Raw genomic sequence first — 72,089 nt, 5'->3', positions numbered from 1 at the left:
AATCAAATATTGTTCATAGATAATCTGGATCGTAAACCCACAATTCATCGGATCTCGACAAACACACCGCAAAAGAAGATTACATCGAATAGATCTCCAAGAAGATCGAGGAGAACTTTGTATTGAGATCCAAAGAGAGAGAAGAAGCCATCTAGCTAATAACTATGGACCTATAGGTCTGAAGTAAACTACTTACACATCACCGGAGAGGCCATGGAGTTGATGTAGAGGCCCTCCGTGATCAATTCCCCCTCCGGCGGAGCTATGGAAAAGGCCCCAAGATGGGATCTCTCGGGTATAGAAGGTTGCGGCGGTGGAATTAGGTTTTCGTGGTGCTCCTGGATGTTTGGGGGGTACGTGGATATATATATATATAGGAGGAAGAATTATGTCGGTGGAGCAACGGAGGGCCCATGAGGGTGGAGGGCGCGCCCAGGGGGTAGGCGCGCCCCCCTGCCTCGTGCCTTCCTCCCTTGTTTCTTGATGCCCACTCCACGTCTCCTGGATCACGTTTGTTGAGATAATCACGTTCCCGAAGGTTTCATTCCGTTTGGACTCCGTTTGATATTCCTTTTCTTCGAAACCATAAAATAGGCAAAAAACAGCAATTTGGGCTGGGCCTCCGGTTAGTAGGTTAGTCCCAAAAATGATATTAAAGTGTAAAATAAAGCCCATTAACATGCAAAATAGATAATATAATAGCATGGAGAAATCAAAAATTGTAGATACGTTGGAGACGTATCAGGCACCCCACATGATGTGGTATTTTTGTGTCCATTTTGAGATAAGGCGCACTCGAATAATGACAGCTAAGAAAGGCATTTTGAAAGAATAGTTGCCACTTTAATATCTCAAACATTTGTATAATACAAACTGTATGCGTTCTGTTAACCATTCAAGTGACGCCACATGTCTTGGTTTTAATGGTCGTAGGAGGTGTCGTGCGGACAGCTGCTTGACCTTGACTGAACGGGAGGCATGCGAGTGCAGTCCGGTCTGCAGGCCGACTGAGTGGAGTGCAAGATGTCCTCGAATGCGCAGGCTCACCAGGAAGCGTGCGAGCTGTACACTGCATAGGCTCATTGGGAAGCGAGCCCTATGACTTCCATGGCCACCCGCCTTCCTCTCCGTGCGCACGCCCCCCTCAGCGGCATGGGACGCTGCCATCGAACGCTACCTCTTAGCGCCGCCAGCTGCCGTCCTCCCACCCCACGCGCGTCCACCCCGGGATGACATGATGCAAAGTGAGAGCAGGATTTGTGTGTCTCTTCAACGCAAATGGTTCTTTTGGATGGCCCGTGTGCAACCACTTACAAACAATTTGGTGCGATTTGCATCTGTCATATTGGGTATGTTACCATTTGTCAAACTGGAAAGATTGACATTTGTTGATCTAGTAACATTGTCATTTGTCAACCTTGTAACACTGCGATTTGTCAAAATATGAAGCTAAAAATCACTAGCAGTATCTAATTTTTGCAACTAAAATTCAGTAATTGAGCATAGATTTCATTCATAGATTAAGCATTTGTTCTTAATTTATACAAACAGTTCAACTCGACAGCTAAACCGACCAAACTTATCCCCCATTGTTGCCAACCACGTACTGAAATAGCTAGTTCAACTATATATACTAGCTAATTTTAAGTACGTTGTACAGTTCCACCACATCTATAGTCAGATGAACTGAACAAAATAGCCCCTAAATACTACTACTACTGCGGAGGGGCTTTGTACTACTTCCGGCTGCCTCTCCTCTGCCGAGCGCGCTCAGTAAGAGGCGGAGGAGGAGTAGCCTACCGACAAGCTTGGCAACCGCAATACGGTGCTTGCCGCTGTTGCAGCTTCAGCGACACTCACCTTGAACGCCCTCTACCGCTCCAGACGACCCCTCTCGAAGCGGTGGTTCTCCTCGTAGATCTCCTGATTCCTCGCCTCTGAGGCGGCGGTAAGGCTCTTTGCGTGCTCGACGAGGTGCTCCTCCTCCTCCTGCAGGAACTCGGTGTAGCGCGCAAGGTCGCTGACGCACGTGCGGGCATCCACCTCCGCCTCCCGCCTTCGGGCGGCGGTGACAGAGTGGGTGATGACCCCGGTGGTCGACGATGGGCTGGCGTCCACGGTGGCCGACGACGGGCTGGCGGCCACGACCACCACCTCCCGCCTTCGGGCCACGGTGACGGAGCGGGTGATGGCCACGGTGGCCGGCAGTGGGGTGATGGCCACTGTGGCCGGCAGTGAGGTGGCGGCCACGACGGCCACCTCCCGCCTTCGGGCCGTGGCGGCGGAGTGGGCGATGGCCCTGGCTTTTGACGGTGGTGTGGCGGCAGCGGTGGCCGGCAACAGCTGTCGATGGGCACCGGCGGCGGAGCGTGTGGTGGGTGTTCCACGCACACCCAATAGGGTCGCCACACACACTACACTACGCTGGGGACTACGCCGCCGCCGCGGTGTAGCCTCCCAGCTAGAGTTGTCCTCTAATGACGGTGGAGTGGCTGAGCGACGATGATGGACCAATGCCATTGGCGATTGTGGGAGAAGCAGACGAGATAAGTTACAGGAAGGGAGCGCAAAATGCGACGCGGGACTCGCCGGCCGTGAGGGTTTTTATAGCAGGCTGGTAAGCATTGAGATTTTGGGGGATTTCACCGAGTCGCGCGGGAAGCTTGCGGGGAACCTTCGAGGTTGCGCGGGAACGGGCTCACCGACGATTCATTGACGCTGCCATTTGGCCAAAAGAACGCCCCCGTGCGCTGCGCAAGCTTGCGTTGTAAGCCGTTTGCGGCAGCGGGGTGACAAGACGTGCGAGAGGAGGACGAATGGCCACGTACACATACGGTTAATAAAAAACCTTTGTGATTTAATTACCTACTATACCCCCATCCTAGTTTATAAGTATGATTTAACTAATAAAATATGAATGCATGTCGCCAAAGATTATATAGTTGGATTCGTATTTGAACATAGTTTCCAAATATATAATTTTTATAACATGCATTAACACTTTGTTTGTTAATTTGAGGGCAAAGTATGGCACAGAGTATAAAGGGGGCTATATACTAGACAGAGGTGGTAGCACACGGCTGCTCTCTACGCAGCGACGCAACTGTCGGCCGGCTTGTAGGCGACCATTTCCTGCGTGTTCAACTGCTCTATGTGTGTGGTTGCTTGCAGTTCAGGCGGCCGCGGCGCGCTCTGCTCGCGTCCCACCGCGCGCGCTCTGCTCTCGCGTCCCTCCGGGTGCTCTGCCCTCGTCCCTCCATGCACACTGCCAGTGTTTGGGGCCAGTGCATGATCACGCACGTTCGTGTCTGTGCGATTGCGTCGGGCGTGGCGCGACGATGCAGTTACCCGCTGCGAAAACTACCATGCGGACGCGCTGAGAATCCATGCCGCCCGGCCCCCTTTTATTCCTGCGGTCATTTACCTTCATTTCTCGTCTCACACGACACAATAAGCACACCCACGAGGACACATACAGAGAGGACATCCAACAGTTCCAATGGCACTCCCAGCGGCCGACGATGACAACAGCGGGCAGTTCACCACGCAACACGTCGTGGACACCCATGTGAGGGGGAAGGCTCTCTCGGTGGTGTACACAAACGATCTGGTCTCGGTGGAGATCTTCATCCAAACTATGGAGCAGTTCCCTACCGAGGACAAGTACCAAGTGGTCGGCTTCGACCTCGAGTACACAATGGGTCGTGCCGGGCATGATCAGAAGGTTGTCGTCGCCCAGTTGTGCGTGCGACATGACGTCCTTGTCTACCACTACCACCTGGCCACAACACCTTGTGAGCGTTTCTCCAGGTTTATCAACAGCTCCGACTACAGTTTCGCTGCGGTCGACACCACCAACGATCTAAAAGCGCTCAAGGTTTCGTGCTTGAAATGCCCGAATCTTGTCAACATCCAAAGCCACTACAAGGTCTGGGCAGCAATAAAAACAAACTGAACTCCCTGGTTGACCTCGCCTCGGCCATCATCGACCCCTACAACATCAAGATGAAGAATGAGAGCAATAAGGATAGGAACGCTTGGCACAGTGTGTGGCATAAGAGACTGGATGAACAACATGTCAAGTATGTGGCCATGGACGCGTACACAAGCTATGAGATGTACAGGCAGATCGTTGACATGAGGAATTGTCTTCTTCCTGACCCAGACGAGGGATCGAGCCACATAGAAGTGGCGGGAGCGTCGCAAGAAGTAGATGACTAGACAATAGTTTCTCCTACTTTATTGAGGTGTGTGCGAATGATCTGTATAGTCACTTATGTAATTGGATGTTTATTTCAGTTATATATATACATGTTATTCTACTCTAGACAGAGCAAATCACACGTCTTATTAGCAGCAATCGTCTGTGTTATTATTGGTCTTTGCACACATTTCTGATTACGGACCTGTTTGCCGCGTATCACACACATCTTGTTCAGTTGAGCCATTTCCATTGTGTTGCCTAATCACACACAGTTCATCCTAGTGAACCATATGCTATATATCGCACACGCCTTCATCTGGCTGCCCGTTTCTTTTGTTCCTCCTCATCCCAAACAGTCAATTGAACTGAACCATATGCCCTGCATTGCACAAGCAACTAAAATCTGAACCATGTTTGATGTATCTGTCATCGCAAACGTTTTGCACCTTTTTTGATGGGTTTTCTACACCCCCGTTTGCGATTATGGCATCACACACAGTTTTGTCGAAGGGTCTCTGATCATAGTGTTGAGTTTGGACCATCCTGCAGTAGTGAGGAGTTAGAGGCCACCGGCACGTTTCAAGGAGTTAACCCCGGCAGGAGTCATCCTAAGGGGAAGATCACGTTGCCGGTGACGTTTTGGGGAGAGCTGAACTTTCGGACTGAGAAGATTGTGTTTGATGTGGTTGATCTCCCCCTGCCATACAATGGGATTCTTGGACGACCAGCCCTGGCCAAGTTCATGGCAGCATCTCACTATGCTTACAACACCTTGAAAATGCCTAGGCCATTGGGAGTCCTCACTATCCCGTCAGATGAGAAGGATGCAATTATCTGTGTGGACAAGATGTATCGGGACGCAATTGCAGCAGAGGCTGCGGCGGCGGCAGTTCCCGTCAAGGAAAGCAAAGGGAAGAAGAGGGATTGTAGGACCTCTCGCAAGGAGTCCGGGAAGTGTGCCCCCTTGGAGTGCACGACACCCATCGACGACATGCCAGAGTGTTCCAAAAGCACAAGATCCAAGGTTGCTGCACCCCAAGTGAAGAAGGTCCCGGCAGGGCTGGCTGGCGTTGATGATACTTTCACCATCAACGCCACCCTCGATGACAAATAGGAAAGCATGCTCGTTGCCATCTTGCAAGCGAATGTCGATGTGTTTGCTTGGCAACCATCTGATATCCCCTGTGTTCCCAGGGAGGTAATTGAGCACCACCTTGCTATCTTCCCACATGCCCAACCCGTCAAGAAGAAAGTATAGAAACATGCCTTGGAGAGGTAGCAGTTCATTGCCGAAGAGATCAAGAAGTTGGAAGCAGCTGGTTTGGTCAGAGGGGTACTGCATCCTACATGGTTGGAAAATCCAGTAGTGGTCCGGAAAGCTAATGGGAAGTGGAGGCTTTGCATTGACTTCACAAACCTCAACAAGGCTTGCCTGAAGGACCCATTTCCCTTGCCATGCACCGACCAGATCGTGGATTCAACTTCGGGATGTGATTTCTCTCCTTTTTGGATGCGTACTCAGGATATCATCAGATCTTCATGTCCAATGAAGATGAAGAGAAGACATCATTCATCACTCCATGTGGTACGTATTGTTTTGTCTGCATGTCGTTCGGATTAAAGAGTGCCAGATCCACTTTTGCAAGGGCAGTCCAGATTGGTTTTGAGCCACAATTGCACAGAAATATAGAAGCCTATATGGATGATATAGTGGTAAAAACCAAGGATAAGGCCACCCTTATCCAGTATTTGGAAGAGACATTTACCAATATGCGCAAGATCAATCTGAATCTTAACCCAGAGAAATGTGTGTTTGGTGTTCCCTCCGACAAGCTACTTGGGTTCTTCATGTCCCATAAGGGGATCGAAGCCAACCCCGACAAGATCAAGGCCATTGAGCAGATCCAAGCACCAAGGACAGTTAAGGATGTGAGGCGCTTGATAGGATGCGTTGTCGCGCTGAGCAGATTCATCTCCAAGTCTGCCGAGCGTGCCTTGTCGTACTTCAAGGTTTTGAAGAGGGCAGGACCTATGAAGTGGACCCTAGAAGCAGATGCAGCTCTACAAGAGTTGAAAGCCTACCTATCGTCTGTGCCCACCTTGGTTGCACCTAGAACCCAAGAACCATTGTTGCTATACTTGGCGGCAACCAACTAAGTGGTCAGTGCAGCTTTGGTAGCACAGTGAGAGGTGGATGAAGCAGAAAGTGGCTAGATCACAGCAGAGTCAGAAAAGGATCAGGACAGCGGTGAGCACGGCAACGAGAGCAACCCCAAGGACGCGGCAAGGAAGGAAGTGGTGCAGCGCCCAGTGTAATTCGTCAGCTCCTTATTACAGGGGGCTAGATCGAGGTACTCTGGCATGCAAAAGTTAATCTTTGGTCTCATTATGGCCTCAAGGAAACTGTGCCACTACTTCCAAGCCCATGGGATCACGGTTGTCACTCGTTTCCCATTGCAAAGGATACTCCGAAACCCTGAGGCAACTGGCAGAATAGTGGAATGGGATTTGGAGTTATCCAACTTTGGTTTGAAGTTTGAGAGCACTTCAACCATTTAGAGCAGGGCATTGGTAGATTTTATTGTAGAATGGACGCCAACCCCTGATGAGGAAAGGATAGAGCCAGCTCTCCTCGGCAAGGAATCCCCCCAGGAATGGATTATGTATTTTGATGGTGCTTTTTCCGTACAAGGAGCACCGACTGGCATGCTTCTTGTTGCCCCCTCCGGGGAGCACTTGAAATACGTCGTCTAGATGCACTTTGCCCGAGAAGAAGCCACCAACAATATAGCAGAGTATGAAGGGCTCCTTGTCGGGCTCAGGATTGCAGCAGAATTGGGAATTAAGAAGTTGATTATTCAAGGAGATTCATAGCTCGTGGTGAGACATCAAAGCCCATTGATGGAAGCATACGTTGAGGAAGTAAGGAGATTGGAGGAGCACTTTGACGGGTTGCAAACAGAGCATGTCCCCCATGCAGAAAATAGCGTAGCTGATCACCTGTCAAAGTGTGCTGCGCAGAAGCTTCCTGTGGAACCAGGAACATTTGTTCTCCATCTCTCTCAACCCTCCGCATCACCAGCCACAATGGACCGGAAGAGGAAGATGGGCTATGGTAAGCCTCTCCCGGCAGAGCCATCCGCTCTCGACAGAGACCCTGCCGGAAACAACTCATCACAGCCTGCCAGACCACCCCCTCAACCCGGGCCTATGGACCCTGCGAACGAGGCTGGTACTCCTGTAGCCGAAGAGGTGCCGCTAGTCCTTGTTGCTGAGCCTCAGGCTCCAACTTGGGCAAGGCACATTGTCTGCTTCCTCCAAACCGGAGAACTCCCTGGCAATCATGATGAAGCTGAAAGAGTAGCCCGGAGGGCCAGTACGTATCAGTTTGTCGATGACACTCTGTATAGGAGTCCCAACAGCGTGAAATTGAAACGTGTTTGCCGGGAGGATGGAAAGGAACTGCTGGCTGAGATTCACAGAGGAATGTGCGGCTTACACATTGGATCAAGGGCATTAGATGGGAAAGCATTTCGACAAGGATTCTATTGGCCCACAGCCCTCCAAGATGCAGTTGAGCTCATCATGAATGTGACGCCTGTCAGTTCCATTCCAAGAGAACACACCTGCCTGCCCAAGCCCTTCAGACAATCCCTCTATCATGGCCATTTTCGGTCTGGGGCTCGATATCCTCGACCCCTTCCCCCGAGCAATCGGGGGCTTTGAATTCTTGTTCATTGCCATCGACAAGTTTACAAAGTGGCCGGAAGTGACTGTCGTGAGAAAGATGACTGCTGAGTCAGCTATCAAGTTCTTGAAAGAATTGGTGTGTCGTTTCAGAGTTCCGGCAAGGATCATCCCAGACAACGACACCCAGTTCACAAGCCACGCCTTCATGCAATATGTCCGTACCCTCGGATGCAAAATCTCATTCTCTTATTTAGCACACCCCCGGAGCAATGGACAAGCTGAGAGGACGAATGCTAAAGTGCTATGTGGACTCAAGACAAGAACTCCTGATATGCTGCAGAAGTAGGGCAGGCAGTGGATCGAGGAGCTGCCGGTAGTTCTCTGGTCCCTCAGAATGACACCTAATCGAGCTACCGGGCAGACTCCCTTCTCCCTGGTTTACGGGGCAGAAGCAGTTATCCCCACGGAACTCATTTATGGGTCGCCTCGAGTGCTTGCCTACGATGAAGTAGCGCAAGATCAGCACCGGCATGACGACGTTGTGCTACTTGAGGAGAACCGTCTCCGGGCTGCTACGCGTGTTGCATGCTACCAGCAAGCCTTGCGTCGCTATCATAGCCGCAGGGTTCATGCCTGGTGTTTTGAGGAAGGTGACCTTGTCCTTAGGCGTGTTCAGTCCGCCAACGGTACAAACAAGTTATCACCAAAGTGGGAAGGCCCTTACCGGGTGGTACAAGTCACCAGACTTGGCATAGTCCGTCTGGAGATCGGAGATGGCACACAGTTGCAAAACTCATGGAATATTGAGCATCTCCATAAGTTCTACCCGTAAGGCGCAGAGGCTGTCGGGCCCTGCCCGGCAGCCACCCATTGTACATGGCCTTGCCGAAGCTGCATGTAACCCCCTATACAAGCCGGGGCGATGACCCCGTGCGAGATAAAATAAAGAAGCGTTGTAGGGGGGCAACTAAGATTGCATACATGCACAAGCGCATCCAGATCATTGCATATGCATTTCATGAGCATTTGCATATGCATATAGATAGGACTGCATCCTGCATTCATTCTCATCTACATGGAGTTGCAGGTTCCTACCGTGAACTTGACTCCGACAAGGGGTGAGAAGATTGCACGGCACCGCAGTCTCCGGAAAGCCAAACAGATAAGTTTACCTCTTGTCCATTAGTGTTCTGTAAGCTATAGGTTGTGCATAGAGAAACCCCGCCGTTCTCTTGAAACTAGGGTGCTCCCATCCTTGGCTTGAACGTTGCTTCGACCTGGATGGTCACAATGGACCTTGTTGAAAAGGGAGTGAGCGGGGGGCTGGCGCCTCGGTCTGTTCCCCGGCAGACCTGGTTCTCCGGCAGACGAAAAGGGTACCGGCAGGATATCTTGCCGGGAAAACTTGTGTAACTGCAATAGAGAGGCACTCCACCTCTGCATGGACGTATACATGCACGAGTTCTCGGAAAGGTTTATCTCTTTCATTGACATGCAAATACAAGTACAAGCATTACAGAACACAAAGATGGACTCGAGAGATTACATTATTTGAATTAAAATTTGGCGATTGCCCACAGATTTAAGATTAAAAAGAGATAAAAACCCAATAACCCCTCTTTTCCTTTCTCTGCTCCTTTTCCCAGGATGCTAAAACAAGAGGGAAAGGAGAATAAAAGGAGTATTGGGGGAGGGGCGGTGGCGTGCCCCAGGAGCTGCGCCAGGTGAAGAGCAAGGCCCGTCGCCCTTCCCCAAACAAAAAGAAGAAAGAAGAAAGGGGGGAAGGGACAGAGCCGGTAGCGACATCATACACAACGGGAATGCAACGCTACCATCGCTTCGATGGGCCGGACGGAGCACCCCTTGTTGATGACAACTCCAGCGCCTCCGGGAGGAGCAATGCTGGGATTACCAATGATCTCCAGCCCCGCCTCCCGGACGAGCATTGAGGAAACCAAAAGATTTGCCACGCCAAGGACCAGGCTCACTCCCCAAGCGTCAGCGCCAGCATGAGGCAACGTATGCCCCGAGCCAGAGCCTGGGGCTGGCTCCAGGCTTCCTTCTCAAGCATGACCAACAGAAACAAAAAATGGGGAGAAGAGGACCACGGAAATGGATGACTCCGCCCTCCTCCGCTCGTCCCTTTTATAGGACGAGCGGGGAGGGCAGCACCTCCATCCACGGGACATCACTGCCCTCCTCCACCAATTCAAGGCAGGCGGGCCCTTCCTCAGATGCTCTCCTGTGACACGTGCCTCCGTTACCTACGCAGCGCGATGCATGTTGCATATGTGGCTAAGAATAAGGGCGCACTATGGGAAAAGTAAATTGGCAGTTTCCACCCTGTGCATTAAAGTCATTCACGGGCCATTACTGGAGCAACCCCACCACTATTGGCTTTATTCTGAACGCGGGAAAATCGAAAACTGGCCCGGAATCAAGACTGAAGAGGCAACAACGGAAAACTTAAGGGGCCAACCCCTTTAGCAACCTTGCCTATGCACTTATTAGACCCTACCCGACGACGCTCAGCAGCGCGTTTGGGGCAGGCCCGGGGGCTTCTGTCGGTGCAACAAACCCTGGGTCTGTTGACCAACCGTGCACAAGCACAAGATCAAGATTGAAGCACCAGCTTAAGTCAGAGATTAGAAACCCAAGAGAATAAAAGAACCAACATGCAGCTCAGATGGACCAAGGATTGAGCCTGGGGAGCAAGGTATCGACAAGTGAAGGGCCTCCCTTGCCGGGCAGGCGAGCCCGGCAAGGGGCGAGGCCACCACCCAAAGCAAGCAACCGAGCCCCCCCTCCCTCGGCAGAGCTTGCCGGGGTCCGCGGGGGCAGAACCGCCCAACCTACCGCTCAAAGCATGACCCACGTTGTCAATCAGTGCGGTGTCAAGCCGCAAGGTGATTAAGTGGCAGCCATTCGCCACATGGCAGCCATTTCCTACAAAGAAGCCTACAGATGACACCCGTCCAGCGACGTGTCAAGAGAGCAGGAGCGGAGCTGGCGAGATAGCCCGGCAAGCCTTGCCGGGCGCCCAGTGATGTGACACTAAGTGGTGCATTTAATGCACCCTACCAGCCTGCAGAGTTAGGTATGATAGCACTGTTTGTTATCATATTAGTGGATAATGACCACTTTGCCACTGTGGTGACCCCTTAATCTATAAAAGGAGGCCCATGTCACTCATAGGAGGGGTTAGAAGGTTGGAAGTTGACAACCCCAAGCCACCACATACACATAGTTGCCTCGAGCAAACCTTGTCGGGCAAGTGTACTACGCACCACCACATCCATTCTTCCATCAATCCACTAAAGCAGGAGTAGGGTCTTACGCCTCGCGGCGGCCCGAACCTAGGTAAATCTATTGTGTGCCCTCTGCTGCGCGGTCATACGCTGGTCTGCTCTTTGTGCAATGCGTTGTCCCGCCGCCGAACCAACAAGGGGCTGCCTGGTCCCATAGGTGGCCGCAGAAATCCCGCAACACGCCTCCATCATCAACCACTGCCGGTCTGCCCATGCGGTTTAACCACCGATATACATACACTCGCCGCCCTGAGTTTCTTAGATGATGCCTGCGAAATGCCCCTTTCCCATGGATCCCCATCCCCACCCCCTCCCCCACTCCAGAGCATCATAGGCTAAGCCCGGCTATACTTCCTGGAGAGCGCGAGGAGCGAATGGCCCAAAAGAGCTTTACCATGACCTCTTCGCCCGACGTCGGCAAGGTGGCCGCCAAGGAAGCTGACGACAATGACTGGACCTGGATGGAGCCTTTCAATCAGCGGGCTAAAGTATTCTGGCATGTCGCGGTCACCGGCTACGACATCGAGGTCGTCGACATCGATGGCTTGACGCGGGCTATGTCACAGGTTAAGTTGCCCACCCCCAACCCTTCAGGTTCGACAGTCGTCGATCTAATCAATGGCCCTTGCTACTTCTTGAGCTTGTGTTGGTTTTTTCCTTGAAGATGAAAGGGTGATGCAGCAAAGTAGAGTAAGTATTTCCCTCAGTTTTGAGAACCAACGTATCAATCTAGTAGGAGACAACGAACAAGTCACTGAATACCTGTACAAACAATCAACAACTTGCACCCAACGCGATAAAGGGGTTGTCAATCCCTTCACGGTTACTTGCAAAAGTGAGATCTGACCGAGATAGATAAACGGTAAAGTAAATGTTTTTAGTATTTTTGGTTTATAGATCGGAAAGTAAAAGAATGCAATGGAAGTAAATAGGAAACTAAGATTGTAGATCAGAAACTAATATGTTGGAAAATAGACCCGGGGTCCATAGGTTTCACTAGAGGCTTCTCTCAAGATAGAAACTATTACAGTGGGTGAACAAATTACTGTCGAGCTGTTTATAGAAAAGCGCAAAGTTATGACAATATATAAGGCAATGATCATGAATATAGGTATCACGTCCATATCAAGTAGACCGACTCCTGCCTGCATCTAGACTATTAAGTTCATGAAGAACAGAGTAAAGCATTAAGTAAGATGACATGATGTAGAGGAATACACTCAAGCAATGTGACGTAAACCCCATCTTTTTATCCTCGATGGCAACAATACAATATGTGCCTTGCTGCCCCTACTGTCACTGGGAAAGGACACCACAAGATTGAACCCAAAGCTAAGCACTTCTCCCATTGCAAGAAAAACCAATCTAGTTGGCCAAACCAAATCGGTAGTTCGAAGAGACTTGCAAAGATATCAAATCATGCATATAAGAATTCAGAGGAGATTCAAATAATATTCATAGATAAGCTGATCATAAATCCACAATTCATCGGATCTCGGCAAACACACCGCAAAAAAGTATTACATCGAATAGATCTCCAAGAACGTCGAGGAGAACATAGTATTGAGAATCAAAGAGAGAGAATAAGCCATCTAGCTACTAGCTAAGGACCCATAGGTCTGTGGTAAACTACTCACGCTTCATCGGAAGGGCAATGGTGTTGATGTAGAAACCCCTCGTGATCGAATCCCCCTCCGGCAGGATGCCGGAAAAGACCCCTAGATGGGATCTCACGGGTATAGAAGGTTGCGGCAGTGGAAAAGTGTTTTCGTGGCTCCCTCTGATGGTTTTGGGGTATATTAGAATATATAGGCATAAGAAATAGGTCGGTGGAGTCACCAGGGGCCCACAAGGGTGGGGGCGCGCCCTCCGTCCTTGTGGCCGCCTCGTGGCATCTCTGACGTCCACTCCAAGTCCTCTGGATGTCTTCTGGTCCAAGAAAAATCATCGCAAAAGTTTTATTCCGTTTGGATTCAGTTTGGTATTCCTTTTTTATGAAACTCTAAAACAAGGAAAAAACAGAAACTGGCACTCGGCTCTAGGTTAATAGGTTAGTCCCAAAAATAATATTAAAAAGCATATTAATGCATATAAAACATCCAAAACATATAATATAATAGCATGGAACAAACAAAAATTATAGATACGTTGGAGACGTATCAAGCATCCCCAAGCTTAATTCATGCTCATCCACGAGTAGGTAAATGATAAAAATAGAATTTTTGATGCGGAATGCTACCTAACATACTTATCCATGCAATTTTCTTTATTGTGGCATGAATGTTTAGATCTATATGATTCAAAACAAAAGTTTAGTATTGACATAAAAACAATAATAATTCAAGCATACTAACAAGGCAATTATGTCTTCTCAAAATAACATGGCCAAAGAAAACTTATCCCTACAAAATCATATAGTCTGGCTATGCTCCATCTTCATCACAAAATATTCAAAGCATGCACAACCCCAATGACAAGCCAAGCAATTAATTCATACTTTTGATGTTCTCAAACCTTTTCAACTTTCACGCAATACATGAGTGTGAGCCATGGACTTAGCACTATAGATGGAATAGAAGGTGGTTGTGGAGAAGACAAAAGGAAGGAGATAGTCTCACATCAACTGGGCATATCAACAGGCTATGGAGATGCCCATTAATAGATATCAATGTGAGTGAGTAGGGATTGCCATGCAAGGGATTCCCTAAAGCTATAAGTTTATGAAAGCTCAAAAGAAAAAACTAAGTGGGTGTGTGATACGTCTCCAATGTATCTATAATTTTTGATTGCTCCATGCTACATTATCTACTGTTTTGGATGTTTAAGGGCTTTATTATACACTTTTATATCATTTTTGGGACTAACCTATTAACCCAGAGCCCAGTGCCAGTTTCTGTTTTTACCTTGTTTTAGAATATCGCAGAAAAGGAAAACCAAACGGAGTCCAATTGACCTGAAACTTCACGGAACTTATTTTTGGATCAGAAGAAGCCCAGAAGACTTGGAGTGCACGTCAAGGGATCTACGAGGAGGCCACGAGGCAGGGGGCACGCCCACCCCCCTGGGCGCGCCCTCCACCCTCGTGGGCCCCTCGTGCCCCCCTGACGTACTTCTTCCGCCTATATATCTCCATATACCCTAAAAACACCGGGGAGCACAATAGATCGGGAGTTCCGCCGCCAGAAGCCTCCGTAGCCATCGAAAACCAATCTAGACCTGTTCCCGCACCCTGCCGGAGGGGGCAATCCTCTTCGGTGGCCATCTTCATCATCCCGGTGCTCTCCATGACGAGGAGGGAGTAGTTATCCCTCGGGGCTGAGGGTATGTACCAGTAGCTATGTGTTTGATCTCTTTCTCTCGTGTTCTTGAGGTGATACGATCTTGATGTATCGCGAGCTTTGCTATTATATTTGGATCCTATGATGTTTCTTCCCCCCTCTACTCTCTTGTAATGGATTGAGTTTCCCCTTTGAAGTTATCATATCGGATTGAGTCTTTAAAGATTTGAGAACACTTGATGTATGTCTTGCCGTGCGTATCTGTGGTGACAATGGGATACCACGTGATTCCTTGATGTGTGTTTTGGTGATCAACTTGCGGGTTCCGCCCATGAACCTATGCATAGGGGTTGGCACACGTTTTCGTCGTGATTCTCCTGTAGAACTTTGGGGCACTCTTTGAGGTCCTTTGTGTTGGTTGAATAGATGAATCTGAGATTGTGCGATGCATATCGTATAATCATACCCATAGATACTTGAGGTGACTTTGGAGTATCTAGGTGACATTAGGGTTTTGGTTGATTTGTGTCTTAAGGTGTTATTCTAGTACGAACTCTAGGGTTGTTTGTGACACTTATAGGAATAGCCCAACGGATTGATTGGAAAGAATAACTTTGAGGTGGTTTCGTACCCTACAATACTCTCTTCGTTCGTTCTCCGCTATTAGTGACTTTGGAGTGACTCTTTGTTGCATGTTGAGGGCTAGTTATGTGATCCAATTATGTTATCATTGTTGAGGGAACTTACACTAGCGAAAGTATGAACCCTAGGCCTTGTTTCCTATCATTGCAATACCGTTTATGCTCACTTTTATCACTTGCTACCTTGCTGTTTTTATATTTTCAGATTACAAATACCTTTATCTACCGTCCATATACCACTTGTATCACCATCTCTTCGCCGAACTAGTGCACCTATACAATTTACCATTGTATTGGGTGTGTTGGGGACACTAGAGACTCTTTGTTATTTGGTTGCAGGGTTGCTTGAGAGAGACCATCTTCATCCTACGCCTCCTACGCATTGATAAACCTTAGGTCATCCACTTGAGGGAAATTTGCTACTTTCCTACAAACCTCTGCACTTGGAGGCCCAACAACGTCTACAAGAAGAAGGTTGTGTAGTAGACATCAAGCTCTTTTCTAGCGCCGTTGCCGGGGAGGTTAGCGCTTGAAGGTATATCTTTAGATCTTGCAATCGAGTCGTTTAGTTTCTTATTTTAGCACTACTTTAGTTTATAAAAGAAAACTACAAAAAAATGGAATTGAGTTTGTCTCATACGCTTCACCTTTTTAGTATCTTTCGTGAGTATGATGTAAAGGATAATTGTGCTCAAGTGCTAGAAGAAGAAATTTATAAAATGTTTGGCACTAAATATTTTAATGATGATCATGATTGCAATGTTGTTAGTATGAATTCCTTGAATATCCATGATGCTAATGATATGCAAAGCCACAAGCTTGGGGAAGCTATGTTTGATGAAGATGACAGTTTTTGTTCCCCAAGTTTTGATGAGCAAATTTATTATGATGAAAGCATGCCTCCTATCTATGATGATTATTGTGATGACACGTATGCTTTAAAGAATAATAATAACAATGAAACTTGTCATCTTAATTTCGATTTTCAATCACATGATAGTTATTTTGTTGAGTTTGCTCCCACTATTATTCATGAGAAGAATTTTGCTTGTGTGGAGAGTAGTAAAATTTCTATGCTTGTAGATCATGAAAAGAATGCTTTAGGTGCTGGTTATATTGTTGAATCATTCATGATGCTACTTAAAATTATTATGAGGGAGGAACATATGCTTGTAGGAGTTGCAATAATATCAAGTTTCCTCTCTATGTGCTTAAAGTTTTGAAGTTATGCTTGTTTTACCTTCCTATGCTAGTTGATTATTGTTCCCACAAGTTGTTTGCTCACAAAATCCCTATGCATAGGAAGTGTGTTAGACTTAAATGTGCTAGTCATATTCTTCATGATGCTCTCTTTATGTTTCAATTCCTATCTTTTATGTGAGCATCATTGAAATCATCATGCCTAGCTAGGGGCATTAAACGATAGCGCTTATTGGGAGGCAACCCAATTTTATTTTAGTTCCTTGATTTTTGTTCCTGTTTAGTAATAAATAATTCATCTAGCCTCTGTTTAGATGTGGCTTTATGCTTTTAATTAGTGTTTGTGCCAAGTAGAACATTTGGGAAGACTTGGGGAAAGTCTTGTTGATCTTGCTGTAAAAAACAGAAACTTTAGCGCTCACGAGAATTGCTGCCATTTTTATTGGGAGAGTGCTATTTAGTTCATTATTTTTTCATATGATTAATAGATAAATTCCTCAGGTCCAGAAATTTATTTGAGAATTTTATGAGTTTCATAAGTATACCGTTGATCCAGATTACTACAGATTGTTCTGTTTTTGACAAATTCTGTTTTTCATGTGTTGTTTACTTATTTTGATGAATCTATGGCTAGTAAAAGAATTTATAAACCATAGAGAAGTTGGAATAAAGTAGGTTAAACACCAATATAAATAAAGAATGATTTCATTATAGTACCTTGAAGTGGTGATTTATTTTCTTATACTAACGGAGCTTATGAGTTTTCTGTTAAGTTTTGTGTTGTGAAGTTTTCAAGTTTTGGGTAAGAATTCGATGGAATATGGAATAAGGAGTGGAAAGAGCCTAAGCTTTGGGATGCCCAAGGCACCCCAAGGTAATATTCAAGGATAGCCAAGAGCCTAAGCTTGGGGATGCCCCGGCAGGCATCCCCTCTTTCGTCTTCGTTCATCGGTAACTTTACTTGGAGCTATATTTTTATTCACCACATGATATGTGTTTTGCTTGGAGCGTCAATTTATTTTGTTAGGATTTGCTTGCTTTTATTTAGAAAAATGTTTTGCATCTTTTATTTCAATAGAAGTGGCATTGATAGCCTTTACTATGCCTATTTTAGAAGTCCACATGTTGCTGTTTGAAAACAGAAAGTTTACCGATGTTGCAATAATTCCCTAGAAAAGTAAGAATGTGATAAAATGTTGAACCCTTTTGCATATTAAGATCTGGTAAATTTACTACAGTGGGAATTTTCTTTCATAATTTTTGGAGCTAGGGAAGTATGTATGTTGCTGCATTCTTTACAGACTGTCCTGTTTAGGCAGATTGCTGTTATGTTTGCATATGTTTGCTTCTTTAATGATTCTATTTGAGGATAGGACTATTAAATATGCAGAGGAATTTAGTATGCAAATTTGAATAATAATTTTAGTGATTTTCTACAGTAGAGTATGATCAGGTTTTTGCAATGGTTTATACAAAGTTATCTCACGAGTCCTTGTTGAGTTTTGGGTGGATGAAGCTTTTGAGATTTAGGGAGACCGTGATATGAGAGGAATTAAGGAGACATAAAAGCTCAAGCTTGGAGACGCCCAAGGCATCCCAAGATAATATTTCAAGAAGTCTCAAGCATCTAATCTTGGGGATGCCCCGGTTGGCATCCCACCTTTCTTCTTCAACAACTATCGGTTAGTTTTGGTTGATCCTAAGTTTTTGCTTCTTCACATGATGTTTGCCATTCTTAGAATGTCATTTTATTTTGCTTTGATTGCTGTTTGAATAAAGTATCAAGATCTGAAATCCTTGAATGTTAGCGAGTCTTCACATAGTTGCATAATTATTCGACTACTCATTGATCTTCACTTATATCTTTCAGAGTATTTTGTCAATTTATCTAGTGCTTCACTTATATCTTTTAGAGCATGGTGGTAGTTTTATTTTGAAGAAATAGATGAACTCTCATGCTTCACTTAGATTATTTTTAGAGTCTTAAATAGCATGGTAATTTGCTTAAAATCCCAATATGCTTGGTATTCAAAGAATAGTTAAAAAAATCTTATGAGTGTTTTGAATACTAAGAGAAGTTTGATGCTTGATGATTGTTTTGAGATATGGAGGTAATAATATCAAAGTCGTGCTAGTTGAGTAGTTGTGAATTTGAGAAATGCTTGTGTTGAAGTTTGCAAGTCTCGTAGCATGCACGTATGGTAAACGTTATGTAACAAATTTGAAACATGAGGTGTTATTTGATTGGCTTCCTTATGAGTGGAGGTCGGGGACGAGCGATGGTCTTTTCCTACCAATCTATCCCCCTAGGAGCATGCACGTAGTACCGAGGTTTTTGATTACTTGTAGATTTTTGCAATAAGTATGTGAGTTCTTTATGACTAATGTTGAGTCCATGGATTATACGCACTCTCACCCTTCCATCCTTGCTAGCCTCTTCGGTACCGTGCACTGCCCTTTCTCACATTGAGAGTTGGTGCAAACTTCGCCGGTGCATCCAAACCCCGTGATATGATACGCTCTGTCACACATAAACCTCCTTATATCTTCCTCAAAACATCCACCATACCTACCTATTATGGCATTTCCATAGCCATTCCGAGATATATTGCCATGCAACTTTCCATCGTTCCGTTTATCATGACACATTCATCATTGTCATATTGCTTAGCATGATCATGTAGTTGACATAGTATTTGTGGCAAAGCCACCATTCATAATTATTTCATACATGTCACTCTTGGTTCATTGCATATCCTGGTACACCGCCGCAGGCATTCATATAGAGTCATACTTTGTTCTAGTATCGAGTTGTAATCATCGAGTTGTAAATAAATAGAAGTGTGATGATCATCATTTTCTAGAGGATTGTCCCAAGTGAGGAATAAAAAAAGAGAAAGGCCATAAAAAGAGAAGGCCCAAAAAAGAGAAAGGCCATAAAAAAAGAGAAGGCCCCAAAAAATGAAAAGAAAAAATGAAAATGAGGGAAAAGAAGGGACAATGCTACTATCCTTTTCCACACTTGTGCTTCAAAGTAGCACCATGATCTTCATGATAGAGAGTCTCTTGTTTTGTCACTTTCATATACTAGTGGGAATTTTTCATTATAGAACTTGGCTTGTATATTCCAACAATGGGCCTCCTCAAGTGCCCTAGGTCTTCGTGAGCAAGCAAGTTGGATGCACACCCACTTAGTTTCTTTTGTTGAGCTTTCATACATTTATAGCTCTAGTGCATCCGTTGCATGGCAATCCCTACTCCTTGCATTAACATCAATAGATGGGCATCTCCATAGCCCATTTATTAGCCTCATTGATGTGATACTTTCTCCTTTTTGTCTTCTCCACATAACCCCCTCATTATTCTATTCCACCCATAGTGCTATATCCATGGCTCGCGCTCATGTATTATGTGAAATTTTATAGGTTTGAGATTACTAAAGTATGAAACAATTGCTTGGCTTGTCATCGGGGTTGTGCATGATGAGAGCATTCTTGTGTGACGAAAATGGAGCATGACTAAACTATATGATTTTGTAGGGATGAACTTTTTTTGGCCATGTTATTTTGAGAAGACATGATTGCTTAGTTAGTATGCTTGAAGTATTATTATTTTTATGTCAATATGAACTTTTATCTTGAATCTTTTGGATCTGAATATTCATGCCACAATTAAGAAGAATTACATTGAAATTATGCCAAGTAGCACTCCGCATCAAAAATTCTGTTTTTATCATTTACCTACTCGAGGACGAGCAGGAATTAAGCTTGGGGATGCTGATACATCTCCAACGTATCTATAATTTTTGATTGCTCCATGCTATATTATCTACTGTTTTGGATGTTTAAGGGCTTTATTATACACTTTTATATCATTTTTGGGACTAACCTATTAACCCAGAGCCCAGTGCCAGTTTTTGTTTTTACCTTGTTTTAGAATATCGCAGAAAAGGAAAACCAAATGGAGTCCAATTGACCTGAAACTTCACGGAACTTATTTTTGGATCAGAAGAAGCCCAGAAGACTTGGAGTGCACGTCAGGGGATCTATGAGGAGGCCACGAGGCAGGGGGCACCCACCCCCTGGGCGCGCCCTCCACCCTCGTGGGCCCCCTGACGTACTTCTTCCGCCTATATATCTCCATATATCCTAAAAACATCGGGGAGCACAATAGATCGGGAGTTCCGCTGCCAGAAGCCTCCGTAGCCACCGAAAACCAATCTAGACCTGTTCTGGCACCCTGCCGGAGGGGGCAATCCCTCTCCGGTGGCCATATTCATCATCCCGGTGCTCTCCATGACGAGGAGGGAGTAGTTCTCCCTCGGGGCTGAGGGTATGTACCAGTAGCTATGTGTTTGATCTCTTTCTCTCATGTTCTTGAGGCGATACGATCTTGATGTATCGTGAGCTTTGCTATTATATTTGGATCCTATGATGTTTCTTCCCCCCTCTACTCTCTTGTAATGGATTGAGTTTCCCCTTTGAAGTTATCATATCGGATTGAGTCTTTAAAGATTTGAGAACACTTGATGTATGTCTTGCCGTGCGTATCTGTGGTGACAATGGGATACCACGTGATTCACTTGATGTGTGTTTTGGTGATCAACTTGCGGGTTCCGCCCATGAACCTATGCATAGGGGTTGGCACACGTTTTCGTCGTGATTCTCCTGTAGAACTTTGGGGCACTCTTTGAGGTCCTTTGTGTTGGTTGAATAGATGAATCTGAGATTGTGCGATGCATATCGTATAATCATACCCATAGATACTTGAGGTGACTTTGGAGTATCTAGGTGACATTAGGGTTTTGGTTGATTTGTGTCTTAAGGTGTTATTCTAGTACGAACTCTAGGGTTGTTTGTGACACTTATAGGAATAGCCCAACGGATTGATTGGAGAGAATAACTTTGAGGTGGTTTCGTACCCTACAATACTCTCTTCGTTCGTTCTCCGCTATTAGTGACTTTGGAGTGACTCTTTGTTGCATGTTGAGGGCTAGTTATGTGATCCAATTATGTTATCATTGTTGAGGGAACTTACACTAGCGAAAGTATGAACCCTAGGCCTTGTTTCCTATCATTGCAATACCGTTTATGCTCACTTTTATCACTTGCTACCTTGCTGTTTTTATATTTTCAGATTACAAATACCTTTATCTACCGTCCATATACCACTTGTATCACCATCTCTTCGCCGAACTAGTGCACCTATACAATTTACCATTGTATTGGGTGTGTTGGGGACACAAGAGACTCTTTGTTATTTGGTTGCAGGGTTGCTTGAGGGAGACCATCTTCATCCTACGCCTCCTACGCATTGATAAACCTTAGGTCATCCACTTGAGGGAAATTTGCTACTGTCCTACAAACCTATGCACTTGGAGGCCCAACAACGTCTACAAGAAGAAGGTTGTGTAGTATACATGAGTGTGCATCCAACTTGCTTGCCCATGAAAACCTAGGTCAATTTGAGGAAGACCATCGTTGGAAATACAAGCCAAGTTCTATAATGAAACATTCCCACTAGTATATGAAAGTGACAATATAGGAGACTCTCTATCATGAAGATCATGGTGCTACCATGAAGCACAAGTGGGTAAAAGAATAGTAACATATTCCCTTCTCTCTTTTTCTCTCTTTTTTCTTTCTTTTTGGGCCTTCTCTTTTTTTGGCTTTTTCTCTCTTTTTCTTTATATTTATTTCCTCACATGGGACAATGCTTTAATGATGAATATCATCACACTTTTATTTACTTACAACTAAAAAATTACAACTCGATACTAGAACAAAATATGACTCTATGTGAATGCATTCGGCAGTGTACCGAGATGTGCAATGAATCAAGAGCGACTTGTATAAAAAAGGATGAACGGTGGCCTTGCCACAAATACGATGTCAACTACATGATCATGCAAAGCAATATGACAATGATGATGCGTGTCATAATAAATGAAACGGCGGAAAGTTGCATGGCAATATATCTCGGAATGGCTATGGAAATGCCATAATAGGTAGGTATGGTGGTTGTTTTGAGGAAGTTATATGGTGGGTTTATGGTACCGGCGAAAGTTGCGCAGCACTAGAGAGGCTAGCAATGGTGGAAGGGTGAGAGTGCGTATAATCCATGGACTCAACATTAGTCATAAAGAACTCACATACTTATTGCAAAAATCTATTAGTCATCGGAACAAAGTACTACGCGCATGCTCCTAGGGGGGTAGATTGGTAGGAAAAGACCATCGCTCGTCCCCGACCACCACTCATAAGGAAGACAATCAAAAAATATCTCATGCTCCAACTTCGTTACATAACGGTTCACATACGTGCATGCTACGGGACTCACAAACCTCAACACAAGTATTTCCCAAATTCACAACTACTCACTAGCATGACTCTAATATCACCATCTTCATATCTTAAAACAATCATAAGGAATCAAACTTCTCATAGTATTCAATGCACTTTATATGAAAGTTTTTATTATATCCCTCTTGGATGCCTATCATATTAGGAATAATTTTATAACCAAAGCAAATTACCATGTTTTTTAGTTTAGAGACTCTCAAAATAATATAAGTGAAGTACGACAGTTCATCAATTTCTATAAAATAAAACCACCACCGTGCTCTAAAAAGGTATAAGTGAAGTACTAGAGCAATATTGCCTATCTCAAAAGATATAAGTGAAGCACATAGAGTATTCTAACAAATCATGATTCATGCGTGTCTCTCTCAAAAGGTGTGTACAGCAAGGATGATTGTGGCAAACTAAAAAGCAAAGACTCAAATCATACAAGACGCTCCAAGCAAAACACATATCATGTGGTGAATAAAAATATAGCCTCAAGTAAAGTTACTGATAGACGAAGACGAAAGAGGGGATGCCTTCCGGGGCATCCCCAAGCTTAGGCTCTTGGTTGTCCTTAAATATTACCTTGGGGTGCCTTGGTCATCCCCAAGCTTAGGCTCTTCCCACTCCTTATTCCATTGTCCATCAAATCCTTACCCAAAACTTTTGGTACTGTTGTGAACTCATTCTTTGTTTATATTGTTTTAACATCTACTGTATTCCAACTTTTCCATGGTTCATACCCCCCGATACTAGCCATATATTCATCAAAATAAGCAACCAATACATAGAACACAGGATTTGTCAAAAACAGAACAGTCTATAGCAATATGGATATTTCGAATACTTGTGTAACTCCAAAAATTCTGAAAAATTAGGACAACCTAAGCAATTTGTTTATTAATCTGCTGCAAAATGAATCAGTATTTTATCATGCATCTGTGATTTTTAACAATTCTGGGACTGAGCACAAAAGTTTTTGTTTTTCAACAAGATCAAATCAACTATCACCGTAAGCTATCCCAAGTGTGTTACTTGGCACAAACACTAATTAAAACACAAAACCACATTTAACCATAGGCTAGATGAAATATTTATTGCAAAACAGAACCTAAAAAGCAAAAACAAAAATAAAATTGGGTTGCCTCGCAACAAGCGCTTTTCTTTAAAGCCTTTTAGCTAGGCATTGAGATTTCAATGATGCTCACATGAAAGATAGCAATTGAAACACAAAGAGAGCATCATGAAACAAGTGACAAACAAGTTTAAGTCTAACATGCTTCCTATGCATAGGGATTTTATAAGCAAACAAATTATCAAGACAAGCAAAAACTACTGTATGCAAGGAAGAAGAAAGAAACAATAGCAATCTCAAAATAACGAGAGGTAATTTTGTAACAAGAAAAGTTCTATAACCATATTTTACTCTCTCATAATAATTACATATGGGATCATAATCAAACTCAACAATATAACTATCACATAAAATTTTCTCTTCATGATCCACATGCATGCAAAGTTGACACACGTCTGAAATAGTGGGATTATCATAAAATAAAGTCATGACCTCTCTGAACCCAATTTTATCAAATAATTCATAAGATTGACCAGTCTCCAAAGTAGTGGGATCATTGTTACCTAAAGTTGACACTCTTCCAAACCCACTTTTAGTATTATTGCAAACACTATTATCATGAGGCTAAAATAAATTTTCAAGATCATACGAAGAATCACACCAATCGTGATCATTCCAACTAGTATCCCCAAGCTTAGGCTTTTGCATATTATTAGCACAATTGACATCAATATAATTTATAGTAAAACCATTGCAATCATGCTTTTTATTCAAGGAGGTATCTGTAACGCCCCGAGACCGATGTGCCAGGTGTCTTCCAGTTATTCGCGTCGTTGCCATGTCACTCGCTTGCGTGTTGCATCTTGTCATGTCATCATGTGCATTGCATCATCATGTTTTCAAAACTTGCATCCGTCCGGGTTCCCCAGTTCCGTCCGTTGTCCGTTCTGAGCCCAACCACACTTGCACGCGCCCGCGGCATGTCCGAAATAGTATTTTATAAGTGGCCGGAAAATGTTCTCGGAATGGGATGAGAGTTGACGTGTGGTCTTATTATAGTGTAGATAGACCGCCTGTCAAGTTTCATCGCATTCGGAGATCGTTTGATGCCCCAACGGATAACTATAGCGGCATTATAGCCAGTCTAACGTCGGACATTTTCGGTCTCCGGAAACAGCCACCGGGCCTTTCTCTCTTCTTTTTCTCAGCCTGAGGCCTTCCGCACAGTCCACTACCTACCGCCAGGCCAACCTAACCTCTCTCGTCAGCCCGTGGTCCTCCTCGCGCGCGCGCCCGAAAAGTTGTCCCGGACCCGACCCGAGCAGTCGTCACCGTCGTGTCCGGATCATCTCCAAACATCTACAAAACATCATCGTTTTCTTATTTGGGCTCCCTAGCCTATTCTTCCCGACCGTCCGATTTTGATCGGAGGGACGATATACCCCAAAGTCAACCCACCTACTATATATATAGTCTATCCCTAGTCCATTTTGGACAACCCTAATTTCTAGGGATCCTACCCTAGAGCCGCCACCCCCACCTAACTCCACTCGGCTTTCTGTGCCCGGCCAATCAAGAGCGCATGCCTCGATCTGGATCGAGAGGAGCACCGACCCGCAAGTCCCTGCGTCTCTGCCGAAGCCCGCGCCAAGCTCCTCGTCCCCGCGCAGCCAGCGTCCTCTGCATCGAGCAGAGGGACCACGACCTACATCGGCCACACCCCGCTCTTGTGACCGTCTCCTTGCAGCGCCCTTCGCCTCCTAGTTCGTCCGCGCCCCGCCTGCCAGACTCCATCGCCGTCCTCCCGCCGGAGAGCACCACCAGCAGCACCGCGAGGCCTCTGCTCCTTTCCCTTTCCTTGTTGAACCTCTCCTGTCGCTCAGCTCTCTCTCTCCTTTTTGTTTTTTTCATGGACAGGGGATCAAGCCACCACCACTATGGTCTTCCTCCGCCACGGGACACTGGCGCCCGACCCCCTCGTCACCTGCGCGCCTACAGGTCCCCTGCCTCGTCGCCCCAGCATGGATCCAGCCGTCCCTGCGCTGCAGCCCCATCGTGCTGCACCTGTCCAGCCTCTGCTTCGAGCAGAGGAGGATGATGAACTCTTTCAGTGCCAGTTGACTTCATTGCCCCGCGCGTGGGCACGAGGCCGCCAAGGCCTAGCTCCAGCTCTACTTTGCTTCGGCATGTTGGCCCAACGTGAGAAGCCACCATTTTCCCCCGCCCAGTGCGCTGCATACTATCCTGCGCCCTGCAGATCCGGCCCAGTATCTTTTTTTTAGGCTCTGTGAATTTAGCTAATTTCCAGGGGATTGCAGTTTTACAGAAACCCCCCTAGTTTCATGCATTTAATAACTTCACAACCGCGCATCGGATTAAAACAATTTATATATGAAATATGCTTAGTTTTTCATCTAGTTTCATAATATTCAACTTTCATGCATGTTTAGAATGTTTAGAATGTTGTTTGTTTAAATTTGCTTAAATAAGTTGCTAAAATGATTTAATTCATAACTAAATAACCGTAGCTTGGATTTTAATAAACTTTATATGTAAATGGGGTAGAAAAATGCCTAGTTTAACATGTTCTACTTGATTTGCATGTTTAACAACTATAAAATTTGGTTTACGGAAGAACAGTACCAAACCTAATATATGGATATGGGGTTTTATCGGAATTGTTGTTCGTTGTTTCTGGCCTCATTTAAACTTGCCTAGATAGGTAGTTTTGTTGTGTTTCACCCCTTGCCATGCTAACCAACATTTAATTTTGTTGAGTACATAAACGAGAGAGAACTAAATAAGGCATGTGGTGCTCCGTCAATATGCAACTCGTTGCATATTGAGCTCCACTTAACTTGTAGTGTTGTTTGTGCACTTTGCCATGCCATGCTTCATTAAACCGGACATGCTTCATAATTGTTTGTGCATCATGCCATGTCTACGTGGTGGTTGTTTACTATGTTATCTGCTTCTTTCCAGTGTGCTTCTTTGGGTTGTTTCCGGTAACGTCGTGTTTGTGAGGACCCGTTCGACTATGTCCGTTTGTCTTCTTCATGGACTCGTTCTTCTTCCTTGCGGGATTTCAGGCAAGATGACCATACCCTCGAAATCACTTCTATCTTTGCTTGCTAGTTGCTTGCTCTTTTGCTATGCCTATGCTGCGATACCTACCACTTGCTTATCATGCCTCCCATATTGTTGAACCAAGCCTCTAACCCACCTTTTCCTAGCAAACCGTTGTTTGGCTATGTTACCGCTTTGCTCAGCCCCTCTTATAGCGTTGTTAGTTGCACTCTTGCCGCCCTAGTTTCCGTCATATCGGTGTTATGTTCCCCGATTTTGCGTTCCTTACGCGGTTGGGTATAATGGGAACCCCTTGACAGTTCGCTTTGAATAAAACTCCTCCAGCAAGGCCCAACATTGGTTTTACCATTTGCCACCTAGCCTTTTTTCCCTTGGGTTAGGCCAGCCCAAGGGTGTCCGGAGCTACCAGGGGCAACTCTGGGCTGGCCCACCCGACGTCTGGCTCATCCGGTGTGCCCTGAGAACGTGATATGTGCAACTCCTATCGGGATTTGTCGGCACATCTGGGTGGCTTTGCAAGTCTTGTTTAACCATCGTCGAAATGTCTTGTAACCGGGATTCCGAGTCTGATCGGGTCTTCCCGCTAGAAGGAATATCCTTCGTTGACCGTGAGAGCTTGTGATGGGCTAAGTTGGGACACCCCTGCAGGGTTATGAACTTTCGAAAGCCGTGCCTGCGGTTATGAGCAGATGGGAATTTGTTAACGTCCGGTTGTAGAAAACCTAAAGTTGACCTTAATTAAAATACATCAACCGCGTGTGTAACCGTGATGGTCTCTTTCCGGCGGAGTCCGGGAAGTGAACACGGTGTTGGAGTTATGTTTGACGTAGGTTGTTCTAGGATCACTTCTTGATCATAGTTTCTCGACCGTGCTTTGCCTTCTCTTCTCGCTCTCATTTGCGTATGTTTAGCCACCATATATGCTAGTCGCTTGCTGCTGCTCCACCTCATACTTTTACCCTACCTATAAGCTTAAATAGTCTTGATCGTGAGGGTGCGAGATCGCTGAGTCCCTGTGGCTCACAAATACTTCAAAAACCAGCTTGCAGGTGCCGATGAGTCCGCGCAGATGACGCAACCAAGCTCAGGAGGAGCTCGATGAAGATCTTGTCCTTGGTGTTGCTTCGTTCTAGTTGATCAGTAGTGGAGCCCAGTTGGGGTCGATTGGGGATCTGTGTAGCATTTGGGGTAGTCTTCTTTTACTTTGGTTCTGTAGTCGGACCTTGATTGTATCTGGATGATGTAATGCTTTATTCATGTATTGTGTGAAGTGGCGATTGTAAGCCAACTATGTATCTTTTCCCCTTATGTATTACATGGGTTGTGTGAAGATTACCCCACTTGCGACATTGCTTTCAATGCGGTTATGCCTCTAAGTCGTGCTTCGACACGTGGGAGATATAGCCGCATCGAGGGTGTTACAGTATCGTGAATCACTTCATAAATTTCTTCATCACAATTTTTAGATTCATGAATTTCAAGCCAAACTTCATAAATATAATCTACTGCATAAAACTCACTAGCAATTGGTTCATCATAATTGGATCTATTAAAAAGATTAGCAAGTGGATGAGGATCCAAAAACTTTTAGCAAGCAAAGATGCAAGCAAAAAGAAGGCACATGGTAACACAAGATCGAACGGAAGAGGGGCGAAGAAAAGCAAATATTTTCGAAAATCGTTTTAGAAGTGGGGGAGAGGAAAACGAGAGGTGAATGGCGAATAATGTAATGCAAGAGATGAGAGTTTATCATGGGTACTTGGTATTTCTTAACTTGGCGTAGATCTCCCTGACAACGACACCAGAAATTCTTCTTGCTACTTTTTGAGCTTGCGTTGGTTTTTCCCTTGAAGAGGAAAGCGTGATACAGCAAAGTAGAGTAAGTATTTCCCTTAGTTTGTGCATCATGCCATGTCTATGTGGTGGTTGTTTACTATGTTATCTGCTTCTTTCCAGTGTGCTTCTTCGGGTTGTTTCCGGTAACGTCGTGTTTGTGAGGACCCGTTCGACTACGTCTATTTGTCTTCTTCATGGACTCGTTCTTCTTCCTTGCGGGATTTCAGGCAAGATGACCATACCCTCGAAATCACTTCTATCTTTGCTTGCTAGTTGCTTGCTCTTTTTCTATGCCTATGTTGCGATACCTACCACTTGCTTATCATGCCTCCCATATTGTTGAACCAAGCCTCTAACCCACCTTGTCCTAGCAAACCGTTGTTTGGCTATGTTACCGCTTTGCTCAGCCCCTCTTCTGGCGTTGTTAGTTGCAGGTGAAGATTGAAGTTTGTTCCTTGTTGGAACATGAAGATGTTGTTCCTTGTTGGAACATGTTTATTTCTTGGGATATCACAATATCTCTTATTTAATTAATGCATCTATATACTTGGTAAAGGGTGGAAGGCTCGGCCTTATGCCTGGTGTTTTGTTCCACTCTTGCCGCCCTAGTTTCCGTCATATCGGTGTTATGTTCCCGGATTTTGCGTTCCTTAGGCGGTTGGGTATAATGGGAACCCCTTGACAGTTTGCTTTGAATAAAACTCCTCCAGCAAGGCCCAACATTGGTTTTACCATTTTCCACCTAGCCTTTTTTTCCCTTGGGTTAGGCCAGCCCAAGGGTCATCTTTATTTTAACCCCCCCCCCCCCGGGCCAGTGCTCCTCTGAGTGTTGGTCCAAACTAAGCAATGTCCGGAGCTACCAGGGGCAACTCTGGGCTGGCCCACCCGACGTCTGGCTCATCCGGTGTGCCCTTAGAATGAGATATGTGCAGCTCCTATCGGGATTTGTCGCCACATCTGGGTGGCTTTGCTGGTCTTGTTTTACCATCGTTGAAATGTCTTGTAACCGGGATTCCGAGTCTGATCTGGTCTTCCTGCTAGAAGGAATATCCTTCGTTGACCGTGAGAGCTTATGATGGGCTAAGTTGGGACACCCCTGCAGGGTTATGAACTTTCAAAAGCCATGCCCGTGGTTATGGGAATATGGGAATTTGTTAACGTCCGGTTGTAGAAAACCTAAAGTTGACCTTAATTAAAATACATCAACCGCGTGTGTAACCGTGATGGTCTCTTTCCGGCGGAGTCCGGGAAGTGAACACGGTGTTGGAGTTATGTTTGACATAGGTTGTTCTAGGATCACTTCTTGATCATAGCTTCTCGACCGTGCTTTGCCTTCTCTTCTCGCTCTCATTTGCGTATGTTTAGCCACCATATATGCTAGTCGCTTGCTGTAGCTCCACCTCATACTTTTACCCTACCTATAAGCTTAAATAGTCTTGATCGCGAGGGTGCGAGATTACTGAGTCCCCGTGGCTCACAAATACTTTAAAAACCAGCTTGCAGGTGCCAATGAGTCCGCGCAGATGACGCAACCAAGCTCAGGAGGAGCTCGATGAAGATCTTGCCTTGGTGTTGCTTCGTTCTAGTTGATCAGTAGTGGAGCCCAGTTGGGGTCGATCGGGGATCTGTGTAGCATTTGGGGTAGTCTTCTTTTACTTTGGTTCTGTAGTCGGACCTTGATTGTATCTGGATGATGTAATGCTTTATTCATGTATTGTGTGAAGTGGCGATTGTAAGCCAACTATGTATATTTTCCCCTTATGTATTACATGGGTTGTGTGAAGATTACCTCACTTGCGACATTGCTTTCAATGCGGTTATGCCTCTAACTCGTGCTTCGACACGTGGGAGATATAGCCGCATCGAGGGCGTTACAATTTGGTAATCAGAGCCTTCCCCGTCCTTAGGAGCCCCCTGCTTGATCAAATCTCTGGCGTTATTGAGTCTAGAAAAATGTTTTGAGTTATTTAGGAATTGTATATATCGAAGAGTTAGGACTTCTTTTTACTCCTCAGTCCCTTCGTCGCTCTGGTAAGGCATCCTGACGAAGAGTTTTGAATCTTCTCTTCTCAAATTTCACTAAAAAAATTTAGGATCACGCGGGTATCTTGGAATCGTTCCGATGGTTTTGTGACGAGAACATTGTTCTTGGTGCCTCCTGTCATTTAGGGGTTGTGGCAGTGTCCCGGGGAGTTGAGCTCCGAGGTGTTGTCGTCACAATTTTATCGTTGCAGTTCTGGAATACCTGAGTTTAGTTCACCGACATCGAAAATCTCTTTTATGCAGTTGTTGGTGAGATAACCTCGACGCCACCCAGTACTGGGGCGGGAGTTCGGGAGTATTGCCATAACTTGTATAACGGATGCTTTTCGAAGGTTGAGGTAGATGATTTCCGAAGGTTTCTTGGTTATGTGTTGAAGGATGGATACAGCTGGATGTAGGATTTGCTAGTTTTGGGTGAGATATTATGCTTCCCCTATATCCTCAACACCTGCTTGCATAACCGGAAAGTTTCGGGAGTTTATAAGTGGGAATTCAAGTAGATCCTAGGATATCTTTCCGTCAGATGTATGATATGAAATTGGCGTTCGACGTCTAGTGGTCCGCCTATTCACGGTCGGTTTTACAGTGGTCTCGTTGTGTCTTAAAGAGTCCATGGCTATGCCGACTCGGGGACGCTTCGTATGTCATGTGCACTGCCTTGTACATGATGGTGCTGTACGATCGAGCCCGTGTAGGCCCCACCACGAAAACTTCGGACGAAATATCTACCATATGTTTGTTCCGGCTTATTCTGCAAGCCAATCCTTTGTTTTTGTTTGGAGTTGTGGTATTCGAGTTGCTTCAATGTCAAGTGTTGATTCCATACCTCCCCCAAATGGTGTTCTCATACTCTGATGTGAATACTAATCCTTCTCGATAATCGAGATTGTTATGCCAATCTTGTTCTACCGGTGTGTCTCTCTTCAAGTGGATCCGATCACTTCAACATTCGCAAGATCAATTATCAGTTCTTCTCAATGTTGTTTGTTTCATCCATATCCAAGTTGCCTTTGTTTTTCCTGCCCTCCCTCCCATGTTTTTCTTCAAGAACTCAGATTTCTTATTCAAGTATCCTTTTATTGATGGGAAATCTCTCCATTCTTTTCCGTATATGTTCTTATCCGTTGATTCTCAGAAGATGCTAACGAAGCTTCAAGTTCGTCTCTCATCACTCGTTTTCTTCTCCGGTGGATTCAAATCAAGCTTTGGTGTTGATCATACCTTTTTTCTTGTTTCAAATACCTTCTCATGCCGGTGCACCTCATATTCATTCACTTCTCGTTATTTAATTGTTCCGGAGTGCTCAAGATATCTCGAAGATTCGTGTTTTCCACTCTGCATTCATTCAAGATTTTTCAAGGTTGTTATCTCATTCAAGTCATTTAATTCAACCGATGCAATCTCAGTTTCTAGCAATTGTTCTGCGGTGTATCTTTTGAGTGGGCCCTAACCCACAGGTCTTTTCCCAGGATCTTACCTGACTCTTCTAATTCTACCGGAGCTATTCTAAAAAATTCGTTTTCAAAGTTTGACGTAAGTATGAATTGTCATCAGTCATATGTATTTCTTCAAGATCCGTCAAATTCGTTTCATCTTTGGCATAACCTCTCATCTTTTAATCATTCCGGAGTATCTCAACAATTCACGGTAGTGTTCCTTGTCGAAATTCTCAGATTTTGAAGACCGAAGAAGAATTTTTCCTCCATATCTTGCTCCATTCTCTTCAAGATTCGTGATCCTAGCTTGTTGCCATCCTCTCATAATTATTTGCGATTGTGAGATATTCTTTTCATCCTTCTGGAGCAATTCAAGAGTGTTCTCAATTTGTTTTTCGGAGTCCATCAATTCAGGTTTATTCATTCTCAGCTTTTAGTTATCATTCTCCAATCTTACCGGTGCTTCGTTCAAGTTTTCTCTAATCAATTCACGATCTCTTTGTTCTCATGTATCTAGTTTGTCTCAAGTATCTTCATTCATTTCATAATTCTTCCCAGTGATTCGTTATCTTTTATTCGTTCTTTTTCAATCCTTACGGTGGTTCGTTTAAGATTTCTCTTCCTTTTTAGCATACCAATTTATTCGTTGTTTTCAATCCTACCGGTGGTTCGTTGAAGACCTTTTCCAAGTTGACTCTATATCTATCTTAATTCTTTCTACAAGAATAAGTAGTATGCGAAAGCCATTGATTGTCATCAATTTAAATTGGTGAAGGATAAGCATAATGTAATTCTTATTATTGTTTCATCCAAGTGATTTAATTCCTTATTCCGGAGGCTCACCAAATTATCGGTTTCAATTGTTTCATCTTTTCTTTTCCGGTGTTCCAAGCTATCTCAATTTGTTTCATCGTGAAGATCCATCTAATCATTGCAAGTCTTCACCTTGTGTTTTCAACTTGTCTTTTCTCTCGCTTGATCATTCTTTTACTACCGGAGTTCTTCATGAAGGTTCTATAGGATGGTTCACCAATGATTTAATTCCTTCTCGAAGTGTTCATCAAGGTTCTTTTCAGAAGAGCTCAAGTATTCTTCATCTTGCAATCCGGAGTGCAAGTTCTTTCTACTGTATCTTTGGAGGTGGTATTATGTCATTCTTGATAATTTGAGTTCATGTTTCATGATTCACATGTTATTAAGTATGATGTATTTTAAATCCATCAATCTCTTCTTTGGAGTTATCTTGGGCTATATTTCACCTAAAGCCTTCCCTAAGGTTTGTTGCTATCTATGGTGCTTATAAAGGACCCAAGTTCTTCCTTATCCTCCTGGTGAAATATTTTCTCTTCTCCTTGTTCATATCAATACAATTCTTTTCCCGTGAGTGGCAGGTTGTCATCTCTTAATTTGGGATGTATTCCATAAGACCACATCAAGGTTATTCTTTTCATTGTTGGGGTTCCAACAACTCCGCTTGACCCGTCTCCTAAGGATGCCTTCTCAAGCTCTTTTGTGGCAGAAGTTGGCATTTTCTTCTCCATTCTTTTATTTCAATTATCTATCTTCTATTTCTTCCGTCCGGAGGCATTGTGATGTTGCTCTCTTCAACCCTTCTTCTTGTGTTGTCAGGATCGTGTTCTTTTCGTGCTTATCCTTTTAACCGGAGTGTCGTGTCCTCTTTACAAGTATCCTCTCATCTTGTCAAGATCATGTTCAATTCCTTCCATTTCCAACCGGAGTGTTGTCGTAATTGATCTTTATCGTTCCTTCTGCTTCTCGTTTCAACCGGAGTGCTTGCATGTACTTCCTGTTCATTGCAACCTTTTTCTTATGTCTTTCAACCTACAAGGTTCTAGTATTGTTCCTTGTTTCTCTTTTCTACAGGAGGTTTTCAACATTATTCATCTTAGCTGTATTCTTTCTTTCAATTTGGCTTAACCTTTTCAAGGTTCTTTGGTTTCACTCGTTTGTCAAAGGAGCAACTTAGTTTTACCTCTTCTCTCTCTCTTTCATTTTTTCCCTCCGGTGCCATTCTAGATCTCGGGACGAGATCCTCTCGTAGTGGTGGAGTGTTGTAACGCCCCGAGACCGATGTGCCAGGTGTCTTCCAGTTATTCGCGTCGTTGCCATCTCATTCGCTTGCGTGTTGCATCTTGTCATGTCATCATGTGCATTGCATCATCATGTTTTCAAAACTTGCATCTGTCTGGGTTCCCCAGTTCCGTCCATTGTCCGTTCTGAGCCCAACCACACTTGCAGCGCCCACGGCATGTCCGAAATAGTATTTTATAAGTGGCCGGAAAATGTTCTTGAATGGGATGAGAGTTGACGTGTGGTCTTATTATAGTGTAGATAGACTGCCTGTGAAGTTTCATCGCATTCGGAGATCGTTTGATGCCCCAACGGATAACTATAGCGGCATTATAGCCGGTCTAACGTCAGACATTTTCGGTCTCCGGAAACAGTCGCCGGGCGTTTCTCTCTTCTCTTTTCTCAGCCTGAGGCCTTCTGCATAGTCCACTACCTACCGCCAGGCCAACCTAACCTCTCTCGTTAGCCCGCGGTCCTCCTCGCGCGCGGCCGAAATGTTGTCCCGGACCCGACCCGAGCAGTCGTCACCGTCGTGTCCGGATCATCCCCAAACATCTACAAAACATCACCGTTTTCTTATTTGGGCTCCCTAGCCTATTCTTCCCGACCGTCCGATTTTGATCGGAGGGACGATATACCCCTAAGTCAACCCACCTACTATATATATAGTCTATCCCTAGTCCATTTTGGACAACCCTAATTTCTAGGGATCCTACCCTAGCGCCGCCACCCCCACCTAACTCCACTCGGCTTTCCGTGCCTGGCCAATCAAGAGCGCATGCCTCGATCTGGATCGAGGGGAGCACCGACCCGCAAGTCCCTGCGTCTCTGCCGAAGCCCGCGCCAAGCTCCTCGTCCCCGCGCAGCCAAGCTCCTCGTCCCCGCGCCAAGCTCCTCGTCCCCGCGCGTGGGCACGAGGCCGCCAAGGCCCAGCTCCAGCTCTACTTTGCTTCGGCCTGTTGGCCCAACGTGAGAAGCCACCATTTTCCCCCGCCCAGTGCGCTGCATACTATCCTGCGCCCAGCAGATCTGGCCCAGTATCTTTTTTTAGGCTCTGTGAATTTAGCTAATTTCCAGGGGATTGCAGTTTTATAGAACCCCCCCTAGTTTCATGCATTTAATAACTTCACAACCATGCATCGGATTAAAACAATTTATATATTAAATATGCTTAGTTTTTCATCTAGTTTCATAATATTCAACTTTCATGCATGTTTAAAATGTTGTTTGTTTAAATTTGTTTAAATAAGTTGCTAAAATGATTTAATTTATAACTAAATAACCGTACTACTTGCTTTGCATGTTTAACAACTATAAAATTTGGTTTAGGGCAGAACAGTACCAAACCTAATATATGGATATGGGGTTTTACCGGAATTGTTGTTCGTTGTTTCTGGCCTCATTTAAACTTTCCTAGATAGGTAGTTTTGTTGTGCTTCACCCCTTGCCATGCAAACCAACATTTAATTTAGTTGAGTACATAAACAAGAGAGAACTAAATAAGGCATGTGGTGCTCCGTCAATATGCAACTCGTTGCATATTGAGCTCCACTTAACTTGTAGTGTTGTTTGTGCACTTTGCCATGCCATGCTTCATTAAACCGGACATGCTTCATAATTGTTTGTGCATCATGCCATGTCTATGTGGTGGTTGTTTACTATGTTATCTGCTTCTTTCTAGTGTGCATCTTCGGGTTGTTTCCGGTAACGTCGTGTTTGTGAGGACCCGTTCGACTACGTCCGTTTGTCTTCTTCGTGGACTCGTTCTTCTTCCTTGCGGGATTTCAGGCAAGATGACCATACCCTCGAAATCACTTCTATCTTTGCTTGCTTGTTGCTCGCTCTTTTGCTATGCCTATGTTGCGATACCTACCACTTGCTTATCATGCCTCCCATATTGTTGAACCAAGCCTCTAACCCACCTTGTCCTAGCAAACCGTTGTTTGGCTATGTTACCGCTTTGCTCAGCCCCTCTTATAGCGTTGTTAGTTGCACGTGAAGATTGAAGTTTGTTCCTTGTTGGAACATGGAGATGTTGTTCCTTGTTGGAACATGTTTATTTCTTGGGATATCACAATATCTCTTATTTAATTAATGCATCTATATACTTGGTAAAGGGTGGAAGGCTCGGCCTTATGCCTGGTGTTTTGTTCCACTCTTGCCGCCCTAGTTTCCGTCATATCGGTGTTATGTTCCCCGATTTTGCGTTCCTTACGCGGTTGGGTATAATGGGAACCCCTTGACAGTTCGCTTTGAATAAAACTCCTCCAGCAAGGCCCAACATTGGTTTTACCATTTTCCACCTAGCCTTTTTTCCCTTGGGTTAGGCCAGCCCAAGGGTCATCTTTATTTTAACCCCCCCCCCCCCCCGGGCCAGTGCTCCTCTGAGTGTTGGTCCAAACTGAGCAATGTCCGGAGCTACTAGGGGCAACTCTGGGCTGGCCCACCCGACGTCTGGCTCATCCGGTGTTCCTTCTATTGGGATTTGTCGGCACATCTGGGTGGCTTTGCTGGTCTTGTTTTACCATCGTCGAAATGTCTTGTAACCGGGATTCCGAGTTTGATCGGGTCTTCCCGCTAGAAGGAATATCCTTCGTTGACCGTGAGAGCTTGTGATGGGCTAAGTTGGGACACCCCTGCAGGGTTATGAACTTTCGAAAGCCGTGCCCGCGGTTATGGGCAGATGGGAATTCGTTAACGTCCGGTTGTAGAAAACCTAAAGTTGACCTTAATTAAAATACATCAACCGCGTGTGTAACCATGATGGTCTCTTTCCGGCGGAGTCCGGGAAGTGAACACGGTGTTGGAGTTATGTTTGACGTAGGTTGTTCTAGGGTCACTTCTTGATCATAGTTTCTCAACCATGCTTTGCCTTCTCTTCTCGCTCTCATTTGCGTATGTTTAGCCACCATATATGCTAGTCGCTTGCTGCAGCTCCACCTCATACTTTTACCCTACCTATAAGCTTAAATAGTCTTGATCGCGAGGGTGCGAGATTGCTGAGTCCCTGTGGCTCACAGATACTTCAAAAACCAGCTTGCAGGTGCCGATGAGTCCGCGCAGATGACGCAACCAAGCTCAGGAGGAGCTCGATGAAGATCTTGTCCTTGGTGTTGCTTCGTTCTAGTTGATCAGTAGTGGAGCCCAGTTGGTGTCGATTGGGGATCTGTGTAGCATTTGGGGTAGTCTTCTTTTACTTTGGTTCCGTAGTCGTACCTTGATTTTATCTGGATGATGTAATGCTTTATTCATGTATTGTGTGAAGTGGCGATTGTAAGCCAACTATGTATCTTTTCCCCTTATGTATTACATGGGTTGTGTGAAGATTACCTCACTTGCGACATTGCTTTCAATGCGGTTATGCCTCTAAGTCGTGCTTCGACACGTGGGAGATATAGCCGCATCGAGGGCGTTACAGTATCGTGAATCACTTCATAAATTTCTTCATCACAATTTTTAGATTCATGAATTTCAAGCCAAACTTCATCAAGATAATCTACTGCATAAAACTCACTAGCAATTGGTTCATCACAATTGGATCTATTAAAAAGATTAGCAAGTGGATGAGGATCCAAAAACTTTTAGCAAGCAAAGATGCAAGCAAAAAGAAGGCACATGGTAACACAAGATCGAACGGAAGAGGGGCGAAGAAAAGCAAATCTTTTCGAAAATCGTTTTAGAAGTGGGGGAGAGGAAAACGAGAGGCGAATGGTGAATAATGTAATGCAAGAGATGAGAGTTTATCATGGGTACTTGGTATTTCTTAACTTGGCGTAGATCTGCCCGACAACGGCACCAGAAATTCTTCTTGCTACTTCTTGAGCTTGCGTTGGTTTTTCCCTTGAAGAGGAAAGCATGATACAGCAAAGTAGAGTAAGTATTTCCCTTAGTTTTGAGAACCAAGCTATCAATCCAGTAGGAGACAATGAACAAGTCACCGAATACGTGCACAAACAATCAACAACTTGCACCCAACGTGATAAAGGGGTTGTCAATCCCTTCATGGTTACTTGCAAAAGTGAGATCTGATAGAAATAGATAAACGGTAAAGTAAATATTTTGGTATTTTAGGTTTATAGATCGGAAAGTAAAAGAATGCAAAGGAAGTAAATAGGAAGATAAGATTGTAGATCAGAAACTTATATGATGGAAAATAGACCCGGGGGCCATAGGTTTCACTAGAGGCTTCTCTCAAGATAGAAAATATTACGGTGGGTGAACAAATTACTGCCGAGCAATTCATAGAAAAGCACAAAGTTATGACGATATCTAAGGCAATGATCATTAATATAGGCATCACGTCCGTATCAAGTAGACCGACTCCTGTCTGCATCTACTATTACTCCACGCATCGACCGACTCCTGCCTGCATCTAGAGTATTAAGTTCATGAAGAACAGAGTAACGCATTAAGTAAGATGACATGATGTAAAGGAATAAACTCAAGCAATATGATGTAAACCCCATCTTTTTATCCTCGATGGCAACAATACAATACATGCCTTGCTGCCCCTACTGTCACTGGGAAAGCACACCGCAAGATTGGACCCAAAGGTAAGCACTTCTCCCATTGCAAGAAAAATCAATCTAGTTGGCCAAACCAAATCGATAGTTCGAAGGGACTTGCAAATATATCAAATCATGCATATAAGAATTCAGAGGGGATTCAAATAATATTCATAGATAAGCTGATCATAAATCCACAATTCATTGGATCTCGGCAAACACACCGCAAAAGAGTATTTCATCGAATAGATCTCCAAGAACATCGAGGAGAACATGGTATTGAGAATCAAAGAGAGAGCAGAAGCCATCTAGCTACTAGCTACGGACCCGTAGGTCTGTGGTAAACTACTCACACTTCATCGAAAGGGCAATGTTGTTGATGTAGAAGCCCTCTTTGATCGAATCCCTGAAAGGATCGAGAAGAGGTGTCTAGAGGGGGGGTGATTAGACACTAAGTGCCAAAAGTTGCAGTTTTTAATATTCTTAAGTTTAACAAACACAATACATATCAAGCAAGCATGCAATGAGTATATGAGCAGCGGAAAGTAAAGCATGCAACTCGCAAGAATGTAAAAAGAAGGGTTTGGAGTATTCAAACGCAATTGGAGACACGGATGTTTTTGTCGTGGTTCTGATAGGTGGTTCTATCGTACATCCACGTTGATGGAGACTTCAACCCACGGAGGGTAACGGTTGCGCGAGTCCACGGAGGGCTCCACCCACGAAGGGTCCATGAAGAAGCAACCTTGTCTATTCCATCACGGCCATCGCCCACGAAGGACTTGCCTCACTAGCGGTATATCTTCACGAAGTAGGCGATCTTCTTGCCCTTGCAAACTCCTTGGTTCAACTCCACAATCTTGTTGGGGCTCCCAAGTGACACCTAGCCAATCTGGGAGACACCACTCTCCAAGAAGTGACAAATGGTGTGTTGATGATGAACTCCTTGCTCTTGTGCTTCAAATGATAGTCTCCCCAACACTCAACTCTCTCTCACAGGATTTGGATTTGGTGGAAAGAAGATTTGAGTGGAAAGCAACTTGGGGAAGGCTAGAGATCAAGATTCATATGATTGGAATGGAATATCTTGACCTCAACACAAGTGTAGGTGGTTCTCTCTCAGAAAATGTGTATTGGAAGTGTAGGTATGTTCTGATGGCTCTCTCCATGAATGAAGAGTGGGTGGAGGGGTATATATAGCCTCCACACAAAATCTAACCGTTACACACAATTTGCCAAACTCGGTGGGACCGAATGGTTAAACTCGGTCGGACCGATTCAGCAAACCTAGTGACCGTTAGGATTTTCGGTGGGACTAAGATGCAACTCGGTAGGACCGATATGGTTAGGGTTAGGGCATAACGTAATCTCGGTGTGACCGATTACACAAACTCGGTGGGACCGATTTTGGTAATAAGCTAACCAGAGAGTTGGTCAGGCAAACTCGGTGAGACCGATTACACAAACTCGGTGGGACCAATTTTGGTAATAAGCTAACCAGAGGGTTTGCATTGTAATCTCGGTAGTACTGATTGCTCAAACTCGATGAGACCGATTTTGGTAATGGACATACACAGAGAGATTACAATCCCATCTCGGTGAGACCGAGATCCCTATCGGTGAAACCGATTTGCTAGGGTTTGTGGCAGTGGCTATGACATCTGAAACTCGGTGGCGCCGGATAGATAGGATCGGTGGGGCCGAGTTTGACTATTGGTTTAGGTCATATGTGGATGTGGGAAAGTAGTTGAGGGTTTTGGAGCATATCACTAAGCACTTTGAGCAAGCAAGCCATTAAGCAACACCTCATCCCCTCTTGATAGTATTGGCTTTTCCTATAGACTCAATGTGATCTTGGATCACTAAAATAGAAAATGTAGAGTCTTGATCTTGAAGCTTGAGCCAATCCTTTGTACTTAGCATCTTGAAGGGGTTCCACATCCTCTAGTCCATGCCACTCCATTGTTGAACTCATCTGAAACATACTAGGTAAAAGTTTTAGTCCAACAAGAGATATGTTGACATTAATTACCAAAACCACCCAGGGAGCACTTATGCTTTCAATCTCCCCCTTTTTGGTAACTGATGACAACATACATCAAAGCTTTAGATAAAGATATAGAGAATAGCAAGTAAAGCTTTGCAAAGACATGTAACATGCATAGGCTCCCCCTACATGTATGCAATCATGTGAATATTGAATATAGGAGCATGTGAATGCGTAATCATGACAAAGTAAGCAATATGTTACATGTATCTTGGCTATATGCATCAGAGCAAATGATGTGAACGTGAGAAATGTACCTTCATGCTCATGAGTCCTTCTTACAAACAGTATGTACATCAGCAAGAACTTCTCATTCACATGACTATGATGCATGTACTTACCTTGTGGTCTTGAGTTGGCTTAGGATGGGATGAACCTGCGCAAACAAGGTTAAATAACACAGATACACCTACTGACTAGAGCAAACAAGAGAAACCACAAGAGAACCAAGACTAGGATGACATGTAGAGTGAGTACTAAGTACCACATTGGATATAGACATGTCCCCAAAGGTAAAGATATGCAATAAAATCAGAGATTTCCTTCCCTTAGATGTCTTGCTCCCCCTGAATCTGCATGGGATATTGGGAGAAGATAGGGAACAGAAAATTAGAGCAACAAAAAAGGAAACAACAGAGCTTGAGCTAAAGCAAGCAACCAAACATGTCTTTCCCCTCTTAAAGACATGTGACATCTCTCCTCTTGAACACCAAGCATCTGGGGTCTTTGATGATATTACTTTCTACTAGTTGAGAAACTCTCTCCCCTGAGTATTCTCTCTTTCTCCCCCTATAGGAAGGATTAAGCTTTGATGTGATCTCTCTCCCCCTTTGACATCAATTTCCAAGAAGGGCTCTTCTGGACATGTGATACAAATGGGCTGGTCCTCGAGTCACAGAGCAAAGCAGCATGTCTAATATGATGCTGGTAGAGGACAAGAATCATTGAGTGGAGCTGGAGCAAACAGAAATCAGGAATAATTGACAAGTTGGTTTTCCTGTGGTGGAATCGGTGACTCCAAGTTGTGTGCTTCGGTTGCACCGAAATATTTCGGTTGGGCCGAAGAGAACAACCCGGTGTGAGCGAGTTCATTAGAGTGAAACCACTTGTCACCTCAGCTCACTAGACAAGTAAGATCTCACAAGGATATGCAAGGAATTTACTGAAAGATTTGCAATGAATTGGATGCAGAGAATGCAGAACAAAAAGGAAAGAAAATAAACTAAAAGTTCTAGATGAAGTTTTTTTGAAAGGGGAAACAAATATGCAACAGACAAAAGCATGGAGAGACACACGAGAACTTCATCTAGAGATGGTCGATGACAAAGTCACCTATGTTAGAGTATATTGACTTAGGAGTCAAGTGAGAGCACTTGATCATAGGTCATACTCATCGTTTAAGCTCAAAATGGGGTTACCATTTTTTGTTTAAGCCTTTTTATGTATTCACATCTTGTCGAGTTGCTTTGACTCATGACTTGGAGTAAAGCTTCTCTAAGATGGAATAACATACCTTGGGTGGTGGTGTTGATCTTGCTCATGTAGTTGAACTTGTGTGGGTTGCTCAAGGTTGATGTAGTTCATCAAGGGTTGGGAGCACCACTTGGAGTTTGAGTTCATCTACCTACATGGGTTAGCTTTGCAAGGAAGAGCACTTGTGTATCCAAAATGACAATCATGAGACTCAACATAGAATTTGCCAAAGGATATGTTTGAATGGTTTCGTGCTTCCTTGTCTTCAACCACCATTGTGTAGAGACTTGGTGATGTAGAGATTTCTCAAGATGTGAGTGAGTTGCAATCTCATAGATTTAGATTCAACCAAGTACCTACACGGGTTAGATAACATGCAAGGTACAAATATATCCAAGACATATGAATAGCATCATAAGAGAAATATCAAGGATTAGTCATAGGCTCATGCCCCGCATGTATCAAATGGAGTTCCTACTCCAAGTTTGAAGCATCAATGATGTTCAATTCACCTCTCAACCTGCAAAACATTTTCTCATCAAGTAGTTTAGTGAATATATCCGCCAATTGCTTATCGGTGCGAACATGCTTAAGGTTAATGTCCCCTTTTGCAACATGATCTCGAATGAAATGATGACGGACTTCAATATGCTTAGTTCAAGAATGTTGCACGGGATTGTGAGCAATCTTAATAGCACTTTCATTGTCACATAGCAACGGAACATGTTTCACATATATCCCATAATCTTTAAGAGTTTGGGTCATCCAAAGTAATTGAGCACAACATGAACTAGCAGCAATGTATTCCGCTTCGGCGGTGGATAAGGATACCGAGTTTTGTTTCTTGGAAGACCAAGACACAAGAGATCTACCAAGGAATTGACAAGTACACGAAGTGGATTTTCCATCAACCTTGTCTCCGGCATAGTCCGAATCGGAGTAGCCAACAAGATCAAAAGAGGACCTCTTAGGATACCAAATGCCAAAATTTGGTGTATGGATTAGGTATCTCACTATCATTTTCACAGCCTTAAGATGACACTCTTTAGGAGCAGCTTGATATCGTGCACACATGCACACACTTAGCATAATATCGGGATGAGAGGCACATAGATATAACAATGAACCAATCATAGAGCGATAAACCTTTTGATCAACTGGTTCACCATCTTTGGTCAAATCAAGATGTCCACTAGTAGGCATGGGTGTAGTCATACCTTTGCATTCTTGCATATTGAACTTCTTGAATAAGTCCTTGGTGTACTTCGTTTGAGAGACAAAGGTACCTTCCTTAGTTTGCTTGATTTGCAAACCGAGAAAGAATTTGAGTTCAGTCATCATAGACATCTCAAACTTCTCCGACATTAGCTTTCCAAACTTCTCACTAAAATGAGGGTTAGTTGAACCAAATATGATACCATCAACATAAATTTGGCACACAAATAGTTCTCCATTAACCCTTTTAGTAAAAAGAGTAGAATCAATTTTACCAATTTCAAAGCCTTTTTCAATAAGGAACTTGGTCAAGCATTTATACCATGCTCTAGGAGCTTGTTTAAGACCATAAAGGGCTTTGTGAATTTTGTAAACATGATTAGGTTTCTTAGGATTGACGAAGCCGGGAGGTTGCTTAACATAAACTTCCTCCTCAATTTTTCAATTTAGAAAAGCACTTTTAATGTCCATTTGGTACAAGGTGATATCATGGTGATTAGCATAAGCAAGTAAGATGCGAATGGACTCAAGTCTAGCAATGGGAGCATATGTCTCACCATAGTCCATACCTTCAACTTGTGTGTAGCCTTGGGCGACGAGACGTGCTTTGTTGCAAACCAATTTTCCATCTTCATCTTGCTTGTTGTGAAACACCCATTTGGTACCAATGATGTTGTGGTTGTTGTCGGGCTTCTCGACCAATGTCCGCACTTGATTTCTCTCAAAGTTGTGTAGCTCTTCATGCATAGCGTTTATCCAGTCCAGATCCTCCAATGCTTCTTCAACCTTCATAGGTTCAATGCTAGAGATGAATGAGTAATGTTCACAAAAGTTAGCTAAACGAGTTTTAGAGCGAGTGATTCTCCTGGTTTGGATATCATTGTAGATTGGCTTGACGGGATGATCCTTAGCAATTCTTGCTCGAACTCGTGAAAGCTTTTGCTTGGGTCGGGGTGGAACATCCTCTTCATCTTGTGCTTCTTCTTGGCCTTCTTCATTGTTGACGTTTTTGTTCTCTTGTCGTGGTGGAGAAGGAGGTTGTTGATGTTCATCTTGGTGCGCTTCCTCGTTTTCTTCATCTTGGCGTGTCCCACTTGTGGATGCTTCCGTATCAACTCTTGGTTCACCTTGTCGTGAGGTAGAAGCTTCCACTTGGACGGACGAGGTACTCTCCTTCACTTTCGTTGGACGAATCTTGCCAATGGACAAGTCTTGAATTGCTTCCGAAGGGTCTTTGTCTCCTACATCAATTGGCAATTGCTCTACTTGCGAGCCGTTAGATTCATCAAACTTCACATCTACCGTCTCTTCAACCTTTCAGGTGAAATTGTTGTAGACACGGTAAGTGTGAGAGTTTGAGCCATAACCAAGTAGGAAACCTTCATGAGATTTAGGAGCAAATTTAGAACGACGATGCTTATCAAGAATGTAGCACTTTGAGCCGAATACTTGAAAGTATCCAACTTGGGGTTTGTTGCCGGTGAGGAGCTCGTATGCCGTCTTGCCGAGTAGCTTGTGAAGATCCAAGCGATTTGTTGCATGACAAGCTGTCTCAACCGCTTCCGCCCAAAAGTGCTTTGGTGTTTTGTACTCATCAAGCATCGTTCTTGCCATCTCGATAAGAGTCCGGTTCTTCCTTTCAACAACTCCATTTTGTTGAGGTGTGTACGTAGCCGAGAACTCGTGTGAAATCCCTTCTTCGTCAAGAAAGGTGTCCACATTTGCATTCTTGAACTTCGTTCCTTTGTCGCTCCGAACCTTCTTGATCTTCACGTCAAACTGATTTTGGGCCTTCCTAGCGAAGTTTTTGAAGATCTTCTAGACCTGCGATTTGTCATCAAGAAAGAACACCCATGTAAATCTTGAAAATCATCAACTATAACTAGACCAAATGAGTTACCACCGAGACTCTTGTAGGCATTTGGACCAAAGAGATCCTTGTGAAGTAGCTCGAGTGGTCTTCTTGTGGTCATGATGTTCTTCGCGCGGTGACTTCCTCCAACTTGTTTCCCTGCTTGACAAGCACTACAAAGTCTATCCTTATCAAATATGACATCTTTTATTCCAAGGATATGATCACCTTTAATAAGCTTATCAAGATTTCGCATACCAACATGACCTAGTCTTCTATGCCACAACCAGCCTTTAGAAGATTTGGTAATTAAGCAAGTTCTAGGTTGAGCCTTTTTAGTGAAATCAACAATGTAAATATCTCCTCTGCGTATACCGGTAAAGACCATTTTATGATTGTCTCTACGAAACACTTGGCAATCTACTTCAGTGAATAAGACATTGAACCAAAATCCGCAAGTCTAGAAACTGAAAGTAAATTGTATCCAAGGGATTCAACGAGCATGACATTTTGTATGGAGCTATCATGTGAGATGGCCACCTTACCAAGGCCAACCACCTTACCCTTTGAATTATCACCAAAAGTGACATATTTTTTAGGGCCGTCGTTTTCAGCAAGCTCACGGAACATATCTTTATCTCCGGTCATATGATCAGTACATCCACTATCAAGGACCCATTCCTTTCCTCCAGCCATGTAGCCGCGAAGATTTGCCATAAGACCAAAATGCCTCACTGCATCATCAAGATCATAGTCACTATCATCATCTTCATCATAGTATCCATGTTCAACATCATCTTGTGATTGGTCAATTCCTAGAGAGGGTAATTCATTAGATAAATGATCATCACAATGGTTACCTTTATGAATTCTAATAGCTTCGTATATGATATCGCTAATGATTCCAACATTTCCTTTAGCACACATGAGATTGGTAAGCTCAAATAGACAATCACCAATGCTAGGATCACTAGAGTTCATCTTACTCAAGGTAATAGACTTATGGAGAATTTCGTCTAAATTTTTCAAGGAATAATCTGGAAATCGTTCCTCAAGAAATCTCCATATGGTGTAGGCACACTTGAGAGTAGGCAAACATCTAATCAAGTTTCTAGGCAAGCCTCTAATGATGAGCTCAACAGTTCTAAGATTGCGAATCATGTCAATATCTTCATCTAGGGTAGGGTGCAAAGGATCAACATGAGGTGCACAAGGGCTAGTAATGTACTTGTTCAAATGATATTCATTGAAAATCTCAAGCATTTCATTTTTCCACTCATGAAAATACTCTCCATCAAGAATAGCCACTCTATGTCTAAGACTCCCCAAAGTAGACACATCCATCTTCCTCCAATGGTGTTTAAAACAAGGCAATGGAGACCAAAGCTCTGATACCAATTGAAAGGATCGAGAAGAGGTGTCTAGAGGGGGGTGATTAGACACTAAGTTCCAAAAGTTGCAGTTTTTAATATTCTTAAGTTTAACAAACACAATACATATCAAGCAAGCATGCAATGAGTATATGAGCAGCGGAAAGTAAAGCATGCAACTTGCAAGAATGTAAAAAGAAGGGTTTGGAGTATTCAAACACAATTGGAGACACGGATGTTTTTGTCGTGGTTCTGATAGGTGGTGCTATCGTACATCCACGTTGATGGACACTTCAACCCACGGAGGGTAATGGTTGCGCGAGTCCACGGAGGGCTCCACCCACGAAGGGTCCACGAAGAAGCAACCTTGTCTATTCCATCACGGCCGTCGCCCACGAAGGACTTGCCTCACTAGAGGTAGATCTTCACGAAGTAGGCGATCTCCTTGCCCTTACAAACTCCTTGGTTCAACTCCACAATCTTGTTGGAGGCTCCCAAGTGACACCTAGCCAATCTAGGAGACACCACTCTCCAAGAAGTAACAAATGGTGTGTTGATGATGAACTCCTTGCTCTTGTGCTTCAAACGATAGTCTCCCCAACACTCAAATCTCTCTCACAGGATTTGGATTTGGTGGAAAGAAGATTTGAGTGGAAAGCAACTTGGGGAAGGCTAGAGATCAAGATTCATATGGTTGGAATGGAATATCTTGACCTCAACACGAGTGTAGGTGGTTCTCTCTCAGAAAATGTGTATTGGAAGTGTAGGTATGTTCTGATGGCTCTCTCCACGAATGAAGAGTGGGTGGAGGGGTATATATAGCCTCCACACAAAATCTAACCGTTACACACAATTTGCCAAACTCGGTGGGACCGAATGGTTAAACTTGGTCGGACCGATTCAGCAAACCTAGTGACCATTAGGATTTCGGTGGGACTGAGATGCAACTTGGTAGGACCGATATGGTTAGGGTTAGGGCATAACGTAATCTTGGTGTGACCGATTACACAAACTCGGTGGGACCGATTTTGGTAATAAGCTAACCAGAGAGTTGGTCAGGAAAACTCGGTGAGACCGATTACACAAACTCGGTGGGACCGATTTTGGTAATAAGCTAACCAGAGGGTTTGCATTGTAATCTCGGTAGTACCGATTGCTCAAACTCGGTGAGACCGATTTTGGTAATGGACATACACAGAGAGATTACAATCCCATCTCGGTGAGACCGAGATCCCTATCGGTGAAACCAATTTGCTAGGGTTTGTGGCAGTGGCTATGACATCTGAAACTCGGTGGCGCCGGATAGATATAATCGATGGGGCCGAGTTTGACTATTGGTTTAGGTCATATGTGGATGTGGGAAGGTAGTTGAGGGTTTTGGAGCATTTTGAGCAAGCAAGCCATTAAGCAACACCTCATCCCCTCTTGATAGTATTGGCTTTTCCTATAGACTCAATGTGATCTTGGATCACTAAAATAGAAAATGTAGAGTCTTGATCTTGAAGCTTGAGCCAATCCTTTGTCCTTAGCATCTTGAAGGGGTTCCACATCCTCTAGTCCATGCCACTCCATTGTTGAACTTATCTGAAACATACTAGGTAAAAGTGTTAGTCCAACAAGAGATATGTTGACATTAATTACCAAAACCACCCAGGGAGCACTTGTGCTTTCAATCCCCCTCCGGCAGGACGCTGGAAAAGGCCCCTAGATGGGATCTGATGGGTACAGAAGGTTGCAGCGGTGGAAAAGTGTTTTTGTTCCTCCCTCTAATGGTTTTGGGATATATGACAATATATAGGTGGAAGAAATAGGTCGGTGGAGTCACGAGGGGCCCACAAGGGTGGGGGCGCGCCCTACACCCCTAGGCGTGCCATCCGTCTTTAGGGACGCCTCATGGCTTCTCTAACATGCACTCCAAGTCCTCTAGATGTGTTCTAGTCTAAGAAAAATCATCGCAAAAGTTTTATTTCGTTTGGTATTCCTTTTCTGTGAAACTCTAAAACAAGGGAAAACAGAAACTGGCACTGGGCTCTAGGTTAATAGGTTAGTCCCAAAAATAATATAAAATAGCATATTAATGCATATAAAACATCCAAAACAGATAATATAATAGCATGGAACAATCAAAAATTATAGATACGTTGGAGACATATTAGCCCTGCCGCTGATCTCCTACGGCTCGTTATGAACAATTTGCCATCCTTCATCGCCATGTTGCCCCTTTTGTCATTTCTGAAGGACCCATTCTGCAACGCTGGCTTGGGATCCTCAGCTGGCAAGTTAGACCTCATCGACGGCGACCACGAGGAGGAGCCAATCTATGACAAGTGAGGAAACCCATGATTTGTTTTCTCGGACCCCTTTTGTAGTGAGAACATGTCCAGTATTTATTGCTATATTTGGTTGTATTCATTACGCCTTGTTTTTTTCTACGGTTTTTGGTTGTTCGGTTGTTTGTAGTTAGCATATGTCCAGTTTCCATTGCCATCTTTGGTTGTTCGTAGTATGCCTTGTTTATTTCAACTATTAACAGTGTGATGTTCTATATGTGCTAGTATGAACTGTGCAGTTCAATTTCATCAATACCAATTTTAACAATAGCTCTATGAATGACTATATTTGGTTGTTGTTAAGCATGTTGTACTCCCTTCGAATATTTTTAGTTCACATATAAGATTTTTCTAAAGTCAAGCCTCGTAAAGTTTGACCAACTTTATAGAACACAATACCAACATTCACAATATGAAATCAATATCAGTCCATGTGTCATGACTTAAAATTTCATATTGTTTAACTTTAGCATGGTAGATATTGATATTTTTTTCATGTAAATAAGGTCAAACTTTATGAAGTTTAACTTCAGAAAATTCTTATATGCAAAGTAAAAAGGACCAGAGGGAGTATTTAACATGCCTTTCCATTTGATTTAACAGTGGCACTGTTTGGATACTGTAACTTAGCTAGAGGTTAGAGTTTGTTTCTAGCTCATGATAGTTAAAAGGGAGAGAGGGAGATTGGTGGAATAGTTGATTGTATAGCTTGAGCCTTGTAGGCATATATATAGGAGTACATGGTCATCTTGGAGTACAAGTCAAGGTAGAATAAATCCTACGCTATCCTACATTTCCTAAATACTAATGATACTCAACAATGACTAACCTTGAACTAACTCTAGCCAAAAAGGTGTTTGGATGATAGTGTTAGATTGACAATAAATGCACTAGGAGAACTAGCCCCAATCAGTACCTCTTAGGTGGGATGGTTGTTTGGGGTGCGTTAGACGCAACTAGCTCTCATGTTTAGATATTTTAGGGCTATTTGAGGCCAAACTAGCTCAAACTAACTCTAACCCATGGATCCAAACAGGGTCAATAACTAGTGTACTTAGACCTGCACAATACAAGTTTGAATGACTATGTTTGCTTGTTTTTAAATATTAGGCATGTTGCGGTTAATAACACACCTTTCCACTTCGTGTTTTAAAATATTAGGTTTTTAACAATTTGGTCTTGCACGTGTAGGTCCTGTTGTCAGAGGTTTTGACCCACTGTTCGACCCTTTTTGCATATGTGGAAATGAGTTGTCCATGAATATCAGTCAAGTCAAGAAACTCAGAAAGATTGTTAGGATAAAGAAAAGAAATTAGCGACAAAAAACAACACGATCTTTATCTGCACAATGAAGAAGATATCATTTCACTGCAAGGTTAGTACTAACTATTATACCTTGTCTTTTCAATTCCTTTGCCCCATTTCCAATATAGAGAAGATATTTATGCACATGCTTATTTTCAGGGCTTTCCAAAGCATTTCACTGATGATTACCTCTCAAACCACCTGTATGGTCAGGAGGTAAGGAAGGTATTCATACAACACCCACGGTTCAATATTGAAGTGTTCTTGAAGAGAACGAAGGATGGATGGTCAATCATCCACAGGCACTGGCCTAAAGTTGCAAAGACCTTCAACATCAATATTCGCCTTCTACTTTAGCAGTTTTCTAGGTGAGATTCATCTGTCTATGTACCGTCTATGATGCTAATTTCCAAAGGTTATAGATTTTGCATGTTAAACTTGGTGCTGGTGCAGTTGTGTAATGGGGTAATTGAGTGCTGAAGCTATATGGTGTTGTACTCTGAAGTATTTCAATTATGAAATCATGCTTCCTTAATATGAAAATGAAATATATTGTGTTCTTAATATGAAATGTCAATTAGATTAATACATATATTAATAATAGGACAATCAGCCTGCTAATTAGTTTTTTATTGCAAACAGTTATTGAGAAAACACCGTGGGTGATGAGCTCAGACAACACACACAGTTTCTAGGAATAAAATGTGTTGTATCAATGCCAATCACACACGACATCCTCTTGAAAATTGTTTACGTTAGGCCACCTTGTGTAAAAGTTTACCACATAAAAAGTGTGTGTAATGGACAGCCTATGCCACACAGTTTCTTCTACGCACCGTGTGTGATGCATTCAATAACGCAAACGATAAAATTGTTAATATCGTCTGCAATGGCAACACTATAACAAATGATTTAATGGAGAAAATTGTGTGTGATGTACCTGCAAACAGAAACTTTTCCTTGGAGGACTGTGTGGGATGTATATATGAACGGAAATGTTTTCCTTGGAGTGACTGTGTGGGTTGTATATACGAACGGAAATGTATTCCTTGGATTGATTGTGCGGAATGTACATACAAACGGAAACATTTAGTCGGGACTGACTGTGTGGGATGTACTTACAAACGAAAATGATTTGGCCTGTATAATTGTATTTTTTTAGCACAACTATACGTATAACCGTATTTGATTGCTCGCCCCTCGTGCACGACCTCATTTTGCCGAGAGTGTGTGCCAAGAGGGCCTATCCCTGACGGTTTATGGGTCGTGTGGGAAGGACCCCCCCCCCTATCGCCCACACTCACTTGGCGACGGTTCCAAATGTCGTCACGGAAAGGGGTTAAAAACCGTTTGTATAGCACATCGTTGTACCAGTGCCTACATGGATCTTGAGGTTGAAACCTCTTTTCTTTCTATTTATTTAGTTTCTCAACATGGTTCATGTGTACAGTTTGTTCATGAACAGCATAGGTAGATCATATGATTGATTATTGTTGCATTTTTCATAGTTGTTATACAAATATTTCATTGATCTTGAAAGGCACAAGCAAGCCTTGAAGAAAATTTAATTTCTTATACTAATTGATTAGTCGTATAGTAATATTCATGTATATTGTTTTGATGGGTGAAGGGGAAGCAAGCTTCGTCGGGGCGCCAATAATTCTAGCGACTTCCCATCCAAATCTGCCCATTTATGCCTCCACGAGATGGACCTCACAAAGTTTTGAGGATCATGATACTAAATGTTTTATGTATGCGTAATTCCATCAGCTTTTGGTGTGATTTTTGTCGTCATTTAATTTGGATTTTCTTTGTTTCATGGCTATTGTCGTAATGTGATAAGCGGCTTCAGGCCAAAGATGGCGAACAAAGCTATGCAAGAAATATTATTCTTACTCCTATGGAAGGTATGATTCTTGTGCAAAGCCCCTCATCACTTCTTAATTTCCAGGTCAAGATTCATTTCCCTTTAAAAAATCAATTTGTATGCATTTTTAGTCCCATGAGCTCTATGCCCCCCTCCTCGGTTCATGCTTTGAGTTTTCACTCGGTTGCCATCTAATGCATTTTGCTTTTACTTTCTTGTGTTTTTATCATTTATGACACTAGTTGTGTCCCACTACTTAGTTTTGCCATTAAAAGTTACAACTGCTCAAAAATGCCATCGATCTGTGAGATGCTTGCTCAAAATGCCATTAGATATCTCAAAAATGCCATTGTTCCGTTAGGTGTTTGCTTAAAATGCCATTAGACATTGTTATTTTCAGGTCAAACTAGTTGACCATGTTATATGACAAAAATAAGCCTAGACCCACATGTCAGTTCTCTCTATCTCACAATGATATGTGTGGCCCCATTTTTCAGGAATAATCAAGCGAATAATTTTACAGGAAAATAAGAACGTTGTTGGGATCAAGTGGGCCTCATACTTTATTGTAGTGAGATAGAGGGAGAGCTGGCATGTTGGTTCATATGTATTTATGTCATTATAACATGGCAAAAGAGATTTGAGATCGCAATAATGGTGCTCAACTGTATTTTTGAGCATGTGTCTAACGAAGCGATGGCATTTTTGAGCAGTTGAAGTTCCTAGTGGCAAAACTGAGTAGTGGGACACAACCGGTGGCATAACTGATAAAAACCCTACTTTCTTATTGCTTCAATTTGAAATCCGCCTTCTAGAGCATATCAACTGAATATTGATATAAACAGGTTAGCCATTGTTGTGTGACAAGGTTAGGCTATTTAGATCTTGCCATATGAATGCATTGCTCTTTTATTTTGTAGTTTTCTAGATTCAAAATCAAGAGTTCTGGGTTATATAATAGCCGATCATGATTAAAGTTTGGAATGTTCAATGCCTTTCCATTGTAATTTGAACGTCGAATGCAACTGAAAACACAACATATATGGATCTATATGAAGCTATCAAATCAATATAGTGGCAATGATAGTGTTAGCCATGAGTTCTTCTAGGTCATAAACTTATTCCTTATCTTATGAAGGTTAATTATGTTCACAAGTTCAGATTTAGGGAACAAGTAGTTATGCATTTGTTTGCTGTCAGAAATGCAAGTATCCAGAAATAAACACGACTAAAATTCGTTGTGCTTGCAGAGCCTATACAAAATCCTCGAGTGCATGCATTGTTGTCCATGTAGATTCTTTTTGTGCATTTTTTGCCATGATCCAACACACTTACGGAGGCATGTTGTGCTAGATGCTTAATGTTTGATTTTTAATTAGAAACTCAGTTTTTAGTTCACTTCCAAATTAGTTTAGACACAGTAATAGGTAGTACATCAAGAATATTGGTTATACTTATATGTTGTCAGTCAATATATTTGTAATTTCTCCTATTTCTTCCCATCATTGCATTTTAGTAGAGATTTTGAACCAATAGAGGATTGCCTAATTATAATTCCTTCCTTACCATGTGTATTTTCTATGATGGCTATCTTTGTGTATCCTTTCTAGTTATTCTATATTCATGTGGTGCTTATTCACTAATGGTATTAGCATTCTGGCTTGCAAGAACATTTCACTTTGATCAAGCATACCATTGTCTTGAGAGAAGACTGCAACCCATGTGAATTCATGTATTTGAATGAAGAGCCATCAATGAGATTTTCAATTTGTCATTGTTGGCAATGAGGTAGCTATATCTTTATATTAAACTTCAATTACAACTATTAACTAAATTATTAGTTTACTTACTTGCTTCTTTTGGTGCAGTGTTCATAGAAGGTTTTTGTTTCATCCATCGATACATTTCAAATTCTAGAATTGAAACAAAAGGTGTGTCACTTTAGTTACACATCTCTTTAGCTTTCCTGAGAATTTTAAGCCTTGCTACGACTCTCCATCTGTTGCAACCGTAAGGGTTTGGCCTGCAAAAGCTTGAGTAAATTGTGTTCTTGAAATTCAATATATAAGTAAACATTATTCGCCGATTTATTATGTTTTGGATGTTCCTCTTCAGGAGATGCTTGCACCTTTTTTGGGTTGTGATGCTACCAAACAGCCACCAAACAGTGGCTATTCTATCCACTGCATCTGAACTAAGTTGATGCTGACACCAAGTACTAGATATCCTGTCAGTGCATGCGTGAATATGCTACAGATGGTAACATCCAGTTGTAATCTCTACCAAACTCTTAAAGGGCTAGGTATTTGGCCTTTGTTAATGCCAACATGTTTGGTAGAGTCGTTGTTTATGGCTAATTTCCTATCTTCTTACAATCGTAAGAGGTGCATGCTTATTGAGCCTTTTCCTATGTATGCTTAGCAAATAAATTGTGTTTACTTGTGCATTGAAAAATAAGGAATTCCATGTATATATTAGGGTGATGTGCAGATTTAGGTTCAACCATGGATCCCTTGGCTCATAAAGAAGAAAATATGTGTCATTGGCCCTTCTCAAACTTTGTGTATTCCAACTTTGATGTATTTCTAAAATGGAAAGAACCATGAACCTATAGACGTACTTTTCTTTTAGTCCTCATTTGTTCTGAAAGCATTTTTTTATATCTATGAATTGGTGGAACAATACATCTGGAGGTGTACTATTTTCCCTTGAAATGAAAGCTTTCCTTCTTAGATTCAACATGTAGATGGTTCTGAAGAGTATGATGATAAGATGACACCTGGTTCCATGTTTGTTGAACACACAGATCACACTTGGTCAGCTTATGGCTTTTTTATCTTATGACCTGGTCTAAAATCATCCAGATCTACCGGTAGGTTATCTATGGCGGAGCATCTTGGTTCCAATAAATAGTGCATGAAAAGGTATTTTTAGACAACATAGTACCGTGATATTTTTCCCTTTCTATGTACAACAAAGTACAAGTGCCAGGTGCACAAAACCTACATGGGTACACTTTCCAGTGCTTATAAGTGTGGAAGAATTAATATATAAGTGCGACCTTGTCTCATTCGGTTAGCCAGCCCATAGTACGAAGTGTTAAACACGTCGGTATCTACATGACAGGCGCACCTTAGGAGATGGTTAGGTTGTTAGAGTATCATATTTATCTCATGTAACTTCTTATCTCTATCTCCTTTGTTGATCTTCAAGCATGTAATCTACACTGGATGTATGCGCTGCTATGGGAGGTGCGCCCCATCTATTTAACATGAACCCGTCGGCCTGAGAGGGCAAGACGTTCCGCTAGTTCGCACATGGTAATCAGAGCCCCATCTCTTCCCATCTACTGAGATCCCATCTACACGAGCCTAGCCATGTCTTCCTCCTCCTCCAGCGCTTCCCAGCCTACCCTCAATGGGCAGGTCACCGAGAAGCTAACACGCACGAACTACGTGCTCTAGCGCATGCAGATCACTCCCCATCTACGCGGCACCGGTGTCTTCAGCTAAGTCGAAGGCACCACGCCGGAGCTGGCCATGCTTCATGTCACCAAGGACAAGGATGGCAAAGAAAGCGCTGAGCCCAACCCTCTCCACCCAATCTGGGTCCGGGAGGATCAGCAGATGCTAGGCTACTTGCTCAGCACCCTCTCCAAGGAGGTACTCATCGTGATGACCACGGTCACCACGGCGCACGCGCTCTGGACCATGGTGGCCGGTATGTTTTCCTCGCAGTCCATGAGCCGTGTGAACAACATCAGGACAGTGCTCGTCAACACGCAGAAGGGCAACCAGACAGTTGCCGCCTACTTCGCCTCTCTCCGTGGCCTCACCGACGAGCTTGCCGCTGCGTGGAAGGCCATCCAAGACGACGAGCTCATCTCTGATATCATCCACGGCCTCGACGTCGACTACCAGCCCCTCGTCTCCGCCCTCGACGCACGCGTCACGCCGGTCTCCCTCGAAGAGCTCTATGCCATGCTCAGCAACTTTGACCAGCGCATGGCCCAGTTCAATCACTCGGGCAGCGGCGGCTTCCGCTCCTCTACCAACGCCGCGGTGCATGGTCGTGGTGGTGGATCACGTGGCCGTGGCTCTTCTCGCGCCAAGGGGCGATCTGGAGGACATAGTGGTGGAGGCAACAGTGGTGGCGGCAGCGGCCGCTCCGGCGCATCCCGCAGTCGTCGTGGCGGTGGTCCAACTCGAGCCCGACCAGAGATGCCTCGCTGCCAGATTTGTGGTAAGCCAGGGCACACCGAGACGGATTGCTGGTACCGTTATGATGAAGATGACGATGACTCCCAAGATGAAGAAAAGGTGGCTACCTCGACTGATGGATCCTACGGCATCGACACAAATTGGTACATTGATAGTGGCGTCACTAATCACATCACCAGTGAGCTTGAGAAGGTCACGATGAAAGAAAAGTACCGTGGAAAACATCACATCCACATGGCAAGTGGAGAAGGTATGCAAATTTGTCACATTGGTCATTCTATTTTTCGTACCCCTCACCGTTCAATTCACCTCAAGAAAATTTTGCATGTCCCTAGTGCTGCTAAAAGTCTTCTCTCCATTCATAGAATTTCCCTTGATAATCATGTTTTCCTCGAATTTCATCCATACTTCTTTTTGATCAAGGACCAGGTAACGAAGAAGGTTCTCTATCGAGGTAGATGTGTCCGAGGGCTTTATCCGTTGATTCCGGAGCTTAGGAGACTCAATAAACAAGCCAATGGTGTTGTCAAAGTCTCGTCAACACGGTGGCACGATCGATTAGGGCATGCTGCTTTTTCTTTAGTTGAAAGATTGCTTACGAAAAACAAACTCCCATCTGTTGGTGAGCGAAATGTCGAAACTATTTGTGATTCCTGTCAATGTGCTAAAAGTCATCAATTACCATATCCAATATCTACTAGTGTTTCTACCAAACCACTTCAATTAATTTTCTCTGATGTGTGGGGTCCTGCCCCCACTTCCGTTGGTAGACATGAGTATTATGTGAGCTTCATAGATGACTATAGCAAATTTGTATGGATTTACCTCCTCAAAAAGAGATCCGATGTCTTCCAAGTTTTTTGAAACTTTCAGGCCTTGGTTGGACAAAAATTTGCTAGCAAAATTATTGCAGTCCAATCAGACTAGGGGGAGTAGGAAAAACTAAACTAAACTCCTTCCAAACACTTGGCATATCACACCATGTATCATGCCCTCATGCCCATCAACAGAATGGCTCTGCTGAACGAAAGCACAGGCACATAGTTGAGGTTGGGCTAGCCCTCCTAGCAGGGGCCTCCATGCCTCTCAAGTTTTGGGATGAGGCCTTTCTTACCGTTGTTCACATTATAAATATGCTCCCTAGTGGAGTCATCAACAATCAAACTCCGGTAGAAAGACTTCTTGACACAAAAACCAGACTACAAATCTTTTCGCATTTTTGGGTGTGCTTGTTGGCCCAATCTTCGCCCATACAATAAACGAAAACTCATGCTCTGCTCAAAGCAATGTGTTTTTCTAGGGTATAGCCCTCAACACAAGGGTGTCAAGTGCTTAGATATATCCACTGGCCATGTCTATATATCTCGTGACGTAGTCTTTGACGAAACAAAATTTCCATTCGCCACCCTACATCCAAACGCCGGTGCTCGCCTCCGAGAAGAAATTCTCCTTCTGCCCACTGATCTCACCAATACTGATCAAGGGGGTCCGAATTATGATGATCAATTGTTGATTAATTTTGCTACTAATGGTGTGCATGAATTTTCGGATGATGCTACAGGAGATAACAGTAAAAACAATGGTGAAATCAGTGAAAAAACGCGCCGGCAGTTCAATATCCCATGTGTCCGCATCTAGGAGGCAAATCCTCCTCGGGATCGGCTCCGCAGAAGCAACCCAGTCGATCCCCCTCAGGATCCACGCTGGCAGACGCGCCAGATGCGCCAGCGACAGCACCAGCCGACTGCATTGCTGCCTCCAGCCCAGCGCGCGCCACGTGTCGCTCCTCCAGTGGCTCCGGCCCGAGCTCCTCTCTGCGCCAACCCTCGTCCGGCACGCGGCAGCATGCAGCTCGTCCAGACGGCGCATGATTTCGCGACCAGCCGGTCATGTACAAGCGGCGCCGACCCGATTCGCCAGTCTGGCGCAGGGCCCAGGCCAGACGCGGGATCTGGCGCAGACTCCAGCACGCCCACGCACGCATCCACACGCCTGACTGACGTCCGACTCGAGGCGGATCCGCCATCATCAGCCAATGATGAGGCCCTGGGATCTTCTGCACCGACCGAAGATGCTGCACCTGATCAAACTGTCACAGAAGATCCGGCGGGAGCAGATTCTGCTACAGGAGTTTCTAACCTAGGATTCTCTGTGGCTGGGGATCCCGCTGCTGCACCGTCACGGCGTACATGACTACAACATGGGGTAATACATCATGTTAATTATAAACACATACCCAAATATGGTATGGTTTGTTCTACAGGTGAACCAGGTGAACCACAGACACTTGAGGAAGCACTTGGTGATGAAAGGTGGAAAAATGCTATGAATGAAGAATACATGGCACTCAAGAAAAATAAAACTTGGCATTTAGTTCCCCCACACAAGGTAAAAATTTAATTGATTGCAAGTGTGTATTCAGAATCAAAAGGAAATCTGATGGAACTATTGATCGCTACAAAGCTAGGCTCGTTGCAAAGGGTTTTAAACAACGGTATGGCATAGATTATGAGGACACATTTAGTCCGGTTGTTAAAGCTGCCACTATCTGTCTTGTTTTGTCTATTGTTGTTTCCAGGGGATGGAGTCTCAGACAACTTGATGTACAGAACGCGTTTCTTCATGGTGTTCTGGAAGAGGAGGTATACATGAAACAACCTCCTGGGTTTATAAGTAAAAGTGCACCCTCTCATGTTTGCAAGTTGGACAAAGCACTTTATGGCCTGAAACAGGCACCAAGAGCATGGTACTCCCATCTCTGTCACAAAATTCAAACACTTGGTTTTGTTCCTTCAAAGTCTGACACCTCTCTGTTCATCTACAACAAGTCCGATACATGCGTATTTGTTCTAATATATGTTGATGATATTATTGTGACAAGCTCATCAGACGAAGCTATCACAGGACTATTAAAAGATTTGAGTGCAGACTTTGCCTTGAAGGATCTTGGAGACTTGCATTATTTTCTTGGGATTGAGGTAAAGAGGCACAAGGATGGACTTCATCTTTCTCAAGAAAAGTATGCAGTTGACCTGGTAAGAAAAGCTGGCCTACAAGGTTGTAAACCTACACCTACTCCACTGTCCATCTCTGAAAAATATCTCTCACACAAGGAACTCCCTTGACTCAAGACGGCAGCACAAAATACAGAAGCCTGGTAGGAGCTCTTCAATATATCACTCTTACTAGGCCTGATATCTCTTTTGATGTCAACAAACTGTGTCAGTTCCTTCATGCACCTACAACTGTTCATCTAACTGCTGCCAAATGGATAGTTCGGTATGTCAAAAAGACATTAAGCATGGGTCTTAATTTCAGCAAATCATCCTCTACACTTGTCAGTGCATTCTCTGATTCTGATTGGGTAGGTTTTCTTGATGATAGACGCTCTACTAGTGTTTTTGCTATTTTCTTTGGACCCAACTTAATATCGTGGTGTGCTCGCAAGCAAGCTACAGTCTCTAGATCCAGTACAGAGGCAGAATATAAGGCCTTGGCAAATGCCACATCTGAAATCATATGGGTTCAATCCATGCTCAAGGAACTTGGTATAAAGAGTAAACAAGCTCCATGTTTGTGGTGTGATAACCTTGGTGCCACCTATCTTTCATCTAACCCAGTGTTTCATGCTAGGACTAAACACATTGAGATAGACTTTCATTTTGTCAGAGAAAGGGTGGCTCACAAACAACTTGACATTCGTTTTGTGCATTCTAGTGATCAAATTGCAGATGGATTCACAAAGGCATTGCCTATCAAGAGCTTCGAAAACTTCAAGTATAATCTCAAATTAATGGAGTTGTGATTAAGGGAGGGTTTTAAACACGTTGATATCTACATGACAGGCGCACCTTAGAAGATGGTTAGGTTGTTAGAGTATCATGTTTATCTCATGTAACTTCTTATCTCTATCTCCTTTCTTGATCTTCAAGCATGTAATCCAAACCGAATGTATGCGCTATTATGGGAGGTGCGCCCCATCTATTAAAAATGAACCCGTCAGCCTGAGAGGGCAAGACGTTCCGCTAGTTCGCATACGAAGAAGCAACTATTGTTCCAGACCTGGGAATTGTATTGCCACTTCTGTCGTGATGTCTTTTGTTTTCATGTTTGTTTACAATTGGCAAGTTTTAGACTTTTAGTGTCTTTAGACCACCCTAGCAACCATTTATACTGCAAGGTCTGCACTTTTTGTTTTCTCTTCTGAAGATATGCTTCTTGAGAGTGTAATTCACTCTTGGAAACTCCTTTGGAACTATACAATATGTTCATGTAATGCAATCTTCATAGAACATTGTTTCTCGAAAACTATGTTCACAGAAATAGTCAGCGATACATATATTTTTAAGAGATGAATTTAAATTTTCCTCCAAGTCACCTCTACTATCATTTCTCTCTATTTCTGTACTACATGTTTTTGTTTGCTTGTTTCTTCTCTCCTTTAACATAACACGTGTACAAACTTCATTCCTATGCAGTTATGCTATTAGCTGACCAAAGGATAATGCCTTCTAATTTCCAGGAGAGAATGCATTTTCAATTGTTGAGGATAAAACGAACGGTTCTAAAGCTGTAACACCCACAAAGCGGCTATATCTCCCACGTGTCGGGGCACGACTTAGAGGCATAGGCGCATGGTAGGCCTGTCGCAAGAGGGGTAATCTTCACACATCCCATGTACTGAATAAGAAAGGGATAAAGAGTTGGCTTACAATCGCCACTTCACACAATACATAAATAATCCATACATCATCCAAGGTACAATCAAAGGTCCGACTACAGAACCAAAATAAAGGAAGACAACCCCAAATGCTAGATCCCTGATCATCCCAACTGGGCTCCACTACTGATCATCGGGAAAAGAAACATAGTAATGGCCCGAATCCTCGTCGAACTCCCACTTGAGTTCGGTATCGTCACCTGCACTGGTATCCTCGGCACCTGCAACTGTTTGGAAGTATCTATGAGTCACGAGGACTCGGCAACCTCACACCCGCGAGATCAAGACTATTTAAGCTTATAGGTAGGAAAGGGTAGTGAGGTGGAGCTGCAGCAAGCAGTAAGCAAGATGGTGGCTAACATACGCAAATGAGAGCGAGAAGAGAAGCAACGCAACAGTCGAAAAGCTAGAAGTGATCAAGAAGTGATCCTGAAGCAACTTATGTTCAAGCATAACACGAGACCGTGTTCTCTTCCCGGACTCCGCCGAAAAGAGACCATCACGGCTACACACACGGTAGATTCATTTTAATTAAGTTAAGTGCCAAGTTCTCTACAACCGGATATTAACAAATTCCCATCTTCCAAATAACCGCGGGCACGTCTCTCAAAAGTTTATACCCTGCAGGGGTGTCCCAACTTAGCCCATCACAAGCTCTCACGGTCAACGAAGGATATTCCTTCTTCCGGGAAGACCCGATCAGTCTTGGAATCCCGGTTACAAGACATTTCGACAATGGTAAAACAAGACTAGCAAAGCCGCCGATGTGCCGACAAATCCCGATAGGATTCACACGTATATCGTTCTCAGGGCACACAGGATGAGACTAGCTACGAGTAAAACCAACCCTCAAGTTTCCCCGAGGTGGCCCCGCAGGCAGCTCGGTTTGGACCAACACTCAGAGGAGCACTGGTCCGGGGGGTTTAAAATAAAGATGACCTTTGAGTCTGTAGAACCCAAGGGAAAGGTATATGGTGGTAGGTAGGCAAATGGTAAAACCAAGGTTGGGCCTTGCTGGAGGAGTTTTATTCAAAGCGAACTGTCAAGGGGTTCCCATAACACCCAACCGCGTAAGGAACACAAAATCAAGGAACATAACACCGGTATGACGGAAACTAGGGCGGCAAGAGTGGAACAAAACACCAGGCATAAGGCCGAGCCTTCCACCCTTTACCAAATATATAGATGCATTAAAGTAAATAAGAGATAATAATGATATCCCAACAATATCCATGTTCCAACATGGAACAAACTTCATCTTCACCTGCAACTAGCAACTCTATAAGAGGGGCTGAGCAAAAGCGGTAACTTAGCCAAACAACGGTTTGCTAGGAAAGGTGGGTTAGAGGCTTGACATGGCAAAATGGGAGGCATGATATAGCAAGTGGTAGGTAGCGCGACATAGCAATAGAGCGAACAACTAGCAAGCAAAGATAGAAGTGATTTCGAGGGTATGGTCATCTTGCCTGGAAAATTCTCCGAGATGCTTGACAAAACATGAACACTGAGCTACGGCTAAAACACACTAGAATAGGTTCAAACAAGCATGGAAAAAGTGCAAAAGATATCAGCATCACAGACTTTGTGAAAATACGAACATGTCAAAAACAACATCAGGAAGCAAAGTTTAGAGCACGCAAAAAAATGCTACGGGAACATATCATAGCAAACAAAGGCATGGAATGATTCTACTAAAAGCATAGATCAAAAGTCCCTGACTGATCATGAGCCAAAAAGGCACAGAAGATATGATGGCACCCATGTAAACATAGCAAGTTTTATTAATAGTTTCAGACTTAGCAGAAAAACAGAGCATGGCATAAACAGATTCACGAAGGCAACTTTGCGAGCTCATGCCACTCACCGTTGCATTACAATATAAGCATACTAATAGCAAGATGACATGTTCATGAAGCTAAGCATGGCAAGAGCATGTTCATGGGATGAACGGATCACTAGCAACAGCCATGGAAAAAATTATTAACATGTTAACATTCTGCCAAGAATATTTTATAGCAAACGTAGAGCAACAACAAGACATGCTAGAGCAGTCCATAATTGCAAACAGGGGCATGGATGGATAGAGTATAACCACATGTTCAAAACATCCTTACTGAAGTATCCCAAAATAAGCATGGATATCACTGTAGCATCAAGTTGACATGGCATCAAAATAACAGCAGGAAAAGGACTTAGCAAAATCCTAAGTCCATGAAAACGGCAACATTGCGGAGGCTACTATGCATGCTTGTGCTGGTCACCACATAGATCACAAAACTACAATACAAGCACCCCTGTAAATATGGCATGATGTAGTTGAAAACTCATGTAGACCTCAAGCTCATATGATGCACACATCAAATGTGACAAAAATGACAAATCACCATGATATGATAAGTAACAGAGTTAAAATTTTATAGCACTCTTGCATCAACGAAAATGGCATCAAAATGAAAATGAACATGCATGTAAATGCTACTATCATGGGGAGCTCAACGAGACAAACAATTTGATATATCATATGCATGATTTGGAGCTACGGTCACTGAGATACGACATGATGAACATGGCATGAAAATTACAAAGACCTTTGGGACTTAGTGAAATTTCACCTCGCGAAAAGTCAACGCGGGACGAGACGGAGCGGGACGAAGGGATCCGGGTCGCGGGCGGCGTTTGGTTGGCGGGGGTGGTGGATCTCGTCCCGATCCGGGGGAACCTCGTCGGAGTTGGCCGGGGAGGTGGTTGGAGAGGAGGAAGATGGTCGAACGGAGTGCTGCCGGGGTCAGGGCGACGAACTCCGACTGGATCCGGCGCGGCGGCGGCAGAGGACGGAGGCGGCGGAGGACGGAGGGCGGCACCGGCGGAAGGCTCGCGGACGGCGGTGGCAGTGCAGGCGCGTGAAGGCGGCGGCGCGGGCGCGTGGAGGCGGCGGAGCGGGCGGCGCGCGCGGGGCGCTTCGGGCGCCGGTGGGCCGACATGGGTCTGCAACGGGCCCGGCGGGCCGGTGGTGGGTAGCGGCGGAGCGGGACAAGTGGCGGCGCGGGATTCGCCGGGCGGCGGATGTGTCCGGCCATCGCGGGCGCGTCCGGTGGCGGCGGTGGAGGCTATACTAGGGTTTTGGACTGCGAGATTTTCGGAGGGGATCACATATATATAGGTAGAGGGAGTTTGGAGTGTCCAAATGGGGTGTAGTTTTCGCCCATATGATCGTGATCCGACGACGGAGAACATGGAGATGGTTTAGATGGGTTAGTGGGCCATTTTGGAGGGGTGTTGGGCTGCAACACACAAGAGGCTTTCATAGTTACCCGGTTAACCGTTGGAGCATCAACCGGTCTCCAAATAGAACGAAATTTGATAGCTGGTCTACTGGTGGTTTGCCAAGGCCACTTGGCAAATCTTGGTCCATTCCGAGAACGTTTAACACCCACTCACGAAAAGAGACAAGAGGGGTGCACCGGTGCATTTAGGAGTGTCGGATTGCGAAACGGACAACGGGGAAAATGCTCGGATGCATGAGACGAACACGTATGCAAATGCGATGCACATGATGACATGATATGAAATGCATGACATGAACAAAAAGCAAAACAAAGACAAAAACCCAACCACGAAGGGAATCTCATAACTTAAAGCCGGAAATGGCAAGAGTCAGATTTACAAATATGGCAACTTACATCCGGGGTGTTACAACACTCCACCACTACAAGAGGATCTTGTCCTGAGATCTAGGACTGAAAGAACTCTGGATATTCAGAACAGAGGTGATTCTCGCGTTCCCAGGTGGCTTCTCGGTCGGAATGGTGTGACCACTTCACTTCCAGGAATTTGATAGACTTGTTGTGAGTCTTGCACTCGGTTTCTTCAAGAATAGCAACGGGAAGCTCATGATAAGACAGATCTTCTTGGAGATAAATCTCTTCGAAGTTGATGGTGTGCTCACGAGTCTTGAAGCACTTGCGAAGCTGTGACACGTGAAACACATCGTGCACATTTGCGAAGTTGGACGGAAGCTCAAGTTGATAGGCGAGGTCGCCTCTTTTGCCAATGATCTTGAAAGGACCCACGTATCTAGGGGCAATCTTCCCTTTGATACCGAAACGATGAGTGCCTTTCATTGGAGAGACGCGGAGGTAGACATGGTCTCCGATCTCGAAAGCCAAATCACGGTGCTTGTTATCATAGTAACTCTTCTGGCGCGATTGCGCGGTTTTGAGATTTTCACAGATGACTTTACACATTTCTTCAGCCTCTGTGATCAAGTCATTGCCAAGAAGTTGGCGTTCACCTGTCTCTGACCAGTTGAGAGGAGTACGGCACTTTCTACCATAGAGAGTCTCGAATGGGGCCTTGCCCGAACTCGCTTGGAAGCTGTTGTTGTAGGAGAACTCGGCATATGGAAGACAATCTTCCACTTCATACCAAAGGAAATGACACAAGCCCTGAGCATATCTTCAAGGATTTGATTGACTCGCTCGACTTGGCCACTAGTTTGAGGATGGAAGGCTGTGTTGGAGCAAATGTTGGTGCCCATGGCCTTCTGGAAGGAGTCCCAGAACTTGGAGGTGAAAATGCTTCCACGATCTGAAGATATCAATTGAGGAATGTCGTGCAAAGAGACAATCCTAGAGGTGTATAGCTCTGCCAACTGAGCTGCTGTGATAGATTCTTTGATTGGAAGGAAATGAGCCACTTTAGTAAGCTTGTCAATGACAACAAAGATTGCATCATTTCCGCGCTTGGACTTGGGAAATCCAGTCACGAAGTCCATCTCAATATGGTCAAACTTCCATTTTGGAATAGCAAGAGGTTGGAGGAGACCAGCTGGCCGTTAGTGTTCTGCTTTCACCCTTCTACAGACATCACATTCATTCACGAATTGAGCAATTTCTCGCTTCATTCGAGTCCACCAATACGACTTCTTGAGGTCATGGTACATCTTCGTACTTCCAGGATGAATGGATAGAAGGGAATTGTGTTCTTCGTTCAAAATGACTTTCCTTAGATCACCCTTAGGAACCACAATTCGGTCCTCGAAGAATAGAGTGTCTTTGTCGTCAACACGATAGCACTTGTATTTGGGTTGGCTCTTGGCAATCCCATGTTTCACCTTCTTCACCATGGTATCCAGGAGTTGTGCCTCACGAATTTGATCTTCCAAAGTGGGAGAGACTTGGAGGTTGGCAAGAAAGCCTTGAGGAACAACTTGGAGATTCAATTTGCAGAAAGCTTCACAAAGGTCCGGTTGGAAGGGCTTGAGAATTAAGCTGTTGCAGTAAGCCTTCCTGCTCAAAGCATCTGCAATTGCATTGGCCTTGCCTAGAGTATATTCAATACTCAGATTGTATTCTTGAATCATTTTGACCCATCGAGTCTGCTTGAGGTTGATGTTGGGTTGAGTGAAGATGTACTTGAGGCTCTTATGATCTGTGAAGATGTCCACTTTCCTTCCCAACAAGAGATGTCTCCATGTTAATAATGCATGAACTACTACCACCAACTCAAGGTCGTGAGTGGGGTAGTTCCTTTCGTTGGGCTTCAACTGACGAGAGGTATAAGCCACAACTTTATTCTCTTGCATTAACACGGCACCGAGACCTTGTAAGGAGGCATCATAGAAAACTTCAAATGGCTTGGATTCGTCGGGAGGAGTCAAGACAGGAGCTGTGACCAGCTTCTCTTTGAGGGTGTTGAAAGCAAGGTCACATTCAGGCGTCCAGACATACTTGACATGCTTCTGGAGGATGTTGGAAAGAGGCTTTGCAATCTTTGAGAAATTCTCAAGGAATCTTCGATAATAACTTGCAAGCCCATGAAAACTGCAGAGCTGCTTGACATTCTGAGGAGGTTCCCAGTTCACAATTGCAGACACCTTCTCGGGATTAACAGCGATGCCCTTGGCGGAGATGATATGACCAAGGTAAAGAACCTCATCAAGCCAGAACTCACACTTGGAAAACTTCGCATAGAATTGATGCTCTCTGAGTTTGTCCAGCACCAATCTCTGGCATGATCCTCCTTATTCTTGGAAAAGACCAAAATACCATCGAGATACACCAAGATGAAAACATTTGTGTAAGGGTTGAAGATGAAGTTCATCATGCGAGATAACATTGGAGGACCATTGACAGGGATGAAAGACATGACAGTATATTCATAAGAACCATAGCTTGTTCTGAATGTTGTCTTGGGGATATCTTGCTCATGAATGTGAATCTGATGATAACCCATACGAAGGTCAAGCTTGGAGAATACTTTGGCCCCTTTCAGTTGCTCGAATAGCTCATTGATGTTGGGAAGCGGATAATTGTTCTTTATTGTCTTCTTGTTCAATGGACGGTAGTCGACGCAGAGTTGTTCCGTTCCATCCTCCTTCTTGACAAAAAGGACACCACAACCCCATGGAGATGAACTCGGTCTGATCAGACCCATACGCTCTTGTTCATCGAGTTGTTTCTTCAACTCCTTCAACTCCTCTGGTCCAAGCTTGTAAGGACGTTTACAAACAGGTTCCGTACCAGGCTCAAGATCGATAACGAATTCAACTGGCTGGTGAGGAGGCATTCTTGGAAGCTCTTCTGGAAAGACGTCATGGTATTCACAAACAACTGGAATCTGAGAGATGGCATTCAGCTCGCCCTTCTCATTGAGAGAAAACAGTCGAATGGTTTCGTCACGAGCGGCATAGATGATCACCTCCTCTGAAGAGTGTGCAATTGAATTTCCCTGGCAGCACAATCAAGCTGAGCCTTATGCTTAGAAAGCCAGTCCATGTCGAGAATTAGATCAATATCGGAGTCACCAAGAACAATTGGAGAAGACAGAAATTTATAGTTGCCCATCTCGATACCGACATGCGGAACCATCATGCTAGAGCTCAAACGCTTAGTCGGAGAAACAACTTGCAATGCTTTAGGTAATGCCTTAGTGCCAAAATTGTGCTTCAATGCAAAAGGATATGACATGAAAGAATGCGATGCACCAGTATCAAATAATACTTTTGCAGGAATATCATTAACTGGATTACCCACGATCACTTCAGAAGAATCCTTTGCCTGAGCTGCGTTCATCATGTTCACCTTAGCATGCTTGGGATTATGCTTGACCACTGCATTGCTGGAAGATCTCACAGGAGGAGGAGGTGGAAGGCGCCTTTGGTTGAAGCACTTGTTTGCATAGTGCCCTTTCTGCTGACACTTGTTGCAAGTAACCTCTGAGAGAGGACGGTGATAAGGAGCACTTAACCTTGGAGTTTGAGACTGAGCTTTGTTCTGATAGCCTACGTTGGGTGGGTGGGAAGATCCATTGCCACCTTTACTCTTCTGCTGGTAGGGCTGACGAAACAGAGGAGGAGGCAACCAGAACTTCTGTTGCTTAGCTGCCACTTGTGATGAAGAAGAAGATTGAACTGCATCCCTGACTCTCTTCTTAGATGCCTCACACTTGAGCTGAGCAGTTTCTTTCTTTAGTGCCATGTTATAGAATTGATCGAACTTGGTCGGCTCAAGAAGCACGAGAGCTAATTGCAGATCTTCTCTGAGGCCACCTCTGAATTGATAGATCATACTCTTTTCATGAGGAACGTTTTGTTTAGCGAAGCGAGCAAGTTTCTAAAACTGGATATTGTATTGATACACGGACATGCTGCCTTGCTTAAGATTGTGGAACTCCTCACGCTTGCTCTCAGCAACACTTGGTGGGATGTGATGAGCTTTGAAATCTCGGCGGAAATCATCCCGGGTAATCACACGACCTCCTCTGGAATCTCTGTATTGTTGAAACACTCGGCAGCTTGGTCCTTGAGTTGAAACGAAGCAAACTTGACAAAGTCCTCAGGTCTGACATTGCTACATTCAAAATGTTTGTAGATATCCATGAGCCAGTCATCGGCATTTATGGCCTCGACACAGTTGCTGAAGGACTTCAGCTGGTTTGTGAGGAACTGGTTGAGGGTAGCAAACTGAGGCTGATTGTTGCCTTGGCCTTGATTTCCTTGGTTGCCTTGCCCTTGGTTGCGCTCTTGCAAGAGTTGCAAAAGCATCTGAGTGTTGGCATTGGTGGCTGCCATGACAGCTTGCCATGGCTCTGGAGGTGGAGGTGGTGGTGGAGGTTTCGACTGATCCCCATCATTGTGGTCTGGATTCTGGCGCGTTGGAGGAGCCATCCTGAAGAGGGTGACATCCGTTAGAATTTTGAAAGAAATAAATTCAAGCTGAATCAATGGATCGAAATTGCAACATGTAGTCTTACAATAAACATTTGAACAAGGATGAACGAATGAATTCCAAAGTAAATCATCACACATCCATTAAGTTGAGAAGCCACTTAGATAAAGGTAGATGAATGAAACAACAAGGTACGGATATGAACAAATAATTGGTAAGGATTACCCAATCACAAACCAAATCTCTGCGGGAAGAAATACTAGAGCTACATGAATTCCCACCTATAAAAGTCCCGAAACTTTCTGGTTATGCAATCAGGTGTTCGGTATACAGGGGAAGCATAATATCTCACCCAAAACTAGCAATTCCTACATCCAGCTGTATCCATCCTTCAACACATAACCAAGAAACCTTCGGAAATCATATACCTCGACCTTCAAAAAGCATCCGTTATATGATTTATGGCAATACTCCCGAACTCCCGCCCTAGTACTGGGTGGCGTCGAGATTATCTCACCAACAACTGCATAAAAGAGATTTCGATGTCGGCGAACTCAGGTATTGCAGAACTGCAACGATAAAATTGTGATGACAACACCTCGGAGCTCAACTCCCCGGGACACTGCTACAACCCCTAAATGTCAGGAGGCACCAAGAACAATGTTCTCGTCACAAGACTATCGGAACGATTCCAAGATACCCGCGTGATCCTAAAATTTTTTTTGTGAAATTTGAGGAGAGAAGAGTCAAAACTTCTATGTCAGGAGGCCTCACTAGAGCGACTAAGGGAGTGAGGAGTAAAAAGAATCCTACTCTCCGATATATATAATCCTAAGACTCAAAACATTTTATTCTAGACTCAACAACGTCAGCGATTCGAATAAGCAGGGGCTCCTAAGTCGGGGATGGCTCTGATTACCAACTTGGAACACCCACAATGTGGCTATATCTCCCATGTGTCGGGGCACGACCTAGAGGCATAGCCGCATGGTAGGCCTGTCGCAAGAGGGGTAATCTTCACACATCCCATGTACTGAATAAGAAAGGGATAAAGAGTTGGCTTACAATCGCCACTTCACACAATACATAAATAATCCATACATCATCCAAGGTACAATCAAAGGTCCGACTACAGAACCAAAATAAAGGAAGACAACCCTAAATGCTAGATCCCCGATCGTCCCAACTGGGCTCCACTACTGATCATCAGGAAAAGAAACATAGTAACGGCCCGAATCCTCGTCGAACTCCCACTTGAGTTCGATATCGTCACCTGCACTGGTATCCTCGGCACTTGCAACTGTTTGGAAGTATCTGTGAGTCACGAGGACTCAGCAATCTCACACCCGCGAGATCAAGACTATTTAAGCTTATGGGTAGGAAAGGGTAGTGAGGTGGAGCTGCAGCAAGCACTAAGCAAGATGGTGGCTAACATACGCAAATGAGAGCGAGAAGAGAAGCAACGCAACGGTTGAAAAGCTAGAAGTGATCCTGAAGCTACTTACGTTCAAGCATAACACGAGACCGTGTTCTCTTCCCGGACTCCGCCGAAAAGAGACCATCACGGCCACACACGCGGTTGATTCATTTTAATTAAGTTAAGTGTCAAGTTCCCAACAACAGGATATTAACAAATTCCCATCTGCCACATAACCGCGGGCACGGCTCTTGAAAGTTTATACCCTGCAAGGGTGTCCCAACTTAGCCCATCACAAGCTCTCACGGTCAACGAAGGATATTCCTTCTTCCGGGAAGACCCGATCAGTCTCGGAATCCCAGTTACAAGACATTTCGACAATGTAAAACAAGACCAGCAAAGCCACCCGATGTGCCGACAAAGCCCGATAGGAGTCACACGTATCTCGTTCTCAGGGCACACTGGATGAGACTAGCTACGAGTAAAACAAACCCTCAAGTTTCCCCGAGGTGGCCCCGCAGGCAGCTCGGTTCGGAGCAACACTCAGAGGAGCACTGGCCTGAGGGGGTTTAAAATAAAGATGACCCTTGAGTCTGTAGAACCCAAGGGAAAGGTATATGGTGGTAGGTAGGCAAATGGTAAAACCAAGGTTGGGCCTTGCTGGAGGAGTTTTATTCAAAGCGAACTGTCAAGGGGTTCCCATAACACCCAACCGCGTAAGGAACGCAAAATCAAGGAACATAACACCGGTATGACGGAAACTAGGGCGGCAAGAGTGGAACAAAACACCAGGCATAAGGCCGAGCCTTCCACCCTTTACCAAATATATAGATGCATTAAAGTAAATAAGAGATAATAATGATATCCCAACAATATCCATGTTCCAACATGGAACAAACTTCATCTTCACCTGCAACTAGCAACGCTATAAGAGGGCTTGAGCAAAAGCAGTAACTTAGCCAAACAACGGTTTGCTAGGAAAGGTGGGTTAGAGGCTTGACATGGCAATATGGGAGGCATGATATAGCAAGTGGTAGGTAGCGTGAGATAGCAATAGAGCGAACAACTCGCAAGCAAAGATAGAAGTGATTTCGAGGGTATGGTCATCTTGCCTGCAAAGTTCTCAGAGCTGTCGAAGGCTTGAACCTTGTAAGTGTACTCAATAGGTTCCTCGGTCACGTACTCGTCTCCCGGCTCTACCCAAAGCAATAACACAAGCAAAGGACCAACAATCAATCACGGTGCAATGCACAAGAAACATGATGCAATGCATGGCATGATATGCAAGACATGATATGCAATGCATATGCGTGTTTCGAAAGGAAAAGAATGATCAAGGCATCAACATGGAAAACCAAGTGTGTCCA

At 44.1% G+C, this 72,089-nt stretch overlaps 1 pseudogene; it reads left to right on the top strand.

Moving 5' to 3' along the window:
• Positions 1–55,551: 55,551 nt before the first annotated feature.
• LOC147984759 (uncharacterized) lies at positions 55,552–56,645 on the top strand (annotated as a pseudogene).
• The last annotated feature ends 15,444 nt before the right edge of the window (positions 56,646–72,089 follow it).

This window comes from Triticum urartu, chromosome 2A (assembly GCF_056163025.1).
Source record: "Triticum urartu cultivar PI428250 chromosome 2A, HENAU_Tu73, whole genome shotgun sequence".
NCBI lineage: Eukaryota > Viridiplantae > Streptophyta > Magnoliopsida > Poales > Poaceae > Triticum > Triticum urartu.
Note: the sequence above shows the minus strand (reverse complement) of the source record. Positions and strands in the feature narration are given on the sequence as shown.